The sequence below is a fragment of the Lagenorhynchus albirostris genome, chromosome 5 (genome assembly GCF_949774975.1).
Source record: "Lagenorhynchus albirostris chromosome 5, mLagAlb1.1, whole genome shotgun sequence".
NCBI lineage: Eukaryota > Metazoa > Chordata > Mammalia > Artiodactyla > Delphinidae > Lagenorhynchus > Lagenorhynchus albirostris.
The window spans coordinates 130041031-130113119 of NC_083099.1; the positions used below are offsets into that span (position 1 = coordinate 130041031).

General features: G+C 38.3%; 1 protein-coding gene and 1 pseudogene across 3 annotated transcripts; one reads left to right on the forward strand and one right to left on the reverse strand.

The window, feature by feature from the left end:
- Positions 1 to 2000: 2000 nt before the first annotated feature.
- LOC132520311 (large ribosomal subunit protein uL11-like) lies at positions 2001 to 5056 on the reverse strand (annotated as a pseudogene).
- Positions 5057 to 5283: 227 nt separating this feature from the next.
- Positions 5284 to 45097, forward strand: MAP3K7CL (MAP3K7 C-terminal like). 3 transcript variants are annotated; one of them, XM_060149412.1, is made up of 6 exons: positions 5284 to 5552; positions 6089 to 6142; positions 7556 to 7664; positions 21029 to 21090; positions 31732 to 31847; positions 43939 to 45097. In XM_060149412.1, the coding sequence occupies exons 2-6, from the start codon at positions 6107 to 6109 to the stop codon at positions 44117 to 44119; spliced, it is 504 nt and encodes a 167-aa protein (XP_060005395.1). In that variant the 5' UTR covers positions 5284 to 5552; positions 6089 to 6106; the 3' UTR covers positions 44120 to 45097. The 3 variants fall into 3 exon arrangements, with proteins under 3 accessions (XP_060005395.1, XP_060005397.1, XP_060005398.1); XM_060149414.1 differs by lacking the exon at positions 6089 to 6142; XM_060149415.1 differs by lacking the exons at positions 5284 to 5552; positions 6089 to 6142 and adding an exon at positions 5581 to 5672.
- The last annotated feature ends 26992 nt before the right edge of the window (positions 45098 to 72089 follow it).

Genomic DNA, 72089 nt, shown 5'->3' on the forward strand with positions numbered 1-72089 from the left:
CCACAATTCAAAAAGAGACATGTACCACAATGTTCATTGCAGCTCTATTTACAATAACCAGGACCTGGAAGCAGCCTAAGTGTCCATCGACAGATGAATGGATAAAGAAGATGTGACACATATATACAATGGAATATTACCCAGCCATAAAAACAATGAAATTGAGTTATTTCTAATGAGGTGGGTGGACCTAGGGTCTGTCATACAGAGTGAGGTAAGTCAGAAAGAGAAAAACAAGTACCAGATGCCAACGCACATATATGGAATCTAAAAAAATGGTTCTCATGAACCTAGGGGCAGGACAGGAATAAAGACACAGATGTAGAGAATGGACTTGAGGACACAGTGGGGGAAGGGTAAGCTGGGACGAAGTGAGAGAGAGGCATGGACATATATACACTACCAAATGTAAAATAGCTAGTGGGAAGCAGCTGCAAAGCACAGGAAGATCAGCTCGGTGCTTTGTGACCACCTAGAGGGGTGGGATAGGGAGGGTGGGAGGGAGGAAGATGCAAGAGGGAGGAGATATGGGGATATATGTATATGTATAGCTGATTCACTTTGTTATACAGCGGAAACTAACACACCATTGTAAAGCAATTATACTCCAATAAAGATGTTAAAAGAAAGAAAGGAAGAACTTTGGGGCTGTTGTGAAGGAAAGTCTGACATGTAAGAGTTTTTCTGTGGGGATGGAGTTGGGAGGGATGAATAGAAGAGAGGCAACTGAGAGCGGCAAAAAATGAAAAGTTAATTTTCTCCAAGGAGACTCTGCCCTGCCCCTCTGGGAGAGGTATGTCCACTGGAGCTTCAGACTGTGGTGAGGTGAGATAGGAGCTGGTAAACTATGGCTTTGGGCCAAATCCAGGATGCTGTCTGTTTCTGTAAATAAAGTTTTATTGGAACACAGACATGTCCATTTGTTTCCCATTTTTGTAAATAAAGTTGGAGCACCTCCATTCAAATACATCTTGTCTGTGGCTGCTTTTGTGCTACAATGGCAGAGATGAGTAATTCTGAGAGAGATTGTAAGAGCTCATTCAGTGTAAAACATTTAGTATCTGATCCTTTACAGAAAAAAAACTGCTGTTTTTTTTTATAAAAACTGTTTGTTTTTTTTAATAAAAACTGACGGTTATAAGGGAAAACTCATTACTTCACCATGGTGAAACATTTCTTTTGGAGATTATAGGCTACCTACGTCACGCAGCAGTGGAGAGCTAACTTTAAAGTATTGATGAAAATGTCTTCTAAACCATTCTTTAAATGCTGTACACAAATATTAGCACTTCTTGTTTAAATTTATAAAACCTGGACCTACCCCAGCCCTACTGAGTCACTCCCATGGCAGAGCCTGGGAATAGGTATTTTTAAAAGGCATGAACCCACAATGAGGCAAATTTGGGAAATGCTAGACTGGCACATACCAAGTCTTCCCAAGATGCTTATTGAATTGTACCAAGAAATTGAGATCACATTAATTGTGATAACAGTCTGTACCATGAGCTGCTGTGTGTATTATAGACCATAATTCAGAAGCAAGTCAAGGATTCATCATTTGAAAAGCTCCTTGAATTCCATTAAAAATAACTTTCCATGTAACAGTAAAAATCCATTTACTGCTGAAAAGGAGAAAATAAAAAGTTTACATATTGCTTCTATCCAGAGACATACTGTTAATCTGTTAATATTTTGATGTACACATACTGTCCTTTCTGGGTTGAATTAGTATAATTCTATTGAATTCTTAAAATACCATGTAGTTATTTTGGGTTACATTTGTGGGAAGGGATTTCACTTGAGTTTCAGATTTGTTATCCTCTTGGAAGTGTTTAGATAAAGAGCCAAGAAATACATCACTGCTCCCATGGGAACAGAAGAACTGGTGAATATTATTATTAAAGCCTTGAATTTATGTGATCAGGCTTGGACAGAGCACATTTAGACTATTTAGATGTATTCTTTTTGTTTCTTTCTTGTTGTTGTTGTCATATTATCCTTTAATGACATCTTTTCCTTTGTATCTCTTTACCAACTGGCATCACCATACCACTGTTGATGTCATGAGGATGCAGCCACTGACATTGCAGCCCACACAATGGATGGTCCCCAGGATTGCTGTAAAGGTGCTGGAGAATCCTCTGGATAAAGATCTATGCTGCATCTGTCAGGTGCTTTTGACAATATCATAAGAGGTGATATTTCCATTGTATTTAATATATAACTGTCGTGTTCTATCTCTGGTTGGTTCGCCAAGGGCTTTTATGATCAGGGCAGAGGAGGAAGGTGCTACCTCATTCTGGGCCTTTCCATTCTGAAGGGTCAGTTTCACTGGAATCCAGATGCTTCCAGTTATGGATTTCCTTGGCAATGTCCTTGTCACCACCAGCTTTTCTGAAGTCACACCCATGGGCTGATTTGGGAGCCAGTGCAGAATTGGTATCCACTTCCCCACCAGCACACACAAGATCCACAACTTCGGTTTCCTTGAGGTTGAATTTAGGTGTCACGGTAAAGATAGCTGGTGTCGGATGAACCTGGATGCTAACAGATCATGAAGAAAGTTATAACTTTGTCTCCTTCACTCCAAAAGTTGAGTGTCAGACATCGATAATGAAACAACTCAATTTGATATTTCATACACAGTGCATCCTGGTATAGTGGAAATAGCATGAACTAAAAATTGGAAAACCTGGATCTTATCTGGGTCATTATTCCATAATGGTCATTTATCCTTGAACCTTTTACTTAAATTGTTTGAGTCTCAGTTTCCTCATCTGTTAAATAGGGCTGACAGTATTGGCCATGTTTATTTCATAGGATTATTGGGAAGATGAAGATAAACTCTTTTGAATAAGACTCTTTCTGGGGCTTCCCTGGTGGTGCAGTGGTTAAGAATCCTTCTGCCAATGCAGCAGACACAGGTTTGAGCCCTGGTCCAGGAAGATTCCACATGCCATGGAGCAACTGAGCCCACAAGCCACAACTACTGAAGCCCGTGCACCTAGAGCCCATGCTCCACAACAAGAGAAGCCACCACAATGAGAAGCCTGGGCACCCCAACGAAGAGTAGCTCCCGCTCGCCGCAACTACAGAAAGCCTGTGCTCAGCAATGAAGACCCAGCACAGCCAAAAATAAATAAATAAAAATAAATAAATTTATTAAAACAAGAGTCTTTTTAATCAATTTTAATGCAATACGTAAGACGATATTATTATCCATAAAATAACATCAAACAGTAATAATAATTCCTGGAAAGATTTACAGTTAGAAGTGCAAATAGGTTTATATGTGAATGTTTTTAATCATCTGAATCTATGCCCCTTATTACTGTGGATAGCATAACAAATTAACCTTTTATTCATTAGACCAAGGAAACCTGCTAAATCGTTTTACTTATTTAACATTGTTTGAGCAGTTTAAGGTTTACAGAAAAAAAAAATGAGTGAAAAGCACAGAGTTCCCTTCTATTCCCTCCCCCCCACTTCTCCTCCCCTATTTCCCCAATTATTAACATCTTGCATTAGCGTGGTACATTTGTTACAATTGATGGGTCAATATAGACACAGTCTTATTAACTAAAGTCTGTAGTTTATAACTCTTGGTGTTGTACATTTTATGGGTTTTGACAAACATATGACATATATTCACCATTATAGTGTCACACAGAATAGTTTCACTGCCCTAAAAATCCTATGCTCCCTATTCATCTCTCTCTCCCTCTCTTTAAACCCCTGGCAACTACTGATCTTTTTCCTGTCTCCATAATGGTGCCTTTTCCAGAATGTTGTATAGTTGGAATCATGCAATATGTAGCCTTTTCACATTGGCTTCTTTCACTTAGTAATATACATGTAAGTTTCCTCCATGTGTTTTATGGCTTGATAGCTCATTTCTTTTTATTATTGAATAATATTTCATTGTCTGGATGTACTACAGTTTGTTTATCCATTCACCTATGAAAGGACCTCTTGTTTGCCTCCAAGTTTTGGCAATCATGAATAAAGCTGCTATAAACATCTGTGTGTAAGTCTTTGTGTGGACATAAGTTTTAGTTCCTTTGGGTAAATACCAAGGAGTGTGATGGCTGGATCATAATGGTAAGTACATGTTTAGTTTTGTAGGAAGCTGCCAAACTGTCTTCCAAAGTGGCCACACCATTTTTCACCCTCACCAGTATTTGGTGTTGTTAGTGTTTTGGATTTTGGCCATTCTAAGAGGGATGTAGTGGAATATCAATGTTGTTTTAATTTGCAATTTCCTCATGACGTATGGTGTTCAGCATTTTTTCATATGATTATTTGCCATCTCTATATCTTCTTTTGTGAGGTGTCTGTTCATATCTTTTACCCATTTTTTTTTTTTTTGCGGTACGTGGGCCTCTCACCGCTGTGGCCTCTCCCATTGCGGAGCACAGGCTCTGGACATGCAGGCTCAGCAGCCATGGCCCACGGGCCCAGGCGCTCCACGGCACGTGGGATCCTCCCAGACCGGGGCACGAACCCGTGTCCCCTGCATCGGCAGGCGGACTCCCAACCACTGCGCCACCAGGGGAGCCCTGCCTATTTTTAAATTGGGTTGTTTTCCTACTGTTGAGTTTTAAGAGTTCTGTTTATATCTTGGATAGCCATCCTTTACCTGGTATGTATTTTGCAAAGATTTTCTCCCAGTCTGTGCATTCTCTGGATACTTGCACATTCTCTGTGCATTCTCTCCCAGTCTGTGCATTTCTCCCAGTCTGTGCATTCTCTGGATACTTGTTTATCTTTAATTATTTAACCTCAACATCAACATCCAACTCTTTTAAAGTTCTACCCATCTTCAGGTTGATAGCTATTAAAAAGTTTGAACAGTTTGAACTTTCCCTTCCTGTTTACCATTGACTCAGTTTGCGGTCGGTTGCATCGTAGATGGGATCAAGTCATCAAGCCCAACAGCAGCTCAACCTCAGACCTCACGTTCTTAAGCCGAATCATCGCTGCCATCATCTGAGAGTCGGCTTGTGGCCTGTCCAAGTTGGCTGGGTCCCGGGGAGCTGACTGGAGCGGCCGACATTTTTGCTGACTGGAGTCATGCTATCTTTGCCAGTTTGCTGGAATAGACACAGACACCGATTGGGTCACGCTGAAGACATTCCTGTCTTGTGAAGCAAGTCTGTTTGTATTTTAGGTTTGCCAGGACTAATGAATTAAAACATTTGGACTCTCCACGACTTGCTGTTTATCAATGCCTCTGACAGGAGGAGGGATTTCTTTTGCTCTTGCTTTTTCTAGAAGCATGACAACATCCTGGCTGTTGGAGAGACAAGGAAAAGAGAGAGGGGTCGTGGAGGGAAGTGCAACAGGGAGGCCCCGTGGGACGCCGGAGTCTGGGGGACAGCAGGTAGCAGCGAGCCGCCCTCCCAGCTGTCACTGCTCCTCAGATTGTCAGCGGCTGCTATGCGGCAGGTGCAGCCTGCTCTGCCACTAGGTCTGTACTCCACAAAGGCAACGACCGGCCAAGGCAGTGGCTGGCCCTCGATTACACAAGTGCAGACACTCAACTAAGTGAGGTAAGGCGACAGGTGTGAAAACCCAACTAAATGCTCAGAGCACCAGCAACTTAACCAAAGCTCTGCTACCGCCGAGAGGAGGAATCAGTGGCCCATTTCCCCAGGCGGTGTGATGAAAAGGCAAGTTGGTTCAGGGGCTCTTGTGGCTGACACCGTGTGGAACTCAAAATCCACCCAACTTTGCCGCCGCCATCCTTTGGGAGGCGGACAGATGTTCTCTGTTGTGTGGAGGGGAGGGACTCTAATTAGCTGTGTTGATCAATTCCATTTCTCGTGGCTGGAAACACTGCCAGAGATCTATTTACAAAATCCCAGGAGGCAAACTTCCACCTCTTCTGGTTTATTTCTTGGTGCAGGAGAGCATTGGGAGATTTAGCCAAAAGAGGAGTGAAGCTTTTCATCCTTAGATGTTATGATAAAATGGTTTGGTGATGGTACAGGGCGTAACAATAAGATTTTTTTCTTTTGGCTACAACTTTAAGGGGTTTTTTATTGTCTGTTTTGTTAAATTTGAGACAGTCTGTTCTATTCCCTAGGAACAGGTGGCTAACAAGATGGTTGATTCTAAGCAGACGAGACTACACAGAAATGTATGTCAGAGCTAAGATAAAACAAATTTTGAGTCAAGTAACAGTGATTTTATATTACCCTTTTCTTGAGTCGAATGTTTCACATTAATACTTCTTTTCTAACTTAGAATGACATGACTTGGAGTGCTTTATGGTTCATTGCTACTTGTAGTGTTCAATGAATGGGCCAAATATGATTCTAACTGGGTGATGAACAGTTGCTGGTTTTTCTCCAAAGCTATACTAGGTGTTTAATATAAGCATGTTCTTTTTTCATATACTGGTGGTAAGATGATTCCATATGTATGTATGTCTAAATATATATATTATATGTATATATGCATTCGCTTTGGCTCTATAAATAATTGTAAAAACAAAATTCAGTGTTCTAGACACTATTTTTAGATAGAGAAAAGTTATGGGAAAGAATCAGAAACCTTGCTGTGAGAAAATGTCCTGCTAAAGCAGTTCCCAGAATCTCGCTAAGGATGGTTAAAGAGATGATTTATATTTTGCCATTTTTAGAGACATTTTCTTTAAAACATCATTCAGAGTTTTTGGTTTACTGTCTCCATGAGAAGGAAAGTAGAAGGCTTAGGGGAAAGCATGACTAAAAATAGAAAAGTTAAATATATGGATTTAAATGACAAAGATATCTTGTGTTTATAATTATATCTTTTCCCAGACCCATTGAACAAAAATTATCAAATATCTTGGTTAAATTATTATACAAAGAAATTTTCATGTATTTTCACCCACCCCAACCCATATTATCTGTAGCATGCTTTTCCATTCATTCTATCTTAGTTTATTAAATGATAAATTAGTAGGTGATGTAGATCATGAATAGGATGTTTTTAGGATGTGTCTTTTGCTCATATCACACAACCTTAGAAATGTTTGGTAGATTAATAGGTAGTTAATCAGATATTTAAAGCGCATACTATTCATAATATAACTGGGGGATATTTTAAAATAGTCTTTGGTATTCTTGAAATAATTCCATGATAGATATTTGTTACCACTCCCAGATCAATAATTCAGATCCAATTTAGGCTTTTGAGTGTGAAAAGATGTCTGTTGCCTTATTAAGACTTCTTTATCCCCCTCAATTAAAAATAAAATACTATATAAGACCTCAAAGGGCCAGGGTTGGACTGGTCAGTGTAAGGGATACTAAAAAAGTGAGGTGGGTGGAGATTTTGCCCCATCTTTTATATTTTGTTCTAGATGTATTTCCAAAGCAAATGTTTTTATAAGCCAGAAAAAGAATTATAAATGGGACAGGTGTAGGGAAAGCAAGCTAGGAGCTAGGAATATCTTTAAAATAAGAAAGCAGTGCTTACTAACTTTCCCCTCTAAGTTCCAAAGGCCTCTGAGTATTCGAGGGGTAATGTTGGGTAAAGTGACAATGGCTCTTTCTTGTCATTACAGCTGGAAGACCAGGAGGAAGGCCAAGGCTCAGGTGCCCACATGATCAGCACAGCCAGGGTACCTGCAGATAAGCCAGTACGCATTGCCTTCAGCCTCGATAATGCCTCAGGTATGCTCTGCTTTGAGGGAAAGTGTTGCCTCCCCAGCCTGCCGCCTTCTTACCATCATGTTTTCTAGTTCCACAAAGGACATTTAAAAATGCATGCCTGGGGACTTGCCTGGTGGTCCAGTGGTTAGGAGTCCGAGCTTCCACTGCAGGGGGCACGGGTTCGATCCCTGGTCGGGGAACTAAGATCCTGCAGGCTGTGTGGCCAAAAAAATAAAAATGCATGCCTGGCATGAGCCAATGATGGGGAGAGTGATTCTTCATCATGCATCGTTGGAGAGTGGCTTCCAGAAATGCCTCTGGTGACGCTTCCATCTCCAAACCTTTGGTCGTTTGAGCACATTTCTTCTTCTTCTTTTTTAAAAAAGTATTTATTTATATTTATTTAGGCTGTGCTGGGTCTTAGTTGCAGCACTCGGGACCTTCCTTGTGGCATGAGGATTTTTAGTTGCAGCATGTGGACTTCTTAGTTGCAGCATGCATGCGGGATCTAGGTCCCCCACCAGGGATCAAACCTGGGGCCCCTGCGTTGGGAGCACGGAGTCTTACCCACTGGACCACCAGGGAAGTCCCTCTTCTTATTTTTTTACTTTTTCCATTTTAGTTTTCTTTTATTATAAAATTCATGGAGCTATAACAATTTCTAATGAGAACAAATTATGTCATTGTTAAAACTGCACGAGGAAATGTTTATTAAGAGCTGGCAGTTGGCTAGGTAATATAAAAATATCACTGTCCCGGTTCCAGCAGCATTTCTTGAAGCCTAAGTTCCAAATGCTGGTTTCTCACTGGTGCTCCCACACTTCCAGCTAATAAACAGACTTCAGCGGGAGTGATGAATGAGACAGGTGAGGCAGACCTTCTTGAAATAGTATGGTCTGAGGTGAGGCTGCCATACATAGAGCCCTTTGTCATGGCTTCCTTCAATGACCTCTTAACACACATACTCAGTTCCACCGTCTTTGACAGGGGACCTCAGGTGGTGTGAGGTCACAGCAGTGAGGAAGGGAAGGCTTGGATCTCTTCCACTGGTGTCATCTTTTGCTTTCAGTCTAATGTCATCTGTTAAAATCACATAGTCATACGCTTAAACAACATTATCATTTAAACCTTGCATCTTCTGAGCATTGATTCCCTCCTTCCTTCCTTCCCTCCTTCCCTCTCTCCCTCCCTCCCTCCCTTGCTTCCTTCCTTCCTTCCTTCCTTCCCTCCTACAATGCTCCTGTAGGAAGGAATGCTTTAAAAAGTAATGATTGAAAAGGGACAGGTTCCTCCCCCAAATAATGCAAAGTAAGGATCTGGGCTCTGTGAAGTCTGACACTACACAACCCATTTAGACTTTACTATACCAAGTGATTATGGTGGTGACACCTCTGCCCTGGGGTTCCTGGACTATGCAGCCCCCAGTGGAGAGTTCGTTCTAGAGTAGGAAGAGGTGAAGCCTTGACTCTTCATCATCTGTTCTTCTAACACTCTTCCCATGGCCGCTGTTATATTATATTCCCAATCAAGGTTGCCTTGCAAGACAATGATGAAGGGGAAACCTCCCAAAAGGCAAACCAATCCGTCTCAACTAAGAAATGACAACTACCACTAATTGCATTTGTCTTTGCATTAGAGCTTCACTTATATTATTTCTGATCTTTAAAATAACCATGCAATGTAGGCATTACTATTTCCAATTTGCAGAGACAGAGATCAAGGTCCAGAGACCCCACTGTTAGTGAGTAACTGAGTTATGATTTAAACTCAGGTCCCTAGACTGGACTGTCTGAACTCTTCATTATCCCATCATGCATCTCTAGGAAGAAAAGGAAGCTATGTTTGTAGGGAAAGAGAGTATGTAAGAACTCTCTGTACTTTCTGCTCAATTTATCTGTAAACCTAAAACTGCACTAAAAAATAAAGTCAATAATTAAAAACAAAACAAAAAAGAAAAGCTCCTTCTTTTTTTTTTTTCTGCGGTACGTGGGCCTCTCACTGCTGTGGCCTCTCCCGTTGCGGAGCACAGGCTCTAGATGCGCAGGCTCAGCGGCCATGGCCCACGGGCCCAGCCACTCCGCGGCATGTGGGATCTTCCCGAACCGGAGCACAAACCCGTGCTCCCTGCATCGGCAGGCGGTCTCCCAACCACTGCGCCACCAGGGAAGCCCGCTCCTTCTGTTTTTACGCATTTCATAAATACAAGATTTTGAGGAATAATCAGTGCTTGAGTGGCTAGCTCTCAAGACAGACACATGTAAACACAAAATCCCAAGGGAGAAAGAAGATGTACAGTTTTCTTCCCTGTGCTCGTGTCCCACATGAGCAGGACAAGTCCTGTCGCAATCAACAGTGTTACAGAAAAAATCTAGTATATAAAACTTGTTTATTTCAAACAATATTATTATATCATAATTTTGGGCAACACAAATAAACACATTGGTCCCTCATATTCATTTTAACAAAATTTAATTTATGTACAGAAAAGAACCATGGAGAGGTGGATCTTCTCTTTGGGCTACATGAAAGACTCTTCCTTGAAGTACAAGATGTACAACTTGTAATTAATTTGCCACCATCCTTTGAACCCTCTTGGCCCCTGACTGGGAATTCCTGCATGTTTTTCATCAGTCATTTTCGATTGGTTTGTTCCAGTCTCTTTCAAATGTCCCAAGAATGCCCACTTCTGAAATTCACAGTTTTTGATACAGTAGCTTCAAATAAGGGTTGTCATTTATTTCAAGTTAATTCCTGACTTCCAGTTCTACAGAAAGATGCTCATGAAGCCTTATGAAGAACCTTCTAAAACTAAATTTTGTAAAATGATCAGTGTGTCCCCATATCTCTCGAAAGGGCACCTAACTAGAGAATTCAAGACAGGAGCTGGGGTTCTGTGTTTCTCCATCTTTCTTAAAATAATCACCAGAGAGCACTTATCAAAAACATATGTTCCATGGCCCCACTCCTCCTGCAGTAGGCTCGGACTGAAGCCCAGCAATCTGTATTTTCCCATGCACCTGAGCTTACAAGTGCACAGAAAGATGCCTTGCAGATATCTGGGGACACTCCCTCTGAATTCTTGAATAAGGAGTGTGTGGAGTGTCACACCAAGCAACACTTGCCATCATACACACTATGCATGCCTTTTGAATTCCAGTGCATGTGGTCCATAGACCACACACTTAGGGGGAAAAGAAAGGAAAAATCCTAGACTTTTACAATAAATGGGAAAACTAAGGTAAACTTTTAGGGAGTAATTCCTTATTATTGAATTTATTCTTGAGGAGTAAGCAGAGTCCATGATAAAAGGAGATGTCTTTGCCTGTGAACGTTGACTTGTTCATTTCTTATGAGCCTAATACAGTGCTTATTCCTCTGGTCATGTTAGGACCGTTTCTTTTCTTTTCTTTTTTTTTATTTTTTTGCATATTTATCTGAGACAATTTAGTGTAGAGGTTAAGGGAATACGGCTTTGAAATCAGTGAGCTGTGGTTTCTAGATCCATTTCCATCACTGTTTGTATGATCTTGGGTAAGTCACTCAACTTTGCTGAACTTCAGTTTCTCATAAGATGTGTATAGTAATAACTCACAGAGTTCTTGTGAGAATTAAATGACACTATATAGATAAAACATGTAGCATAGCACTTGACATAAATTAAGGACTCACTTAGGCCCTGTGTTTATGATGACTGATTCTGGAAAATAAAGGAAAGTATAAAGCATGAAGCAGCTTTGTGTTTCACCTACATCTCACACTTCTACTTCTTGTCAAGGTAGGGTTTATAGTATAACTGAGCTGTAATTATTTAGGGAGTAATTATCCAGTTGCTGGATTGTGGGTACCTCTGCTTCTGCTCTTAGCAGTTAGCTGAGCTTTACTTAGTTTCTATATTTCTAGCATTCTGCCAAAGGCTGGTGATATGTGCAAAGAGAAGTACAATATGATCTCTCCTGTGGGGAAAAATCTGTCCCCCAGAGCAGATGGGAACAGCTTCTTGGAAGATGTAATAGTCATCCTGGGCTTGAAGGCGGGTAGTGTAGGAAAGGTGCCATTTCTGGATACCACATATAAGAAAAGGAAGCTACACATCTTCTAACAATTCTTCTTCCTTTTCCCTTCAAACAGAAAGTGTGAGCAAATCCTAAGTCAGGAAGAGCACGATTTGTTCAGGAAATACTAAAACTCTCTTCAGCTGGAACAGAGGTCTGAACTGTGGAAGAGTTCCTGCCATTTACTTGGCCCCTCTCTGAGGTGGGCATTGTGCTGGAGTCTTAGGTAGAATGTGTATTTTAGATAGCAGTAGACTAGAGTTACCAAGTCAATCTTAAAAGTTCAGTGAAAGAGTTTGGATTTGATCAGAAGCAATAGAGTTTCAAGAGTCCTTGAGCAAGGGAGTAATATGATGAAAATGATGAGTGTTCAATTGAGATAGTCTAGAATGTGGGGAGATGAGAGAATGCAAGGGGCTTTTTATCATGGTACACAGGCAAAGTGATGAAAGCCTGGATTAGAGAATGGAATGGGATGATTGAATTCAGAGTACATTTGGAAGGAAGGGTTGAAAGGACTTGGTGACAGACTGACCTGGGAGATGGGGAATTGATCATTGATCATTGATAGCAGAATGAGCCACAAGTTTTCAAAAAGACTAGGGACCTCTAGGGGCTTAAATAAAGGAAGCAAGTTGTTAGAGGGAAAAAAAGCCTTCTAAAATACAATCACCATTTCTAGCCTACCATTAGAACCCATCCTTAAGTAACACTTAGCTAGCCATACCTCCCAGAGGCAGCAACGCCTGTCTTTTTTTTTTAAGAATATATTTTATTTAATTAATTTATGTTTTTTGCTGCACCGAGAGGCTTGCAATATCTTGGGATCTTAGTTCCCCAACGAGGGATCAAACCCGGGTTCTCGGCAGTGAAAGCGTGGAGTCCCTAACCACTGGACCGCCAGGAAATTCCCAGCAATGCTTGTCTTTAATAAACTATGATATGACTGGTATTACCTCCAAACTGGGAATTCCAAAGAGTTGACTTTCTAAATTGGGACCTTCATGAAGTTACTTTTCTCAATAGAAAATGTGCAGAAGAGAAATAGGAATCCCACTTCTTGGGTTATTAGAGACTCACTGGCCCTTCTCCAATTAGAGAGAATTTAGAGTTAGACGGACGTGAGGATTTGATGTTAATTACTTGAGAATTTTCTTTATCTTCAGCAGAGCCAAAATATGGCACATTCTTGTGTAAATGTAGACCTTGGATTTTTTTAAAAAAAATTTTGGTTGTTATTTAGAATCAAGGATAGTGGTATCAGCCTTAGCTGGTAGCTTTAAACAATTTGTTAAAAAATTTTTTTTTCAAGCTATTAGAATTTTTCATATCTGGGCATGAATTAATCATAAGACCTTTAGTTTAAAAAAACTAAAGACCCACTCTGCTTAAGTAATACTATTTTGTCCTCACACGTCTGGTGTTTTGTGTGGCAGTGGGAGCTATGTGGAATAGCTGAAATAGCTATCCTTGAATCTAGTTTAACTGGGTAGCGTGTGAATGTCTTTTTGCATGCATGTGCAAAACTGGCTCTCAGCAAAATTGTGATGCAGGTGAAATGTCTCTTGTCATTGTCCCCTTCCTTCAACTTTTTCCTCCCTGTGGTACCTTTTGGTGTTATTTCTCTCTCCCTCTTCAGGGCCCAAAAGTTTCTGTACTCTCTTCTCTTCGCAGTCTCAATCCTTGCTTTTGGGAAAGACTCTGGAAAACCTCATTCACACTAAGCAATAAGTGCCGAGGTTTACCTTTTTATCTCTCTCAGGGTGTATTTTTGTGTATCAGTAGGAGGTCTAGGGATAAAGTTCCCCCTGGAATTCTACCAGCCAACTTGGTAAGGATGGCATTTGGGGACATGGGCTGGGTGAGCCTCTTTGAACTCTCCCAGGTGGCATTCTGTCCCAACTCTGACCCTACCTTGAGGGCTGCCTCAGCATGTATTGATAACAATAAGTTGAAAACCACTCAAGAGTGGGGTGGGAGTGGGGAGGCGTCTTCTATATTTACATCCTTTACAGAGTTGAGAACCACAGTAGAACTTAATTATCAAATACTATAAAATCAATAATACAGTATCTATAACCCCTTTGAGTTTGTTATTCTGATATCGGGTGAAGATTCTTTGAGATACAACTGGATTTATTGGTTGGAATCTGTTGCTTAAGGCTGTAAAGAAAGGTCAAAAGGAAATGAATGCTTATGGAGTCCCTAGGTGCTTTTACTTGTACTATCTCATCAATTTAGTATAGGTGATAACTCTGCGGGAAGATGTTATTATACCCATTTTACAGATGTGGAAACATTGGCTAAGGGAGGTTAAATAACTTGCCTCTAATCAAGCAGTTAATAAATAATGGGAAGGGATTCAAAGCCAGGCTCTTGGGGCTGTTTTTACTTTATTGCCCATTTGGAGGCAGGATCCAAGTAATAAGAGAAAAGAATGATTGTTCCTGTCAGCAAATAGCTTCCCCAATGATCCTGGGAAATGATGGAGGAAAGTTAGTTCTGATATGTTTTCATAGAGTAGGAAAGAAGAAAGGGAGAGGTAAATTTTATTTAGTGGTGTCTGACAAATAAATATACTTCCAACGAGTTCATCTTGAAGCAGATGTTTCTGGGTGAGGGAGTATGTTTTTAAGCTGAATAAGTCAAAATATGCTTACAAAAGGATAAATCAATAAGATTCACAAAATTATAGCTACAATAATAGTGACTAGATGAGTGTTTCAAAGAAACAAAAAATCTGTCTTTAAACTGAATCAGGTCTCTCCATGCAGAGAAATATCACTCAGTCTATTTGATGTATGACCTTGTTTGCCTGATCGTTTTAGGTACTGGTTAAGGTAACATGGTGATTTTTATTAATTATAAACAATTGACAATCTGCTAGGTATCATAAGAAAGCTCTCCCTTTATCCATATCCATATCTATAGTTTTAAGTTTATGGGCCCTGAAAATTCAATGTGTATTAGATTCGCATCTCTAATGTTTAACAAGCAGAAAGCAAAGGTTAAAAAAGCTTTTGATGTGTTTCAAAATGATATGATGCTCTAACAAGAACCAAGGTATCCAGAAAGTTTAAAATAGTTTTTTTGATGTATTGGTAATGTGATTTGCAAACTTATGTCACTTATTTTATTTCTAATAATAACATGTGAATCTTGATTTAGATTTAAAGGGAAAGTACTCAAAGACCTTTCATGTGTAAGTTAAAAAAATTTTTTTTACAATATTTTATATAGAAAGTGCTTTGATAAGGAAGTAAAAGAGAAACACTTTTAAAATTCAGACTTAAATGAAGAGAGCTGAGGTTATGGCCACACCAAGGAAATCTCCCTTAACTTGGCCTGGGGAAAACTCAGTAATTAGAGTCAGTGATCTTGACCCTAGCTGTTCTCTTTGGATTATTCGGATGATGAAGATACCCTTAACCCCCATCATTAAACACATACATATGCGCATGTGGGCACACCCAAACACACACACACACACACACACACACACACACACACATCTTGCCTCCCCATTACCACTTGATTGAGTTTATGGTGAAAAGGAATTTAAACTCGATTATATTAAGGATTCATTGTTACTACTGATTATTTTCTAGGTGCCAGGCTTTAGGCGAAATGGTTGACATATGCATTCCTTTACTAATAAGTTTCTGAGACAGAGAAGGTGACGTCCATTTTGCAGAGGAGAAAACTGAGTCTCAAAGAGATTATGTTGATTGTCCACATTCACCAATTAAAAAGTGGTCAACCCAGGGCTTCCCTGGTGGCGCAGTGGTTGAGAATCCGCCTGCCGATGCAGGGGACACGGGTTCGTGCCCCGGTCCGGGAGGATCCCACATGCCGCGGAGCGGCTGGGCCCGTGAGCCATGGCTGCTGAGCCTGCGCGTCCGGAGCCTGTGCTCCACAACGGGAGGGGCCACAACAGTGAGAGGCCCGCGTACCGCAAAAAGAAAAAAAAAAAAATAGTGGTCAACCCAGAGATTCAAAGGCAGGTTTATCCATCCTACCAAATGGCACCAACCTGCTGTGTCCTTAGTGGTTAGGAGCCTTCACAGGCAAACAGTTACCAGGAAAGGCTTTTCATGAGCCTCTGCAGTGTAGCCACTGCCCAACTCACTTGCCTCTTAAGTGTCAGTTTGCCCCTGGTGCCCTGGACAGTCTCCAGGAGACCAGCACTCAGGGGTTGTCCTGGAGGCAGGACCATAATGTGTAGAGGCACAGTGCAAACATTCTGGGGCTCTTCAAAAATTATTAAAAATTTCAAGACAGTGTACCCGGATCATTAAACCAAGCGCAGGCCCGCCTGCGAAGAGCTCCTGCGACTGCGCAGGTGCATTCCCACGAAGCCGGCTTTGACTGCCGGAAGCGTAGACGGGTTGAACGGATTCTGGGCCAGCTGCCTCTCGAAGTTCCTGGTTGGGGAGTGGAGTGAGGTTTGGGGATGTTATCTGAGCGTGACTTCTCCCTCTCCCGAGGTCTTCTTCTCTGTGTGGAAACCGACACTCATTCTATCAAGGATTTAGAGTTTCCCAGCATAGACCCAGTTGTACAATATTTAGGATGGAGGGCACAGTGGGGTGGGGAGAGAGTTGACTCCAAAGTCCAGTCAAGATGTTGTCTAGGGCAGTTGTTCTCAAATACTGGTTCACAGACCTGGTCTGGTTCTGATGAAGTTTTCCTCTCTGATGTAAAACAAAAGAAATAAGGACAGCACAGTGAGGTTGTGTGTGTGTGTTTGTCTATAAAGCTAAATTTATCCATTATGATGGATACACTTGCATTCTCAGATTATATTTGTCTTATAATTTTGGTGTTAAAATGTTCTCTGTCATAAAGAGATGTTAAAGATACGTGGTCGTTGTTTTGGAATCTTCACTAGCTGAATAAAAATTTGGACAGTCTAAGGGCATGATTCCCAATGTTTGGGGGAAAATTTTACTGGCTCATGAAATACAAGTGCACGGGAACCCATGAAGCAGAAGGTGAAGAAGCCCAGGGCAGCATGAGAAGAGCCCTGGGCGGGGAGACACCCCTTAGTCTTACGAGACTCTTCCTTTCGTGGGGCCCTTGTCCTCTGCTCTGAGAGACTGGGACCAGATGACCAGCAGTTCCTTCCAGCTGTAGCATTATCTGAGAGCTCTGGCTGCATAATTACTAAATAACAGTGAGGATTTGGATTACAGACCCAATGGGCCTCCCTTATCTGATTCATGGAGAAGCACAAAGCAGACAATTTAAGGAAACCTGAAGCAGGATAACCACCAAAGCAACCCAACAGCTGCTAAATAGACACTGAGACAAGCCCATCATAAAATGTACTATGGTATGTCATAATGGTTGGGATACCAATCAGAAAGTTCTATATTAAGTACCATTGACTTAGTCACATTGTGTTTGCAAAACAAGCAGTGAACATCTGCTTATTAAAAAAAAAAAAAATTCCTCTTTCATTCTTTCCTTTATCTTTCGTCCTTTAACAAATTCCTGAGGATACATTTTTCTTGGTCCATCAAGCCCACAGTGTCATTTTGGAAAGGAAGCCTACGAATTATTTTCTTAATGCATTAAAAAGTGTGGTAAAGTGATTTGCCGGTTTGGCATAGAACCTCAGTCCCTGCCTTGAATGTAATAGGCATTTAATAAATATTTGATTGATAAATAAATTTTAACAAAAAAATACTTGCATTCTGATTTTTTATCACATTATAAACATATCTAGCAACTACTCTCCTTTTTTAAAAAAAGCCAAATTTTCCAAGGGGGTGTCTTGCATAGCTACTGTACAATTTACTTTGTGCTTCTGGAATTGTCAAAACAAACTTAACTGCTCTTAGGAACTCCGATCTGATATCACTGTCAAAATGTTTTACAACGATTTGGCCAAATGTTTGTGGAACAGCTGTGCTACTAGTCTGCCTAAGTCATTTTCCTTCTTTCTTTTTGGCCCAATCCTGTGATTCATCATTCTGCTTTTAGAATATTTGCCTATTTTTAAAACCAGTCAAAGAAGGCAGCCACTGTTTAAAAGTAAACACACCACACATCAACTTGGAGCAGCTTTGTAAGCAGCTTTGCAAGCCCTGAAATTTCTGGCTGGCAGGGATGCCAGCTAAACCAGATGGCATCAAGCAGTGAAATACCGGACTGGCTTTCAAACTCAGTCATCTCCTTACATCTGTCTTTGGTTTTCTTGTTTCCAATGCCATTTCCTGCTTGGATTAAATCAACTTTAACAAAACTCTTGCTTTTATTTTGCCTTTCTAAAATATTTATTCTATGTTTATTTCTATGTCAATCAATTAGACTTTTATTTTTTCCAACTCGAGGAATCTAATCTTAAGCCTTTACTTATCTGCAAAATTATCAGCTTGGTCCCATATATATGCCTTTACATGGTGTGACTATCAATAATGACAGATTTTTATAATGGGTTTTATTAATTCTGGGTCATACCAGATATTTGCTATTGACTATAGTAATGCAAATGAATAACTCTTTTCCTTTTTATTTTAAATTTTTTATAATTAAGCAGGAAGGAGCATGACTTCATGCGGAACAAGGTGGATTAAGTCCCAGGAAGACTTGAGTTCCATTCCTGGCTGTCTTTTAGAATTCTAGAATGTACTATCTGCTCTGTACTTTGTAGAAGTGGTTTCTCCTTCTAAAAAGTGGCTGCTCATCTGTGACTATTAAGATTGGGGTGCCAAAGTATAATATGTTCCCATTTACCCGTACCAAGTTGTTCCAGCCTTGAACTCAATGAGTGGAAATAATCATGATGTTTGGGTTGTTGATATTTTGTTCAAGTAAATTGAAATGCACCTTAGACCAAAGTCCATTTTATATACAAACTATAGGTTTTATAATAAAGGCTATCTCCAAAGGGTCAGCAGAAACAAATGGTTATTTCTGTCTTTTTAAAAAAATTTTTCTGTTTTTTTGGTGCAATTCTTTGCAAATGATGGGGTGGATTGAAAAAGCCACAGTATTTGGCAGAAGTTGTCACCTCCGAGTAGAAGAAGGCATTCCAAGGGCCAAGGGATTGACTCTCCTTGTTTCCTTGTGAGATGGCACTCCAACCTGCAGCGAGAGTCTTGGGAAGATTTCCCTGTTTCTACTTGCTCTCTGCAGCTACATAGCGTCGGTGAACCTGGGGGCATCCATTGTCCGGCAGGTACAGGAACAAATGGATTCACAGTTGGTGCCCCATTGCCATTGTCTGAAGCCACTCAAGTGGGAGTATTATTACACTACTCTTGACTAAATTATAGCAAAGACCCTTAAGGTGTTTGGAAGAGGTGAATACTGTCCTTGTTTGAATGATATTTCTGGTGATTATCCTGGGTGCCTTCGAAGAAACGTAGTCTCTTAGAAGCCAGGAGCTCCTCGTGTGCTGTGTTTTATTGTGGATAGTACTGTCAGTGAGTAGGGAGAGGATGCTTGCTTCTGCGTTGTGCATGACCCGTATTACTTCTTCTCGTTCAAAGAGGACTTCAACAGTTTTTATAAATAAATTTGTTTATGGTAGTGAGAACATAAAAAGCATGATCTTTCTTTCTTATAATTTAAAATAGATTTGGTATTGAAATTATTCATGTAGCCTGTATTTCATCATAGTCTCATAGTCATACCTGTGGTACCTGTGGTTGTCAACAAGGAGAGGATTGGAAATCTATGGCCAGTGGACCCACAGAGCCAGATAGAGAGGTTCTGCTGACAAGAGGGCTGTCCTCTAGTACCAGAGCTAGGTCAGCAGTATGTTCTTTTTTTTTTTTTAAATTTCCAAGGACAGTCTTTATTAGTGCTAAAATTACTTAGTTAAACTCCAACCTGAACTGCTACACTTCTATCTTTATCTGTAGAAAATAATGGAATAAACACCAATAGCTACTCACTGCTCTAGATCCCATAACTCTTTAAACTTCCTAGTGAGGGTCAAAATGCTCTACTTCAAGATCATATTATTCTTGAGAAGCACTTTATTCTGACTGTATGCACAGCTTTTCTTCCTTTTCTTTTTTTTTCATTATTTATTATTACAAAAAATTGGAACTCAATATTCACCAATAGGAAAATGGACAAATACATTCAAATAATAAATGAATGAGTGAATACTGTATATCAGTTAAATGAACAAACTAAAACTAAGTTTATTTAGTTCAATCTCAAACACATAATGTTAATCAAAAAAAAAGAACAAATTTTAGAAGAATATCTACAATGTGATTCAATTTATAGTTTAAAATCATCCATGCATAGTAATACTATATTACCTATATAGTTTGTGGGTGTATACATACATAATAAAAATATAAATACATACATATACATGATAACCTCTAAAATCAGGATAGTGGTTACTTCTGAATATGAAGAGGTAGAAGGGGAATAGAGTTGTCTCCACTCACCTTATTTCTTAAGTTAGGTGCTTACCTTTTCTTACCATATGAATTCAATTGGCATGAATTCCATTAGAAATTCTGCAGTAGAAAAACTCTCCTCCTTGCCAAATAATTGAATGGTACAATTCTCAACATCTTTTTAGTCTAAGGAGGTCAGCCTTATGGCTATGGCAAGGATAGCAGAAGTATGTTCTTGAAGAGATTCGGATAAACTTCTCTCAGGTTTCCTCTGATGCTTCTGTGAACCACCTCTTTTGATCCAGCAACACCTGCCTGTTGCCAGTCAGCCAGATGAAGGCAGCTGAGGACAGAGTTGCGGGCTCTCCCGCATCAGGACAGTGTATGGGCCTCGGGTTGGGATTGCTGCCTGGTGCGTTGGGAAGAAACGCCCTGATCAGGTTACTGCCTGTCACCCACTGTAACCCAGAGGAAGCTCTGGTCAACTGCCTGTCAGTGGTGGTTTGTGGTAAGAGCAGAGGGCAAACCCATCAAAGCTTGCCACCCTTGGAGTCTTTCAGAGCAGAACTAACACTTTTTTTCACTAACATGTTCTTCTGTCCCAGTGAGGTTGTTCTGGTCACCTCATTATTACCTGGTTAAATAAAGCACTTTCCTGAATATCGTATTTTTTGATTTTGGCTAACGTAGGAGTATTGAAAGATAAGCAGTACTTCTTAATTGGAGAACTACTAGACTGAACATTTGAGGATTCTGATACTTGTTTGCAAAATTTTGGTCAAACCAACTACACCTTCTGTGCTTCTGTTTGTACCAAAAAATGAGCCAAATTGCCTCTGCATTCTTTCTGTCCCTAACTGATGTATACTGATGGTGCAAGTCCAAAGATGGTAACAGCAAGAAAACTCTCCTGAGAGAAAGGGCTCTAATAGTGAAGAATCACTTTATTTTCATGTTTTAGATGATACACCTCCTGAAGACGCCATTCCTCTGGTCTTTCCAGAATTAGACCAGCAGCTACAGGTAAGGATTTTTCTGCAGTCTTTACTCTTTCCTCCTTAGTTTCACAAAATACAGTGAGTGGAAAAGTGGTCTAATTGAGAAAGATTGACCTGGAGACAGAGTGGGGGACATTTCACGTCATCAAGGCTTGCATTTCTAGGGTTTCAAGGTCATGAAGCCCTCAGGTAATGCCCCTGTCTGTTTATGTGGCTATAGCATGAGAATAGCAAGAACTTAGGGGACTTCCCTGGTGGCACAGTGGTTAAGAATCCGCCTGCCAATGCAGGGGACACAGGTTCAAGCCCTGGTCTAGGAAGATCCCACATGCTGCGGAGCAGCCAAGCCTGTGTGTCACAACTACTGAGCCTGCACTCTAGAGCCCACGAGCCACAACTACTGAGCCCATGTGCCACAACTACTGAAGCCTGCACGCCTAGAGCCCATGCTCCGCAACAAGAGAAGCCACCGCAATGAGAAGCCTGCACACTGCAACGAAGAGTAGCCCCCGCTCACCACAACTAGAGAGAAAAGCCCTCATGCAGCAACGAAGACCCAATGCAGCCAATATTTAATTAATTAATTTTGAAAAAAAGAACTTAGGGTGTAATCTCCTACTTTTAAGGAGTTTTGGAGCCTGGGGACAGGGCTGGTCCCTGCTTTCCTTGCTTATGGACGTTTCTGGGCTATTGTAGTTTTGGCCCATTTTGGATTAGTGATTTAGTGATAAACTACAAGGGACACTTGTCATGTGTGGCGAGACTTCAGAATAATCTTCCTTTCTCTACTCCACGCTCACCCTCTCCCCAGTTCTCTGACAATTTGTAGTAGAATGTAATTATTTTAAGTTAAGCCTTCTGAATCCTGTCTGGTTTGACCTATGAGAAAAATATTTTGTATGTGTAGTCTATGGATGACCTATCAAAGATATCTAATTTTAATACACCAGAATTATTTGAAAGAAGATAATTTATGACCCTTTCATTTTCTTTAGGTGATATATGGTGATTCCAGAAAGATGTCTTTAGGAAGAGGCTCTGCTTAAAATACCTGGATACTGACCTTGGGTCAAATGTTCACCTGAGTACTTCACTTTGCTGTCACATTTAGTCCAGTCTAATAGGGGTTTTGAATCCTGTGCACAGATGTTTGCTTAGTCACCACTTTTTTCTCTAAATACTGATTCTGAAAGCCTTTAGGAGGGGTCTGCCACCTCCAGTTCCCAACTGATGTTTCTTCTTGTCTTACACTTGGTAGCATTTCCCATGTGTGGGTGTGCTTGGCGTCCTGAAGTCATTTGAGTTTGGGGCCCCTGGACCAGAACAGCCCTTGACAGAGGTGGGAAGAACCAAGAATGAGCCCTTATGCAACCTAAGATAGAATCCTTTTTTTTTGGCTCCAGTTCTTGTCTCTGTGCCCAGTGCACTGAATTAAAACCTGGAAGCAACTAGGTTGGGTCTGAAGAGCTGGTGTTTCACTGCTGGGGTGGTCCCCTGAAGATCTATCCAACATAACTCAGGTGTGACCAGACCTCTTGGAGGAGCTCTTGTCTCATCTCTGAGCAGGCCTGGGCATCGTCACAGCCCTCCGACAGAAAGCCTGCCAACAGAGCAATATCAGTAATGTAGAGATTTCTGAAGACTGTTCAGGAGGTTATACTAATGACCTTGCAGCTGTCAAAAGACAGCTCTGTTCTCCTCTAAAATTTCCTCTGCAGCTATCAGCCATCGTATCTCCTTCCTCTCCCGTCCCCCATGCAGGGTCTTCAGCCCAGCTCTCTGGTTCCTGCTGTCTAACCATATCCCACAACCTCTCTTCTCACCATGGAGGACAACTCAGCTGTTCCTCTGCTTTTCCGTCTGGTGTGCTTACATGACGTACAACCTTCCTTGCTTGGGTTCTGTCCTCACTGATGGGCTGTATGTGTGCTGCTCATGGTGTAGTTGGGATTGCAAAATAATAACTATATTTTTTTCCCAGTCACAGTTTTTCCCCTTTATTTTACTGTCACCACAAAGCTATTTTATTATCTTAGGAGTCAGCTGAAAATAAGGAGTTAATGCGTTTTGCAAATAAAAGAGGGAAAGCATGTTTAGATTCATATTCCCCCACCACTATTATGGATCATTAATTCTACTTTCTTGTGCTGACAGTTTTTTTCCTTTGGGAACATTAATGGTCTTCCCTAGCTCATGGATCATTCTTCCCAGGATTCATGGCACCTCTGGCAATTATCCAGATAATTTTTCTGTTAAAGCATTGCAAGATCCCTTTGAATTTTATAGCTTTAATTCCATTTGACATATATTAGAAATTAAGTCTACTTAATTATTTTAATCTAATGAGACTATTTCATCTTCATTGATCCTTAATGAATTAGTCAGTTGAGAAGCTGATTTCAGACTCAGGGGTTATGATACCCCCAACTTCCCCACCCTAAGATATGGTATTGCTTTGCCTCTTCATGAACAGAGAGGACCTTCCCAGCACTATAACTAAAATCATTTCAGTAAGGGCTTGTTTTTTTGGTTGAACGATATGATTGAGTTTGTTATAAACATTTATCAGTGGCCAAGCCATTTGGTTAGGGTTGCCTCTGTCTAGGGCTGTTGTCAGTTACCTTTATTCTACACTCCAGGGTGTGAGTAACTAAAATATAAGATGGAGGGGATTGAGAGGGGAAAGATAACACAGAAAGCTACATCTAGAAGCAGACTCTTGTTTCCATGCTTAGCATAAGCATATAAATTTAAGACATTCTGCAGCAGGAAGTCTCTATTGAAAGCAATGAAGATGCTTTATGTATGAAAGGAACAATCCATTCCATGGAGCAGGCTGTCTTTACAGTCAATCCAGTGTGCTTTTATCACATAATAATGACTCTTGGGATTTAACCAACCATCATAATCCTCTACAGAAAAATAAAAGTTAGGTTACAAAGGCATATGAAGTGCCTTGTGGTTGTTACTATTTGCTTGAGGATGAACTGACTCTTACTTATCTCTGCTAGAGCCTTAGAAACGTGCCCAGTGAAAACTAATTGATGCCAGCTGATTATTGCTGGCCTTCCTCTCTGAATACCCTCAGATTTAAATCCTACCCATGCATATTGAGTACTGCTAGGCAAGGGGGGTTTCCCCACAAATGACCTCATTTGATCCCCGCAACAATTGTGTAAGCTAACTATTATGTCTCCACTTTAGGGATGAGAAATATGAGGTCAAAGTTTGGTCTACATAAATTTGCTAATTCAGACTAGATCCCTGATTCTGAATCTAGGTAGCCTTCATTTCTTTACAGCTTTGGTGGAACCTATGGCCTGCTTACATTATGTTGATAGGTGGAGGGTTTTTGGTTTCTGGCTTGCGAAGTTGCCATAATGTGGTTATAGAACAACCTAGTAAAATCTATTCTGGCTTCCTGATATCCGTTACACGTTCTTTCATAGTTTATAAAATGCAGCTATAAAGTATCTGTTTGGTAGATACGCTATCACCACTTTGACCCCCCAAGAGTTTTCGGTTGCTTTGCCAAGAATGTGGACATGTTTAAGCATGTAATTCGTGGGGCTTCTATTTTCACAGAAGCCAAAAAAAGCCTTGGGCAAGAATAGCAGTGACAAACATTTTTCTCGATGTCTCTATTAATGCAAAATGTTGGGCAAGAGACCTTGGGCTAAGGTAGGTGTTAAAATGAACATCTCTTTGTAGGCCTCAGCCCAGGGGCAGGTGGTAGGTTGGTTCTATTTTGTGCGGATTCCTTTCCTGGAATTTGGCTTCTAAATTCTTCATGTCCATTAGGGGCCATGTTTGGGTAGAGCTAGTTTAGACCATACAGTCAAAAGAAAGGAGGTTCAATTCTATGTCCATTTGTAAGAATGAATGAAAAATCACTACTTTTCTTTAGGCCTCAGTTTCCTTCTATTTGAAGAAGAGGTAATGATTGACCTCCCTCCCTTTTCTGAAGGATGGCACAATCCTTTAATAGTCTCAAGGTCTGGGTCAGAACCGAATTTGTCTTAAAATTTAACCACATTGTAATGTTTTGGAGGTTGTGGTTTGACCTATAGATGATCCACAGCTAAGCTTTGTGGTCTTTGTTGCCTCGGAAAGAATATGTTTTATTTGTAATCAGGTGGAGGACATGCTGATAACTAGATTGTAATAAATCTAATGGGAGTGACAGTGACTGGGGCATAGGCACTGGCATTAGGCTGGCATGAATTTGGACCTCAGCTCCACACCTACTAGTTTTGTGATTTGGGCATGTTATTTACTTTCTGTAAACCTCACTTTTCTGACCTGCAGAGTGGACATAATATCTCACATCGTTGTGTGAATTAAATGTGATAATGAACAGATCGAGCATGGTGCTTGGCAAAATAATTGCTCAATTAATGTCAATTTCCTTCCCTGGTGAAATTGTTTATTGAATGAAATATTTAAGCACTAATATCTTTATATGTGTAAAATGAAATGAGAGAAACATCTCTTTGGATTCTTGGGTTAGGAACAGAGATGCTGATGCCCTCTTCTTTAAGCTAAGGTACTTGGAAAACAATACGACTATTTTTTCAAACCAAATTGAGCAATAGCTTCAATCCCTCCTAAAGTACTCCCATCTAATCTGAGAAGACAGTAACAGGTGTCTCCGTGGTACACATTGAACTTGCTTTTTTCTCAGACAGAGTTTGGTAAGTCCAGAAACTGATGTCACCTCCACAAATAAACAATTTCGTAGCTTTGGTTGTGTACTATAGTATCTTGTTGTCCGAGCAGTCACTCCAGAAACTTCCTTTAGGTCTTGCATCAGTGTATCACTTGCTATCTGGGAAACAAAAATGGTAGAAAATGGAGGAGTCTTAGCATTCTAAGATTCTACTGCACTAGTCTTGAACATCCAGAGAAAACACTGAAAAAATGTCTGCCATTTTCTCTCTGAGGCACACGTTGAAAAGTATCTTACAGTTGTTTTTCTGGCTGCTGGGACCACACAGAAAACATATATAGATATCTTGGAGCTTAATTTGATCCCTTTAATTTTTTTTTTTTTTTTGAGAAGCCCAGTTCATTAGGATATGCATTGTTAGAAGCGTTTGGGGCGCTCGAGTTCTTGCTCCCTTTAATATTGCCTACATCGATAGAGATGACTTAAATATCCTTCATTCCAATATTATATAATGTATAAGATGTGTAGTATAATTAGTACTAGTGCTGACTTTGACCATAGTGTAGATAGTATAGAAATGTCAATTCTTAAAATATTTTTTAAATATTTACAGTTCTTGATAACAGAGTTTTCAAATATTGCAATTAGTCCTGTCTGTGTTTTTCCATTTAGTTTTAGCAAATTATGCTTGTTAATTTGGGGACATTAAAATGCAACATGAATTTAAGCCAGTCACCCCCATTCTGCCTCCAAAATAAAGGTAACACTGAGAATCAAGGAATAAATACAAATACAGTCTGCTCAGCAACTGTAGAATATTTAGCTTCCTAAATATATCTTCTGTGTGGGAAGCTGGGAGAGGAAAATTAAATTCTTACATTTTTGAAGTGGATGGGGCCAGTAGTATTTGAAGAAGCCAAGTAGAAAACGGAAACGCTTAAGCTGGCTTTGCCTATTGCGGAGAGATGCTTGGCTGGGTCTTTTCCCACGGGGCTCCTTCCAGAGGACAGAGTCCATTTCGGGAGGAGCTTGCTATAAACCGGTGGATGGGATGGTGTGGCTCAAGCCTGCATTCTTGGAACAGGAGCCTGTGGTTTCTCTCTTACTTCATCTTGTTAAATTGGTCCAGATGACTGGGGTGGATACCAGAGATAGTAGCGGCTCTCTCACACTGCCATGTAATTTAAAGCCCTTGCAAGCTCCATCCTCAGGCAGTAGCAGGATAAGGGGGGATAGAGGAAAGGGGGTGTGGAGGAAGTGCCTCCTCCTGGGCTCTGACCTCATCCAAACCCCAATCTGTATCTTGGGAAAATGTGTTTCAAAGTTGGCTTGAGACACTGTTAAGGGAAGGTCTTAATTTAACCTTCTTAGAACTGGCTGGGTTGTGAGTAGACCAGATACCATGGCATCGAGTGGACCGGAAAATTTGTTTCTGTGACCCTACAGAGTTTGTCCCCTAGTGCCTGAAGAATACTGTTACCTTTTCATTTTCACATTTTGAAATATCTTTGGCTTCCTTTTCTTTGAAATTCAATATTTCATCCTTTAAGCAAGAGCGTGTAATAAATGCATACAAACCATGGGAGGATGTAGGGTAATTGTGGAGAAAATAACAAGGAAACTTTCTCTTCCTGAAGAGAAAAGAAATTCACTATCAACATGGAGTTTATTTATTGCTTGCCCATTCCCAGCACAGGATTATAAGTATGAAAATCTCTTGGATGAAATAGTCAAAATCAAGCAATGAGAACTGAAATAAAAAGTTTTATAGATAAACAAGGATTTACTGTATAGCACAGGGAAATATATTCAATATCTTTAATAAGCTATAATGGAAAAGAATCTAAAAAAGAATATATGTGTATATATATATATATATATATATATATATATATATATATATATATATACAACCAACCAAACCACTTTGCTTTACATATCTGAAACTAATAAAATATTGTAAATCAACTATACTTAAAAAATTTTTTTTAAAACTGTGTTAATTTTTATTCCAAGATGTTAATAGCTGTTTTCATCTGGGTTATCACAGGCATTCTTTTACGTTATTATTATTATTTTTAATGTGAACACATGTTAAATAGTATCTTAAATCCATGTACGTTGATTAATTCATGGGTGCCAGTGTTTTAAATGTCACCTGATGTAAGCCTACTAGTAGTTCCATTTTTAAATCGGAAACCTGATTCTTGTGCTTGAATTTTAGGAATCTATTTCCTCGGGTAAACAGTTTATTCAGTGAACCCTGTTGGTCATATATTTTCTCCTGTTTTCAGGGCTTATAAGAAGGTAAGAGAGAGTCACTCTCAGTGAGGACCTTATGATGCTACACACAAACCCACATTATATCATGAAACAATGAGAGTGTGCTATGTCATGCAGGACAATACATTTCATTACTCTGTAGTTCTACTTTTTATATCAGGTAAATTCCTGTTGGGATGAGAACAATATGTGTTTAAAAAATTCTTTGATGAGTTTCCTGAACTGGAGTAAACATCCAATGATGTCAAATGGCTTTCTAAGAACAATGAGTCGTGCTGAACAGAGGGCACTTTGATTTGTCCAGCAACGTTTGGGTTTAGTGGTACATGGCTCCGAATTATAAAGGGGTGAGAAATTTTAAGTTTCCTGGGGAGAAATTTGGGAAGGAGAGAAAGGTAGGGTGTGAATGAAGTGAGTCTCAGATAGGGAATCCTGGTAGCAATGCTTAGAAGATGGGCTGGGGGCAGCAGAAGGATCTAATGATACTTATTTTTGCATTAAACTTTTTTTTTATTGTGGTAAGAACACATAACACAAATGTTCTCTTCTTAATTTTAAGTGTACAGTTCAGTAGTGGTAAGTATATTCATATTGTTTTTTTTCTTATTCGTATTGTTGTGCAACCAATCTCCAGAACATTTTCATCTTGCAAAACTGAAACTCTATACCCATTAAATAATAATTCCTCATTTACTCACCTCCCCTCCACCCCCAGCCCCTGGCAACTAATTAGATAATTTTACAGTGTTGTGGTGTGTTGTGCAATATAACTTCCCTTCTTGCTTAAAAAATAATTAATTTTGTTCTTTAATGCTTTCATACAAATTGGAAGAACATGTATGTACTGCTGCTGAGTTACATGTCAGTCTGGGTATAGACAGAGCTTTTAGGAGCCGGAAACTGAAGTGACACCGGTCATCCTTTTACTCCCTGAAACACTGAACACTAAGTATTTTTGGCTTTTTTAAAAATTGGCACTACTTCTTAATTGTGGGCAATTCTTGAAAATATTGTGACGTATAGCATGATCTTCCTGCTGAGAACATATGAGGATACTGAATACATCCTGAAATACTCTATATCCTAATGTCCCCTTAGCATGATCATGTTACCTGTACATAAAAACATCTTCAAATTTCCCACAATTAAATAGTGCCAATGAAAAAAGAAGTCATGAAAACATTTCCCCCTTAGTAAAAAGCATTGCAGGTTGGCAAGCCAAGGGGGAAAAGAGGACTCTCTCTTCTTAAGAAAATTATTATCTGTAATTTTCAGTTTTTCTTTTAAATTATAGCAGCAAAGGGTATTTCTCCCTTTCCATGGCTGCTCTCATCTGTATCCTCTTAGGCATGCAAACACAGACTCCTAAAATCTTCTGGCTGTCACATAGGTAACTATGCTGAATTCGTGGTTCAGGTACCTCCATGTGGCAAGTTATGGGCTGAACTGGGTGTAGTTTATGAGTGTTCATGAGGACAGGAAATAGGATACGTTGAGTCTTGGGGCTTACCAGTATGCAAGTCCTTTAACAGGGCACAGATGGTTTAATAGCAGCTTGGTGAGGGTGCCCAGAGTAAATTGCTTTCATTCCCCTTACTATTATACCTGGTCATTTGCCAGTGTAACAGGTGAAAATTGATGAGGGGGTGGTGATTTCTAGGATTGGAGGACCTAGGAGTTCTGAATGCCTTTGGCAATGCCTTTATCTCCTGCGGTGAGTTGTACTGTAATACTCCCGGGCACTACTTTTTAATTTATTTCACTATAGAAAGAGATAATGGCTCCAACAGGCTGAGTTTATGCTGTGAATATGTTCATGGGGCAGTAGGGAAAGATGCTACATAATATAATTATTAGATGAATTTCCATGGATTAGAACACAACAGATGTTCCACATAAAGGTTAATTTCATCCAAGTCTATTTCAAATTTTATTTCCTTTAGAAGATCTCTACTCAGAGGCTTCATGATAAATAGGAAGGGTCATCTTACTTATCAATCAGATTTTATAGAATTTTGTAGAACTTTCTAGAATTTCTTTTGCATCCTGGGTGAGGTCACTAAATATGACACCCAAAGAAATCCGTGTCCTGGAAGAATATATAGTGAGAGGAGCAAGTAGTAAGAAATTCATTAGTATAAATTAATTAATATAAAATTAGTGAGACTATGACCTAGTCAGACACATAGTTTACATATAAAGACTATTGTGAAGAGAGGATTAGACAGAAGAGCCTATTTAACAATTAAGTCATATTTCTCAGATATTATATAACATTTTTCTATAAATAATTGAAAAAGGTGATTAAAACACTCCTTAAAAGACTATTAGCTAATATTTCTCCAAGTAATGCTTTTAATAATGTGCCACTATAAAGCAGAAACTAACACACCATTGTAAAGCAATTATACTCCAATAAAGATGTTTTAAAAAAAGAAATAATGTGCCACTAATTAGAACTAAGGATTACAAACTCAGGGAAAGCTAGTTCTTTAAAAATAATTTCTGGAAAGAAGATTTTCAACATGTTTCGGTTAGAAAGGCTTGAATGCTGGCCTCTGTTTCCCTCATGGATGGGAGAGAAGCAAAGACAGGAAGCCTTGTTCTCTTTGGCCACACGCTTTATAAGCATCGTTTTATTTGGGGTTTGGTCTTTCATATGCTTTGTTAATTCTTGCAAGCATTATTTCCAGGCCAGCATCATTTTTTCAGTTTGGATTCCTTTCATTTTTTAAAAATAATTTTTATTGGAGTATAGTTGATTTACAATGTTTTGTTAGTTTCAGGTGTCCAGCAAAATGAATCAGTTATACATATACAAATATATCCACTCTTTTTAGATTCTTTTCCCATATAGGTCATTACAGAGTATTGAGTAGAGCTCCCTGTGCTATACAGTAGGTCCTTATTAGTTATCTTTTTTTTTTTTGCGGTACGCGGGCCTCTCCCTGCTGTGGCCTCTCCTGTTGCGGAGCACAGGCTCCGGACGCGCAGGCTCAGCGGCCATGGCTCACGGGCCCAGCCGCTCCGCGCCATGTGGGATCTTCCTGGACCGGGGCACGAACCCGTGTCCCCTGCATCGGCCGGTGGACTCTCAGCCACTGCGCCACCAGGGAAGCCCAGTTATCTATTTTATATATAGTAGTGTGTATATCTCAATCCCAATCTCCCAATTTACCCATCCCCCCCCATTCTCCCTTCGTAACTATAAGTTTGTTTTCTATATCTGTGACTATTTTTGTTTTATGAATAAGTTCATTGGATTCCTTTCTTGTAGGGCTCCTCCACCCTACAAGATTTGATAGAGCTACAGGAACAGAAAACAAGGGGGGGATTGAAACAGACGACTGAACTATTTCCCCATCACTAATTCTCTAAAGCAGAGTCTAAGATTTCTGGGGAAAAGTACAGAATTATTAGGGGACTTATTTTTCCTCCAGCGCATGGCAGGTAACTGATCTGTAATGGGTCTTATGGCTCTGGCTTGGGCCTGAGAATGCCCTGGAATAACACAGAAAGATACATGTGGGGAGGATCAGACCACTTCTCTATTTGTAGTCAAGTAGAATCAGCTGAACTCTGTCCAATGAGGGTTGACAGTGCTATTCTCATGCAAAAACTCTCCTTCTAAAGAACATCAGTAGAGCACGATGGTTGGTAATTTATTCTGCTACAAGGAAATGGACTGATTTCTTCTTCTTGTTGTTTGTGAAGCCTCTGCCGCCTTGTCATGACTCCATGGAATCCATGCAGGTGTTCAAACAGCACTGCCAGATAGCAGAAGAATACCGTGAAGTTAAAAAGGAAATTGCCCTGCTTGAGGAAAGAAAGTAAGTACTATCCCCCTGAGCACCCTCAGCCCTGAATCCTGACTGCTGGTCATGGACCAGGGGTCATGGATTGGGAGTGGCAGGGGAGGAAAAGGCTGAGCATGGGAGCAAGAGGGAGGGAGACATACAGGGAGGAGAACTGACATTCTGTAGTTCAGAGGTTACACGCATGTCATGTTTGATTCTAGAAATGATCCAAATGGAACGGCACTAGATGAAAGGCTTTACAGAGTAGTGAGGGGAACCACAGGAGTGCTTCCTACTCAAATTTAATTTTTTAATAAGCATTCTTTAGTTCAGGAAATTAAAGATGCCAAAATACCACCTAGAGCCACATTTTGTTCCATGTGAATGTGCCCAAAGGCCCCAGAGCACTTTGTCTTGGGGTGAATTTTAATTAATGCTTGAATGGTGGAGTACCCACATGAAGCAAAGAAGTCACTGTGATGGCTCTTTGGAATAATGTAAAAGGATTAGTTGCCTAACTACATTTTATAGCCCAATAGTCCAGTAAGTTTTTATCTTGATAGCTTCTATTACCATTACAGTTCTGCTATAGGGAATTAGGCAGTTCTATTAATTAAAGCACTATCACTTTACTTACTCATAACTTTATGCTTCAGAATTCTCCTTTTGATTGCACTAAATTCTGCTGATGTCTACCCAGTGATCCCCATTCTTTCATACTTTCAAAGCATCATAGCGCTGGTCGGTTTGTACTTACACATTTATTAGGGAGATCTTTTGATGAATATTTGCATCTCCTGCCAAGTGGTAAGTGTCGTAAAAGGGAGGATAGTCAGGTGTCTCTCACCATCATATTCCTGAAGCCTAGCACAGTGCATGGCATGTAGATACTGAATAAATTTTTGTTGAATGAGTGTCACATAATCCAAACATACTGTGAGTTTGTAAGTTTCTGCTTCTTCCCTTCTTCTTACTGGAGTAATACATGGTATCACTCCATATTTATATCAGTATTTATACTTTGTATTTATATTTATATAAAACTTATTTTTTAAATGAATATAAATGAAACATATTTTGTTTTGAGAGATTTATGAAATTCGTGGGACTCTTTGGAGACTCCCCAGAATAGTGGTTGCACAGTATAATATGCTAGGGAGCAGCATGGGTTTTAGGGTCAGACTTCTACATTCACTGTAAGACCACAGTTAGCATGTTATTTTCTTACTTCCTTGCTTCAAACATAAAGTCTTACCTGGACTTTTGGTTATAGGGCATTGAAGGATGCTTATGAGGAAATCAGAAATACAACTTTTCCTTTGTATGTCTGAGACTTTCTTTTTGGTCTAAGAGTTTTCATAAATTGGTCGGAATGCTTAGATTGTCCATTTACACACAATATGAGCCCTAAAAACAGTTTCATAAAGGAAGAGAGGAAGCTTACTAATAATGTGACCAGTGATTAAGTTAAAGGAGGACTTGTATAATCAGTAGCCTATAAAGGTATCTTCCAGTGGGTGTACGTGTGTGTGTGTGTGTGTGTGTGTGTGTGTATGTGTGTGTGTGAGAACTGTGGTGTTGTGACAGGAAAAAAAGTCCCAGGTAATTATGTATTTATTTGTAAACACTTTAGACTGGAAGTACAGTGTTATTTAAATTAACCCCATGTGTAGCTCTTTTGGGTAGGGGCAATGCAAGACTTACCCACTAAATTATATATTTTGTAAGTTTATATTTTTGTATATTGCATTAAAAAATACAATAGGATAACAATATGAGAGTGATTCATCTGCTCTTTTATTAAAACATATTCCTGCTGTTTCTGCAAAACTAATCTTACTTCCTCCTTAAACCTCTTTGAACTTTGGAGTTTTCTTGAAACCATGATGTTGTCTTTTTTTTTTCTTTTCTTCCTAATAATTGACTAGATAAGAGACAAAGACCAAATTCTTTGATTTTTTTTTTCCTTTCTTTTTTATAAAGTCTCTCAAGTTCCTTTTCTTCATTCCCACTTCTGCCATTTGGGATCAGGACTTGTTACTTCAAATCTTGATCAATGTAATATTATAATTGCTTTCCCTACCTATGGTTTCCTATTGCTAGAGAAGGGCACCCAGTGCTTGGCCTGGATTGAAAGATCTACCTTGGGCCTTAGTACCTCTGCAGAATGTTCTAGCTCATCCTTCGTCTTCAGCTACGTTGACCTATTCACTTTGTCCACCTCGGTGCCCTTGCTCACACCAGGCTCTCAGTATAGAGTCTCCCTCCTTCCTCTTCACCTGTCCAAATGCTATCCTTGAAAAGAGCTTAGCCTGTATCCCTAGCCCAACCATCCCACAGTGATCAGTGCTTTTCCTGGATGAAGGAAAATTCACTGGAATGATTCTTTGGGCACTTTTTGTGGGCTAGTGTTATCGATAGCTATCCACTGAAGTTTCTGTCCTTTCTGACTATGTATAGTTCTCTGCAGACCTGGATAACCTTGAACATCTCTTTGGATCGTAATCACTGAATAGGGAGCTGCACGTAGGGTAAAATACGAATAGGGGTGATTTAGAGTAGCTGATGATAGGAAACTGTTATATCCTCCATGTATGCATTTTTTAAATTTGTAATTTGTATTGTCTGTATTTAAAATATGGAGTCAATATCAGCAATAAAGAATTGCTAAGATAAATTGTTAAAATTCAAAGTAGGGTGATATTTTATATCTATAAATAAATGAACTTGGTCCTCCAAGGGTTATGGGTGATCCGTGTTTTCATTAACACTTTACTGAAGCAGAAATTCATCTTACAACAGGTATTTTCCTGAACAGTCTTTGTGTTCAAGCAAGATAAATTGGGCCAAATGGATTTGACCCAAGTAAATTCCCTCTCCATTTTTTTGATGATTTGGATGAGAATTTCTTCCCCATCATTTAATAAAGTGTGGCTGATTATGTTGCTTCCAGTGATTGGCTAGCATATGCTGGACACACAGAGAGTCACTAAATCAGGTATTTTAAAAGAGAGTTTTTGAATATTGGAGCCATGTGGGCACAGGTTAAGCTGAACTTCTCTCTCATCTCCAGAGGGGGTCTCCCTGGACCTAGTTTAGGAGACTTCGCAGAGGGGAGGGGAGAAGAGTTGATTATAACTATTGTTTTAAATCATGTCTGTTGGGTGGATAAAGACAGTCAAACATTTTCTGGGATTACAAATTCATCATGGGATGAATTTAATTTAAAGAATAGCTTCTGGCTTATTGACCAGTGATATGCAAAAAGCTTGTTCTTACTTTCATTGGAAATTTTTCTCTTCTTAACTGGAAAAAAATGACAATTTTATTGAAAGCTTTAAAAATTTACCAAGAATTCTGACATCTTTACAGAACTCCTACTATCATTTTTGTCTATTTTTTCTAGGCCTTTTGGATGTGAATAGGTATTTTTTATATAATTGCTTATATAGTAACATAAAATGTATACATACTTTTTTCAATAAATATTCTAAGCATTTTTATAGAACACATACAGGTTTTGTGTATGTAATGGAAACTCATGGAAGTGAGGTACAGATATTTTATGGCAGTTGATATTTATCACTGAATTGTTTGGCAGTTTAAAAAATATATGGTTAAACTATAATTAGTTCTACAAATAGATTTACCATTAGTAAAACTTGCTTTGTGTTTTATCTTGTTCAGAGGAGAGACCACTCTTCTGCTTTATATATGAAAAATTGTGCGAGGTGTTCCGGTGTTTAAAAGATTGACTTAGACTGTCAGAAAAAGATAAAATCTTAGAAAAGTCAGGTTGAAAAATGTTATATAACTTAAAAGAAATAATTCAGGGGCTTAAAAAATAATTCAGTGGTTTTCAGTAGACTCACAGAGCTGTGAAACCACCATCACGATTTTAGAACATTTTCATCGCCCCAGAAACAAACCTTGTACCCCTGAGTGGTCACTCCCCATTCCCTCCCGCTGGCCACTGGCAACCACTAGTCTACTTTCTGTCTCTATGTATTTGCCTATTCTGGATATTTGAGATAAATGGAATCATGCAGTATGTGGTCTTTTGTGACTGGCTTCTTTCACTTAGCATGATATTTTCCGGGTTCATCCTTGCTGTGGCATGCATCAGTGTAGGCAGACCTCAGAGGTACTGCAGGTTTGGTTCCAGACCACTACAATAAAGCGAGTATTACAACAGAGAGTCACACACATTTTTTGGTTTCCCAGTGAATACAAAAGTTATGTTTACACTATACTGTAATCTATTAAGTGTGCAATAGCATTATGTCTAAAAAAAACCATACAAACTTTAATTAAAAAACACTTTATTGCTAAAAAATACTAATCATCATTTGAGCCTTCAACGAATCGTGGTTTTTTTCCAATAATAAAATCAAAGATCACTGATCACAGATCACCATTACAAATATAATAATAATGAAGAAGTTTGAAATATTGCAAGAATTACTAAAATGTGACACAGACACATGAAATGAGCAAATGCTGTTGGAAAAATGGTGCCAATAGACTTGCTCATTGCAGGGTTGCCAAAAACCTTCAATTTGTAAAAAAACACAATATCTGTGCAGCACAATAAAACAAAGTGCAATAAAATGAGGTATGACTGTACTTCATTCCTTTTTATTGTCAAATAATGTTCCGTTATATGGTTATATCACATTTTAGTTAGCCATTTGTCAGTTGATGGACATTTGGGTTGTCTGTACTTTTGGCTATTATGAATAATGCTGCTACAAACATTTATGTATAAGTGTTTGTGTGGATGTATCTTTTCAATTCACTTAGGTGTGTACCTAAGAGTAGAATTACTGAGTCATATGATAACCCAATGTGTAACCTTCTGAGGAGCTGCCAGACTGTTCCTAAAGTGGCTGCACCATTTTATATTCCCATCAGAAATGTATGAAGTTTCCACTTTCTCCACATTTTGCCAACACCTATTATGTCTTTTTTTTTTTTTTATGTCTTTTTGATTATAGTGACACTAGTGGGTGTAAAATGATGTTTCTTTCTGGTTTTCATTTACACTTCCCTGATAGCTAAAAATGTTGAACACCTTTTCATGTGCTTTTTGGCATTTCTATGACTTCTTAGAGAAATGTCCATTCAGGTCCTTTGCCCATTTTTAAGTTGAGTTATTTGTCTTTTTATTATTGAGTTAAAAATGTTGTATATAATTTTAGTTGCAAAACATTAGAAAACTCTTTTCATATGAGAGTACCACAATAAGTATAAGACCTGTATTTTCATGCCTTTTTTAAGATACACAAAATGATGATTGAGGGAGCAACATCTCATCGAGGGGAACATATCAGGATGGGAGAAAAGGGAGCATAAGTAATTTGTAAAGGCATAGTCTAGAAATAGCCCCATTCTGATTTGTTTTTAGTCATGGTATTTACTTTATCCTGAAATTTCCAACAAGAGGTTTTTATTATTAATCAGAAACATTTATTTCTTTATGGGCATTCCTGAAGGCAGAGGCTTTTAAACTGGGTTCTAGGAAACCTCTCAGAGATTGGGGATGGTGAGGGTGATGGGGGGGCGGGGTAACGTACAAGGGCCAAACAGGGGAAGTTCAATTTTGTGTGTTTTATTTGCTTCACTTCAGGGTACAATTTTCTTTGCAAAACGATACCGCAGTTAGAAAACATTGAAAACCAAACCTCACTTTTTTATTCCAGGCACATTTTTCTTAAATCTTTACACAGCCCTCAGAAAGCAGGTTTCCACTGTCATAAAGAAACAATAAATTGAGGTATTTCTCCACAAGTGTTTGCAGGGTATGTAGTAATGTGTGGAAAGTTCTATCCTCATTCCTAAGATGTCTAATATGGATAAGATGCCTTTTGTATAATTTATAGGTTTTGAGTTCATTTTCCAACAGTGGAGATACACTCCCCGAGACTAACAGTCTATCGAGAATTGAGGACAGGGCTTGGTTTGCAATAGGATTTCAACAAATACTTGTCAAGTGAATGAGTAGAAGGACCAAAGAACTGTCTTGGCTCTTCACTCAGAAGCAGAGGTGTGGACAAGGGGATTCTTTTTATTTTTTAACATCTTTATTGGAGGATAATTGCTTTACAATGGTGTGTTAGTTTCTGCTTTATAACAAAGTGAATCAGCTATACATATACATATATCCCCATATCTCCTCCCTCTTGCATCTCCCTCCCACCCTCCCTATCCCACCCCTCTAGGTGGTCACAAAGCACCGAGCTGATCTCCCTGTGCTATGCGGCTGCTTCCCACTAGCTATCTATTTTATTTGGTAGTGTATATATGTCCATGCCACTCTCTCACTTCATCCCAGCTTACCCTTCCCCCTCCCCGTGTGGACAAGGGGATTCTTTTGTTTGAGGATTTAGTTTTATGTGAAATCCCAATATACCAGATTTCATTAGACTGTGAGATTACACTTTCCATTTATGCCCCAGTCATAATGATTTGGGCATTTTATACCTAATTATAGGCAGTCCAGTCTTTTAACTGGAATCTCATTCCGAGGTATCTCTCCACCTAATCCTCTCTGCCTGGAACCACATTAAAAGGGATAGAATATTTACCTCTCTTCAGTGAGAGTGCCTTTAATTTTGTCTCTCTTGCTAAGGAAAGAAACTCCAATCTTTAGGGGAGCAGAATGAGGAAACATTTTTCCCTCAGCCAGTTTCCTCAGTCGTTAGCATGTTACATTACCATGGTACATTTGTCGAAACTAAGAAACTGACATTGATATATTACTATTAACAAACTCTAGATTTTACTTGGAATTCATCCAATTTTTCAATTAATGTATTCTGTTGATATTTTTGGTAGACTCCAGTCTTCTATTGAAATATATCATCTGTTCTTCTATTTCTTGAATATATTAATCATAGTTATTTTAAGTCTATGTCTAAGAGAAAGACAAATACTGATGATATCACTTATATGTGAAATTTAAAAAAATACAACAAACTAGAGAATATAACAAAAAAGAAGCAGACTAGCATATATAGAGAATAAACTAGTGGTTACTAGTGAGGAGTGGGAAAGGGGAGGGGCAGTATAGAGGTAGGCACGTAAGAGCTACAAACTATTAGGTATAAAATAAGCTACAAAGATATATTGTACAACACAGGGAATATAGCCAATATTTTATAATAACTATAAATGGAGTATAACCTTTAAAATTTGTGAATCACTGTATTGTACACCTGTAACTTATATAATATTGTACAGCAGCTATACTTTAATAAAATTACTTAATTAATTAAAATAAGGAAACAAACAAAAAACAGAACGAGGAAAACATTTTGCCTTTCCCCTTATTCCTAACCCAGAATTTAACTCTTTTTCCGGTGATTGATAGTGGAAATCTCCATTTCCTATAGAGTAGGGGTTTTTAACTAGACTGATTCCTCAGCCTCCTACCCCTAGGACATTGGCGATGTCTAGAGACATTTTTGGTTGTGATGATGTGGGGTGAGGGGAGGTGCTACTGACCTCTGGGGAGTAGAGGCCAAGGATACTGCTAAACCTTCTATAATGCCAATGTCTGGGACAGCCACCAACAACAAAGAGTTGGTCCAAAAGATCAATTGTGCCAAGGCTGAGAAACTCTAGAGCAAATCTTACTTCTTCCTGCAAAGGTAAGGTGTTGCCCTTTGGCTCCCAGAAGATAGGGTAAATTTATTCTTCCTGCATCATTCATTTGTAGGGCTTCAATACCAAAGTCTAGACTGCGTTTTGGAAATTCCATTTCAATACCATTTATTGTTCCTTCACCTGCATAAGATGAAGGTGAACTTTCACATCCTTTATGTCATCTTGAAGCATCTACTCCTCTCTTGTGTGTAAATGTTGGTGCTAGAACACACATCTTTCAAGAACCACTAACAGTACAGTCTAAATCACAATTTAAGCTAAAATTCTCCTACGATGAAGATAGTATTTTATTACACTATAATTTTTTTAAATTAATTAATTTAATTTTATTTATTTTTGGCTGCATTGGGTCTTCATTGCTGCACGCAGGTGTTCTCTAGTTGTGGCGAGCGGGAGCTACTCTTCATTGTGGTGCGTGGGCTTCTCATTGCGGTGGCTTCTCTTGTTGAGGAGCACGGGCTGTAGGTGCATGGGCTTCAGTAGTAGTGGCTCGCAGCTCTAGAGCACGGGCTCAGTAGTTGTGGCGCACAGGCTTGGTTGCTCTGCGGCATGTGGGATCTTCCTGGACCAGGGCTCGAACTCATGTCCCCTGCATTGGCAGGTGCATTTTTAACCACTGTGCCACCAGGGAAGACCCTTTGTTACATTATTATTCAAAACGCTTTAGCTCCTGGGGACTAAACTGCCTAGGATTTTGTCTTTTCCAAATAAAAGTCTTTAGTTAACTTAGAAAGTTCCAAGAGTTCTGGTCTTTCCAGAAACAGAGAAATACTTGTACTAATGATGAATCCATTTCCCAACCTCCTACAACATAAAGAATCTCCTTAATTTTGAAATTAGTTTGCAGAAAGTTTTAGTTCTCTTTACCGACTCACTTGGATTTCCCCTTCCCCCATTTGTTTTAGCAAATAAAAACTTATCCAGGCATGTGGCTTAGGATGGGGCCAGCAGATGATCTATGGTGGACCCAAGGTTATGACCTTTTCACTGTTGAGGTACATCATCTGGAAAACTATGGTATAAATAAGATTCCTGTAATGATGATCTTCTACACCTTTATCACATTACGCTGAAGGGAAATGATAAACAAGAAATCAAAGGCAGGACCACATTCTAGCCAATTGTACATATTGACTTGCTCCCCAGATCATCTATTTATAAGATTATCTTTGTAGGTTGATGTGCTGGGGTTTAATTATGAATTGCTAATGAATGAGCATCAATTTTTCTATATAAATAGGTCTTGGACAGGAGGCAACAGACGTTTTGACAGTATTCATTAAATAGATGTGTAACTGCTTATCAAATACATGAAATTAATTTAGAAACCTATCAGTTGAGTCTTCTTGATTCCAGTAAGGAAGAAATTATTATTGACTTTCTCCAATGCAAGAAGATTGGATTAGACAATCATGACCATTCCTTTCAGTTGTAAAATCTGTGATTTATTTTCCCTGTTAGTCAAAACTAATAACAGATATCCTCAGGAATTTTAAATGAGGTCAGATATGGAGCCTGGACAGTAGCCATTATTTGTGTGACACAGTTAATTTGAAAGGAAGAAAAGAACAGGAGTAGATGATCTGATGGGTGAGGGATTTAGAGGCATGTCTCTTTTTACTTACATAGATTTTACTAATCAATTTCTTTAAGATAGTTATGTAAGAAACGTTACTAATATTTAATTATTGACATTTATTGCTTAAACTATGTTTAGAGGCAAAGAACCTTAAGCACTTAATCAGGAGGATAGGTTCGATTCATGGCTGCTTCTTATTAGGTGTGTGACTTTTTCCAATTATATTAAGCACTTTGAGTTTCTGTTTCCTCATCTTTAAAATATACATTGTCTCTGAGGTACCTTACTCTTCAATTATATTTATTCAATAAGTATTTATTGGGAGACTTTATATTCTTTTTTTTTTCCCCCTTTTGGCCACACTGAACCTGACCAGGGATCAGACCCATGCCCCCTGCAGTGGAAGAGCAGAGGCCTAACCACTGGACCACCAGGGAATTCCCTATATTCTTTCTTTAAACCATTTTAAAAAATTGAAGTATAATTAATTTACAAGGTTGTGTTAGTTTCAGGTGTATGGCAAAGTGATCCAGTTTTATACAAATATATATATATATATAAATTCTTTTTCAGATTCTTTTCCATTATAGGTTATTACAAGATATTGAGTATAGTTCCCTGTGCCATACAGTAGGTCCTTGTTGTTTAACTATTTTATATATGGTAGTGTGTATATGTTAATCTCAAACTTCTAATTTATCTCTGGGAGCCTTTATATTCCAAATACTATGGAAGATTCAAAGATCAATAAGAGCCCAAAGGAACCTTGTGTATATGCATATGAATGTTCCAGATTATCTTCCCTTTGTCCCTGTTGGGCACTTTCTTTCCGGTGCCTGGTTTTGCTCAGTGGTCACCAAATTGGGTACACAAAGCAGTCTGTTGAATGCAGGAAGAAAATACTAGAACTTCTGTTCTGATTTGCTTTTATCCTTTTCCTGGGGCAACTGTGTGATGGTTTCAAATTTACAGAAAAGTTACAAAAATGGTAAAAAGAACCCTCATACTTCCTTTACTGCATTCATTAATTATGAAGAATTTCCCCAGTTGTGCTTTATTCTCCCTCTCCCAAAGCTACATACTACTGGGGCTCTCTCTCTCTTTCTCTCTTAGAGAGATGGGGTGTCTATCTATCTATCTATATCACATGCACATATACAATTATATATATGTGTGTGTGTATATATATATATATATATATATATATATATATATATATATATATATTTCATGCTCCATTGCCCTAAATACTTCAGGGAGTATTTTCTAAGAACAAGGACATTCTCTCACTTGACATCAATACAATAATTAAAATTAAGAAATTTAGCATTGATTCAGTAGTATTATCTAATTCACAGGCCATATTTAAATTGTATCACTTTCCCAGTAATGTCCTTCACAGCTTTTCTCTTTCCAATCCAGAACTGCACATTGCATTTCATTGCCATTTCTCTTTAGTTTTTCTAAATATGAAGCAGTTTTAACATTTTGAAGCATACAGGCTTCAAATGCTTTTGTAACATTTCCCTCAATTTGAGGTTGTCTGATGTGTGCATTTTTTGGCAGGAATACCACAGAAAAGATGTTGTGTCTTTTGTGATGCATGGGGCATCTATTGGTCTCATTACTAATGATGTCAAGTTTAATCACTTGGTTCAAGTGGTCTTCCAGGTCTCTGCACTTTTGCATACAGAGGAGAAAGAAATATGACATACCCTTACGTTGAGGCAAAGGAAAATTCAGTTAAGTCTAGTTTAGGATTAACTGACACATATAAGGGGAATGGACCCGTTTTGTGTTGTCATGTTTATTAAATCTAAATATAGACTGCAAATCTTTAGTTCCTTATTATGTGTATTTACATCAATGAATTATTTACAAATATTTATTGTTTTAGGCATTATCACTACAAGTTCCCTCCAATAACCTTAGCTTGCTTCCTAAATTCAGGAGTCAGGACAGCACCAAACATAGAGATATTGCTTTGTTAGTTAGGGCGACAAGATATATATAAGGGCTAGGGAAAGACATGGAAAATAATATCTGCAGGAGGCAACTGGAATTTCTTCATAAAGATTTGTTACTTTGCCTAGTAAAGATTTGTTAAACTCAGAAATAGAAAACAAAAGAAGATAATAACTGAATTTGAAGGACAAAACTTAGGTAAGGGACAAACTATGATTCACCTACCTGTAAGACAATAGCATCTTAAATTATAAACAAATTTTTCTGTTTTTTTCCTACAAAATAGTCATAATTTTTAATAATCTGTTGTACTCTTTAAAAGATCACCCCTTTTGACTGTCAAAGGACTTATTGAGCTTTTGCTGGTATATGTTTATTTTATTTCTATTTATTTATTTATTTTTAATTGGCGTATATTTGCTTTACAATGCTTTGTTAATTTCCACTGTACAGCAAAGTGAATCAGCTTTATGTGTATTTATATCCCCTCTTTTTTAGATTTCCTCCCCATTTAGGTCACCACAGAGCATTGAGGAGAGTTCCCTGTGCTGTACAGTAGGTTCTCATTAGTTATCTATTTTCTCCATAGTATCAATAGTGGATATATGTCAATCCCCATCTCCCTATTCATCTGATGCCCCCCTTCCCCCTTGGTATCCATACATTTGTTCTCTGTATCTGCGCTGGTATATGTTTAATATTTTGGATATATCTAGACGAGGTGCTGGAATAAAATAAAGGCATCTAACATTTGTGAAGTTGGAAAAATAACAGTAAGGAGGCAAGCAGAGATGGGTAAAATTTGGAAGAGTAGAATGACATATTCGACTTCCGTTATGCTGTTGCTGTATAATTCAATTTGTTTGCATTATGTTTTATGCTTCTTCCTCACCTGCCCCCCTGAATCTTCAGAAAGGAGCTCATTGCCAAGCTGGATCAGGCAGAAAAGGAGAAGCTGGATGCCGCTCAGCTGGCTCGGGAATTTGAGGCACTGACGGAGGAGAATCGGACATTGAAGCTGGCCCAGTCCCAATGTATAGAACAACTGGAGAAACTTAGAATACAGTATCAGAAGAGACAGGGCTCGTCCTAACTTGAAATTATTCATTGTGAGCATAAGAGGTTGGTGGCTGCTATGCACTGGCCAAAAGATTTTTATTTTAAAGGGATAGTGAGTAAAATCTATTGCTTCTCCTTATTACCCACATGGCCAACGTCTATACTAACGAGTTTAATGCTTGCCTGATATAGTTTGAGAGAAGGGTTATTTTATTTTAAATAAGGTAATTGAAACAAACCTATTACCAGATGTCTTCAGAGGTCATAATTCGTTTCCAAAGATATTTTTTTTTTTCTTATTTAGCAAGATACGATCCTACTGTAGATCTGGGTAGAAAATGATAGAAATAGAACATTGACTGATTCTACTAAGAATCATGAACAGAATTCAGCCATGAAACAAACTAGTAAGATGCTCACTGCAGTTTTTTATCTGTGTATTTTAAAATTTCACATCTTCAATATTTCTACGGTGCTCTAATCTGAACTGTCAGAAACTTCTCCAAATATATTTACGTTCACCAGAGTGAGGTTTAATCCCTCAATGATTGATTGTACTAAGAATACATGGTTGCATATCATAAAAGCTTTCTCATGAAAATATTAGCGGAAAGCATGTTTGTGCCAGAAGCACATTTGCCAGTGCTAACTTGCCGTTGTAATAAAAGCTGATAAGGCTGCATTTTCTCCATGCTACGTTACCTCGTGGTAAACATCTCTGCCTTTGCTTGTGTGTGTTCTGGGAGAAATGGAAAAGTATTGTTTGGACATTACCTTGGTGAGTTCCCATGAAAACAGCCCAGTAATTTGAACAGTAAAATTCTAACTATTACTCTGTTTTGGATTTAAGGAGATGTTTTGGATCAATGATTAATAAGAATATATGAGTATATTTAAGATTAAAATGATTTTTCCCTCGTTCTATCTATCACCGTAGTTTTCCAAATTGATCTCTTTGTTTTATGTCCATTTCTATTCCTGTAACTTCTTTTTCATTAAACGTAGATCAAAACCCTCAGTCTGTATTTTGTCTCTTAACCTCAATTTATGCTAAAAGTTGGGATGGGTTAACCCTAGTCAGAATTTGTTCTTAGTTGTATTTGGAAGTGCCAAAAAAGCGGTGAAGTCCCCTTTCTTGTAAGACTGTGGTTTCTCATATAAATAACTCAGAGCTCTATACTGAATATGGTCATTAGTGTCTTAAAGTATTTGCCCAGAAAACATAAAAGAGAATAGCTGATTAAAGCAATAAGATGGCCTGGGATAGACTGGTTGTTATCAACTGGGGGTGATTTTACCCTCAAGGGACATTTGGCAAAGTCTAGAGGTATTTTTGTTGTCACGACAAGGATGAGGGTGTGGGTGCTACTGGCATCTGGAGAGTAGAGGCTGGGGATGCTGCTAGATATCCTGCAATACACAGGACAGCATCAACAAAGAAGAATTGTTTGGCCCAATATGCCAATGGCACAGAGGTTGATGCACCTTGGGTTAGACTAATCACTGGGCAGCTGGGCAAATACCAAGCGGAAACATGAAGCAGGGCCATGGGTTTCTTGTCATGTGGTGTGTGTCCATAAGGTCCTTAGCATCCTTAACCTCAGTCTCCTCATTTGTAAAATGAAGCTTTTCAATAGCTCTCAACGTTTGAATGTTATGTGAGCCTATTCACCTTTCAGCTGCTTTAACATTTAACTAAAGGTGAAAGTCCCTATTATCCTGGTAGAGCCTTCTTTTTAAAAGAACCCCAAGGCTTATATATACTAATATAAAGAAGGACTTGTTGACTAAATTTATATAAATCTAAGGTCAATGGAATGGAAGGATGAAGGGTAAGTTACCTAGCTTTAAATACAACGATTAGTTGTTGATCACTGCCCATCTGAAGAGGGTTACACGTATTTACAGAATTCAAGCAGTCATGGCACCTTATAGAAAATGGGAGGGGAGGGCATGGAAATATAGTTGCAAAATCTCTCTGCTCTACTAGAATGAAAATAATTTTACAAGGTCAAAATATTTGAACACTCTGTTATTATGATAAGGAGACACTGAGTAAATAGTTTTCATATCTGTTCTAGTCTCAGCCTGGAATTTTACTGTTTCCAAAAGATATCTATTCATAACTCAAAAGTAAGCATTTCTATAGGTGTGTGTGTGTTTTAATATTTTTTAATTGAAGTATAGCTGATTTACAGTATTATATTAGTTTCAGGTATACAGCATAGTGATTCAACATAGGAGGGTGAGTTTTAAGCAGACTTTTATTCATTAAAAATACAAAAACATCTACTTTTGTAGCATTGTCAGAGAAACCTAAAGGCAAAATTTCTTATATTGTCAGTTTCATCTTTTCATTCATTTGACAAATTTCCTCCAATCTTATTTACCGCTGCCTATCGTCTGTATAACACAGAATCATTTAAGAATTTTATATCTTCAAATATATTTACAATGTTCTTGCTATTAGCAATAATGAAAAATTTATAGAGCATTAAAAATGAGCACAGAGGTTCTATTAGTATTAAGATGAAGTGCTTGCTTTAGAGCTAGAATTTAAGAAAAATGTAACCCACATTACACTGTGTAACTGCTCTGCTAAAGAATTTGCTATTTGTGGGCCATTTAGTTTATATAGACATAAAAGAATGTGGTTACAGGTAACTAAAAGCCCAGTCTCTTCTCATTGATGTTGGTATCTTGATGTCATTCTGGTACCTGGGCTTGGATGTATCATTAACTCAGTACAAACAAGGAACTAAAAGGGATCTGGAATTCAAATTCAATTCAACAGAAGTTTACTATTTACTTACCAAGTGCAAGGCAGAATAACAGCAAAAATGAATGACACAATCCCAGTGTTCCACACTTTGGGAGGCAGTAGATAGTCTTCTCAGAGGGTATATGTAGGGGGATAGTGACACATTAAGTTGAGAAGCTCCACTGGGCCCTGGTTGTGGGAGAGTTTGGACAAAATAAACATTTTGAAAAGAGGAGTGAATGGTCAGGGCTGGTCTTGAAGACAATGAATAGGGTTGTGGTGTACAGGATGGATGGATACCAGAAATTGTCAGGCTAATAGGAAGGACTGTGCAACAAGGGAGAGTGGCAGCAGCTGGATTGGAGGAACACACTAGTAGGGTTCGGAGAGACAAAATGAGAAGGAGAATCCACGTGCCTTGGGATGGATGGCAGGTGTCATTGAAGCAAAAGATGAATAAAAGTAATGTTTAATGAGCCCTTTCTGTACCAGAAAAATCCAGGTTCATCATATAGGCTGTATTATTTAATTCTCAGAACAGCCTGAGAGGTAGCTATAATTATCCCCATTCCCCAAAGCCAGAAAGTAAGGTTACATAATTTGTACAGTGTTTCGCAGGGCTGGGATTCAAATGCAAATTGACTTTTTACCTTCCCTCCCTGCCTCCCTTCCTTCCCTCACTCTGCCTTTCCTTCCTTCTTTCCTTCCTTCCTCCCTCCCTCCCTTCTTTCTCTTTCTTTCTTTTCTTTCCTTCCTTCCTTCCTTCCTTCCTTTCTTTCTTTTTCTTTTCTTTTCTTTCTTTCTTTCTTTCTTTCTTTCTTTCTTTCTTTCTTTCTTTCTTTCTTTCTTTCTTTCCTTCCTTCCTTCCTTCCTTCCTTCTTTCTTTCTTTCTTTCTTTCTTTCTTTCTTTCTTCCTTCCTTCCTTCCTTCCTTCCTTCCTTCCTTCCTTCCTTCTTCCTTCCTTCATTTCTTTTTCTTTCTTTCTTTCTTTCTTTCTTTCTTTCTTTCTTTCTTTCTTTCTTTCTTTCTTTCTTTCTTTCTTTCTTTCTTTCTTTCTTTCTTTCTTTCTTTCTTTCTTTCTTTCTTTCTTTCCTTCCTTCCTTCCTTCCTTCTTTCCTTCTTTCCTTCTTTCTTTCTCTGAATGCTTGTACTTTGCCAGGCATTCTGGAAGGTGTCAGGGACACAACAGTGCACAACAGGAATGTGGGTCTAGTAGTTAAGGGATCCTTAGTCTGGTAGGGAAGGTAAACATTTACTTAACTACCTACCTGGGGTAGTTTTAAATATATCCAAAAATCCCCTCAAAATGTAGAGCTTATTTCTCTTCCCCTTTAGTGTGGGGTGGACTTAACTTGTTTGTGACAAACAGAATAAAGCAGAAGTGGCAGTATGTGGCTTCTACACCCAGGTCACAAAGACACAGAGCTTCCTTCTCCTCCGTTCTCTCTTGGATCACTTGCTCTGGATGAGCTGGCTGCCGTGTTCTGAAGAGGCTCCAGCAGGCCTACGGAGAGGCCCATGTGGTAAGGACCTGAGACCACATGAGTGAACTGTGAAGCAAGTCCTCCAATCCCAGGTGAGGCTGCAAATGGCTGCAGCCTCGTGAGAGACTCTGAACCAAAGCCACCCACCAAGCTGCTCCTGTTTCTGAGTCTCAGGAACTCTGAGATAATAAATGCTGTTTTAAGCCACTAAATTTTGGGGTGATTTGTTATGTGGCAATAGATTAAAAAATACAACAAATAAATGAGGTAAGTGCCAAACAGAAAAGAAATATAGTCTATGAGTTCATATACAAAAGAGAATCTAACTGAGATTTAGAGTCTGGGATGACTTCCTCAAGGTGGTGACTACTGAGCTGAGATCTGATGGATGAGTAAGAGCTAAAGAGGCAAAGAAGGCAGGAGGAGGAAGGTGTCTAGACAGAGTGAAACATGTGCAAAGGCCCTGGGGCATGTTCAAAGACTTGGAGGGAGGCCCATGTGGCTGAGCATGAAGAGGTATGGAGAGTGTGGTACAAGATGAGGTTGCAGGATAAGGCAGGACCTTGAAGATCACATTAAGAATTTTGGCCTTAATCCTAGAAACAATAGGAAGCCACTGAAGACTTTCAAGGACAGGGACAACATGTTAACACATTATCTTCTAGGGTAACATGTTTCAAGGGTTTTCTTTGTTAAGTTACTTCATTTTAAGTTGCTTAGAGTGCTATACTGTATGGCGTTATTTATACTATACAGATTTAGCTAGCTATACAGTTGATAGGGTTATTTGTATAGGGTATTATATACATTTTACTTGAGAAGTCATTTTAGTGACTATTTTTCTCCTTAGAGAGAAGGTAAACCCTTAATCGTATCATGTGGCCTGGCTTAGAATAGAAGACAGAATTTACCTCCGCTGTCATCATTAACATATTTAATTGAGTGACACTAATAATCCTGCCTTTTAATGAAGATTTCTATGATCTGTTTTTTAATGTTTATTTCATGTTTCAAAGTTGCCAAACTCACAGCTCGTAAGAGAATATTCTTAAGCAGTTAGAACTTTTGAGACAATATTTTCCACCTGTCCATGTTATTTTTAAAGAATGGTAATAATCAAAGATGGACGTGCAGATCACGTCACACATGTGAAATGTTCACAAGGCAGAGATGAAATCACCCACAAAGCTGATAGCCTTAACCTTTAGCTTCTTTGAACACCCTTCCAGTTCTAACCTTCTATGTTTTAATTAACGGGGAATATATTATTTCCCATGGTTAGAAACAAATGCTCCCCAAAAGAAAAGTGTCTTATATACTCAGGGGGGTTTTAAGTTCTAGTGTTAAAATCATATCGATTTCAATTTGCTCCCTGAAACTTTGAAAATGTTCCTAATCAGTCCTCCTATTTTCACATTTCTCAGACAGCTCTGGGGAAGGGAGATAAAAGAAGAGGCTTTTATGAGAGTAGATTATCGAGGCTACAGTAATGGCCATGAGGTGACGGTCTGAGTCACACAAGCTGGAAAACAAAGTTTTCCCCAAGGCGTTTCTCTTTTAAAAACTTTTCGTTCTTTTGGACTAAGAAGTTTAAGACAAGAAATTCTGAGCAGAAGGACTGAGCTAGTGTGAAAAAAAGGAGGAATCAAGTTTTTTAACAGCCAAACAAGGAAGAATATGTGTCTGCCATCTGCTACACTAACATATTGTATCTGTCACTGGACGTGTCTGGGCAGTGGCAGTTCTCTCAGGTCTGAGTCTTGAAAAGGGAAAGATAAAGAAATAGTAGGACAAGGTAAAATTATGTATTAAACAGCTTTCCTCCCACCACCCTGAGCTTTTAAATTGCCTGTTCACTTCTCAAAAATGGAGTAAATGCTGAAGTGCTGACTTTCCCCCATCATTCCTGTAAATAAGGATATGACTCACAAGCCCTGTAATCTCCAGAATGCTATAGAGACTATGGTGATTTGATTATTTAAAAATAGCTGGGAAAAAAAGTAAGAAATCGATTATGGGTAAGTTGGGGTGTTTTCTTTTTTTAAGATTAAAAAAAAAAAATTAACTTGTTACTGTGTCCAGCCCTAAGTATTCTTAGAACATCTGGTCAGTCAATCAAGTTTTGGGGTTTTATGATTTCTAGAAATTAACACGGTGAACACAGTGGTCAATTCCCAGATCCCAGGCAAGAAAGAAGACCCAAGACTTAACACGGGGTCATGGTGGTCTGTGTGCAAATCTCTATTTGGTGGTCTGTTCTCCTTTTCTCTAAAGTAGAGGGAGATGAGTGTTGATGGCATTTGAGTACACTGACCCCCACCCCCAAACCGTTACACAACCATTGCAATATTGTCAATACAGATATTTAGGGTGCTAATAAGAATAATAGTTGTAGGGATTGCAATAGCTTATATTAAGCCTACTGAGTGGCATGCATTGATCTATAGCTAGCTGGTCCAGAAATAAGAAAAAGGGCACCTCATTATTGTTGGTGCGAAAACCCCCAAAGCAAGACTTTCTGCAAACCTAGGTTTGAGTTTGAGATTTAGGATTAAGGCTCAGGCAAGGCATCTCCATTTGTCCTAAATCTTAGTCTTACAGGATATTACTCAGGGTCCTTGTAAGGAAGCGTAGCACAAAAAGAGGCCGAAATAAGAGAACTTCATGGAGAGACTGTTTACAAACTTGGGGGCAGAGGCTTGTGATTTGACTCCAGCACTCCTTCTTAGTCATAAAGCCCCATTAAATGCCTCGAAATATGAACCAGGACGACCAGAAGCTCCTCCTCCCTGGCGATGGATTAGGGGTAGGGTTGCCAGACAAGGTACAAGGTGCCCAGTTAAACTGAATTTCAGAAATCAGGTAAACAATGAATAGATTTTTGGTATACGTAGGTCCCAAACATCACATGGGACATACTTATACAAAAAAAAATTCATTTTTGCTGTTCATCTGAAGTTCAGTTTTAACTGAGAATCCTGTATTCTTATTGGCTAATACTGGTAATCCTAATTAAGGAGGGTGGTATGGAGAAAAATCTGCAAGTGCAGCCACGTAATCCTCCGTCCCCTGCCCCCTCCAACCCTGTCCTACCCTGCAGTATGTTTAGTGAGAAGAAAATGCCCTCAAAGTAGAAAGTGGTATAGTGCTTCCGAAAACACGCTCTTGCAACACCAGTGTTTGAAATGTAAAGTATTTATAAAAAACAAAACCAGAAAAGAAAAAAGCAATAAAAAACAAAAAACTGATTCATGGTCACACAAGTTTGAGAAACTCTGGGCTCAATTAAAGAGTTCTTGCAGCTGTAGGATTTCTCCCAGCATTTAAGGCTAACATGCACTGTGACACAAATAATAGTGTTCCCTTGCTTTATCTGCAAACGATCACAGCAAACAAACAACAGGCTCAATACCCTTTGGTTCCACAGTGACCATGGGTTTCCATTGAAATGCAGTTTAAATTTAGCAAAGTCATTTTGGTGTCCATCAGGTTAAAACAGAATTTCACTGTTATAATCTTGCTTTAAGACTTAATTTGCATTTATAAAGAAGTTTTAAAGCTCCCCATAAATGTTTATAAAGGGATAGAATTCTATTGAATAAGATATTGTTGCCCACTTGATACTGCATGGTTTTGCTTAGCTTAATATGAAGAATTCAAAACCAAATTATCATCTAAGCAAGGACAATCCTAGGTTTTTCAGAGAGAAAAATGAGGATTAAAACATAAGGCTTCTCTGCCTCACAAGGTTATTTTTGGAAAGATATAATGTCATGAAAGGCTGCACAAAAGCTTTACTGTGCTGTATAAAGTTTGATTGTTACCTTCACTGTAGAGCTGAGGGCTACACAGGTCTTAGGGTTTTCTCTCTTTCTAGTCATAGGTATTTTAGCTAATTTGTTGCCCAATCCATCATTCTCTCCTGCAGTGTGAAATGGGAGAAAAAGGGAGATATATCAGTTAGGATTAGCATCAGCTTTCACAGATCCCCTCCTTCTCCACAAAACATCATCACCAAATAACAGCAGATTAAACGAGGTGCAAGTTTCTTTCTTCTCTGATGTAGAAGACTGGGGATATAGAGTCCTGGGCTGACATGGTGTTTCTGCTCCATTAAATCTTCAGGGCCCCCAATTTTTCTGCCGTTATTTAGGTATGTCCCTTGTTGTCATGGTCCAAGATGGTGGCAGCTGGAGGAGGAAGAGACAAAGAAGGGGAGCAGCCTAGGAGTGGACTGATTATCCTGGGAGCTGCCACAATATGCTTCCAATGACCTTCCTGAGATGGTCAATTTTATGTGTCAACTTGACTGGGCCACAGGGTGCCCAGATATTTGGGCAAATATGTGTGTGTCTGTGAGGGTGCTTTTGCATGAGATTTATAGTTAAATTGGAAGACTGAATAAAGGAGATTGCCCTCCCTAATGTTTGTGGGCCTCACTCAAGCAGTTGAAGGCCTGAATGGGGCAAAAAGGCTGACTTTTCTATGAGGACTCTTCCTGCCTGCCTGCATTGAGCTGGGACAACAGTTCTTTCTTGCCTTTAGAGTAGAACAGAAACATTGGCTCCTTCTGAGTCTCAAGCCTGCTGGTCTTCAGATGGGAGCTACACCTTTGGCTTTCCTAGGTCTTCAGCTTGCAGATGACAGATTTGTGATTTATCAGTCTTCATAATCAATTGAATCATTTTCTTTTAATAAATCTCTCTATATATGTATGTTAATTCATTTTGTTTCTCTGCAAAATCTGACTAATACAATCTTATTGCCTGGAACTTAGCATTGAAGAAGGAGAGAAGTATAGGGGGTGAAACATGTAGGGTACAAGTAGGATATTCTGCCAAAGGAGGGAAACTCAAACCTTCAGGACAGTTGTGAGTCAGCAGTGATGCTGGTGCAGTCTTTTATTTTGGTAGCTGGTCAGAAGTATTGCCAAATCAGCAGGCCAAGTTCTCCATTTATCAAATTGGGTGGCAGTGCCTTCCTCTGTCCCACCAGATGAGAGTTCTTGGAAGATATTAATCATATACAAATTCCTTCACTTTTAATGCCTATGCAGAGTATGTTAAATACAAATGCTTCGACAAATGGAAAGCTCTGATGCACATTTGTGTTTATATGAATGTGTAGTCTAAAACCTGGAAATACGATATTTGGTCTCTTTTAATGCCTGAAATGGAAGTCAGGGTGATTATTTTTGTATAGCAGGTAATACACTTGCAGATTGTAGGCAGTTCTTTTTTCTTACACCGAGGGAAGTTTGTCAAGAGTGAAGGATGGCAAAAGAAGGTTTTGACAATGGTGCCAAATTATTTTACTCAGTTCCTCGACTGGGCATTTTGAAGCTATTTCACTGGCGGGGGGCCAATATCATCCCATTATTAGAGGTTCAGTCCTTGATTTTAGAAGCAGTTATCCAAGCTCTTGTAAATACTGCTAATTAACTTGCATCTCTTCTCAAGCTCTGCACGAGGACTGGTTGTTACGTAATTCCTCATGGCTGTTGCTCAAGGCCTTTTCTTGCCTGCTGTTCTTTCCATCTGTGGGAAGAGCATGGGATGATGGGATTTCAGTTTGATTTGCTATTATTCTTGGATCCTAACATAAGACCATTAGAATAATCAGTAGGTGGAAAGTTGAATAAACATTTACTTTGAACTTATAACTGGTTACCAAACTTAAAGGAAGATTTACTTAGCATCAGGACCAATTTTGTAATTTGCAAGACCAAGTGCAAAATGAAAATTTGGGGCCCCTTGTTTCAAAACTTATTAAGAGTCTCAAGATGGTGACAGTAGAGCACTAAAGTCAGTGCAGGGCCCTTCTGAGCATCTGTGCAGACAGCACATCTGTGATGTTGGCCCTGCTTAGCATTGTACGTTTAGCACTTTGATGTCCTTGAAGTCCTCACTAAACTCTCACCTCATTCCCTCATCCCATGTCCTTGCATCTTCTATTATTTCTGCAATCTTTACTTTTGTATAACAGTATGGGACAGAAGAGTGTCTGATGAGAAAGCATTACTTGGTTTTAACCTAGTTTTTTACCTTTTATTCCTGAATATCAGAACTCACAGACATTTCCCTGTCTTCTGACCACCGCTTATACGATGTGGTACCTGAGGCGGCTTTATTGTCATGGATACACAAGTGGCAAACATTGTGGAGCTGTTTGTAAGGGATCGATTCCTACCAAATAAACTAGCAATATTCTTCAAAGGACCTTGACATTTAGTATGGAAAAATAGCCTATAAGAATCAAATCACCCACATGTAGTAAAGAGTGATCTAATTACCCAGGGAGAAGGGATGTACCTGGATCATGAAAAATTTATAAGACAAATTAGAGGCAGGTATTATAATCAAAGTAGCTTCTGATTACCTTATTTCCTGTGATACTGTATTAGGGCCCTCCAGAGAAACAGGGCCAATAGCATATATATGTATATACATATATATGTGTATATATATATGTATGTGTGTGTGTATATATATATATATATATATATATACACTCATGCAATTATGAAGACAGGTAAGTTCCAAGATCTTCAGGGTGAGTCTGTAAGCTGGAGACTCAGGAGAGTTGGTAGTGTACATCCCAGTCTGAGTCTGAAGGCCTGAGAACCAGGAGAGCCAGTGGTGTAGTTCTTGTCCAAGGCCAGCACATTTGAGACCTAGGAGGGGCTGATGTCCCAATTTTATAATTTTCAGGCAGGAAGAATCTCTTACTTCGGGGAGGGTCAGGCTTTTTGCTCTATTCAGGCCTTCAAGTGATTGAGCGAGGCCAACCCAGTTAGGGAGGGCAATCTCCTTTACTCAGTCTACCAATTTAAGTGTTACTCTCATCCCCAAACACCCCCATAGAAGCACCCACAATAATGTTTCACCAAATATCAGGGCATCCTGCGACCCAGTCAACTGGACACATAAAATTAACCATCACAAATACCGTGTCATCACAAATTCTATATTCAAATTCCTAGCTTCACACTTATACAGACAGCTAGCTACTGTTCATCATATTTGTTCAATTCTACCACTTGCCATAACTGAAGATTTAATTAGAACAAGGTAAATTAGAGAATTAGAAATAGGTAAATTCTCACATCAACAGTTTACTGAGTGCTTGCTTTGTGCTACAAGCTAGGGTTGTGGAAATGCCTAAGAACAGCTGATTAATCCAAAAGGCATTGTCAAGAAGCAGATTTACTTCAATGGGTTTCACCTGAAAACGTCCTTTCTTCATTTTTTTTTTATCCCTCTCACCTGGGATGTGATTTTCTTTTCTCTTGTGATTGCACTTTTAGTGTTGGAACCCTACAAATGTCTCACCACTACTATATGGAGTACGGTCGGGATATGTAGGAAAGAGAGAATGACGGGCGAGTGGAATCACCTAAAGAGGATTAGGAAGTAGCTATGGTTAGAGGCGTCAGTCTCCATGGGAGAACAAGAGCTGGAAGGAGTAAACAGAGGGAAAAAGAAGAAAGAACCTTGGATGGAGCAGGGAGAGTGAGACTGATGAAAGGAAGGTGAGGAAGCCAAGACAGTTGGTCACTTTTAGCTCTACGTTACTGAACAAAATGCTTGGATTACAAGGAGAAAAGAAACCAGCCTAGAGGTGATGAGGTAAGAGAGAAAGAAGAGCTGTCATCATTGAATTCCTTGAGAAAACCTGTTAAGAGGCTTGAGTCCTCAAAAGACAGTGGCATCCATGGGTCAGAAAAAACTTGAACTAAAAGGAAGATTTAATTAAGTGATTAAACATTGATGCCATGTTCTTTCTTACTTTCAGCTTTTGTTCATGCCACTCTCTCTGTCTGGAAAGCCTTCTTTGCCATCCCCTGGTTAACTCTTATTAATGATTAGGTCTCCGCCTCCCTGCTGTTTCCTCTCAGACATCTCCTTGGACCCCTGAAGACTGGGTTTGGTGCCTTTCCCCTGTGTTCACATCTTACCCTATTTTAGAATTTATCGTACTGATTGAAATGGCTTCCTGACATGCCTGTCTGCCTGAATGAGCTGGGAGCTCCTTGAGGACAGTAGTTGTATCTTGTTTAAAGTTGTATCTGCAGAATATACTTCAGTGCTTGGCAGCTGGTAGGTATTTAATGGATATTTGTTAACTGAAGGAAGGAATGAAAGAATGAATGAGGACCCTAGTCCTGCTCTTTCAGTGGCATTTAAGACACTGGTGTGAAGCATCAGGAAGGGTGAGGTAAAAGTGGTGGTGACACAAAGGAATTGGACACTATTCCTGGCCTTCAAGAGCCTGCAGCCTGGATAACACTTATGACTCATGGTGTGATACAAGACAAGTGACATAGTACCATACTATAGTGCAAGACAGGAGAGTAGGGGCACACAATTTACTAAACAAATATACAGGGTGCCCGATTAAAATTGAATTCAAGATAAACAACAAATAGTATATATACATCTCATGGAATATTTGGGACATACTAATACTAAAAGTTTTAAATTGTTTATTAAAATTAAGATTTGACTGGACTTCCTGTATTCTGTCAACCCTACAAGAAAGGAATATGGCCTACAAGAGATTATTTTTGTTTCTTGTGGTGGGGTGGGGAGTGCAAGGGGGTTATTAGAGAAAGGGAGATAATTCAGGAAAGATTTTCTAGAAAAGATGGAAAGTAAGTTGAGCTGCAAAGGACGCAGGCCGAAATGTGAGGAAATGGAGTTCAGGTAGACGACATCTCAGGGGAAAAGACAGTGGCAGGTTCAGGACTGGCTGGAATCTGGTTTGGCCATTATGAGAATGCATGAGCTGGGTGGTGAGACACCACCCAGCTAGATGGCTGAGTCAGGCTGGGTGACTCCTCACATGTCAGAGTCCCACTCCTCTGACCACCCCTGCTCCCTTCACCTAGGCCAAAGTTTGTGAACAGGCAGGATGGAGCCTGGGTGAAAGTTTCATCATTACCCAGCTCAGCAAGGTTGGGCATTAGTCTCTCTCTGTAAATAATGAAGAAGAAACACCAGGAGCATTTTGCAATGATCATGAATTTCTCAACCATTTTCATTTGTTTCAAATACCGGTGTCAAAACACCATTTCTAGTGAAGGCGAGGAAAAAATGAATACTAATGATGACTTATCAAAACAAGAGGGATGGTGTGAGAAATACTAACAATACTAACAACGTTAAAGGAACTTGTAATGTTAGGTTTTTCCAATTTTTTATTATAATATCTATTTAGCATTTTATAATAAATATGGTAATACGCTCTATGGAAAATATATAATGAAACAGACAAAAATAGCTTATTTATGATGTAAGTAAGTATGGTGGAAATACTTGTATAATCTTATTGAGCACTCACTACGCTCCAGGTAACAACATATGTAATTTCCCTTAATCTTGACGATAATACTATAATACTATTGCATATATGTGTACATATATATATATATATAAGTATACACAATAATACTATAACAATTGTTATGCACATCTTGCTGAGGTTCATAATGTTTATTTGCTCATCTATGATCACTCAACTAGCAATTATTTTGGAATTCATTCTGACTTGACTCCAACTTCTATGTTGTTTCCATTATACCACGCTTATAGATATAGACCTACATATAAATAGCAATTACTGAGCACTTGTGGCATATACACTGTTTGAGCAGAAAGGAAAGAACATTTCTGTCTTGTAGACATTAAGAATTATTTTGCAGGGGAAGTGATGCCTGAGTAGTGACTGACAAAATTATTTTACCTTCTAATAAGTTTAATAACAGGCAATGGATGAAGAATACTCACAAGTAAAAGAAGTATTAATAATTTTAGAAACAGATATTGCAGCTCATTCTAAAAAGCTCTCTCTAGGTTTCTGTAATCTTTTATTAAGTGCTCCACATCGATGACACACAATTAAATTCTCATACTTTCTCCCTTTTTCTATTAAACACCCACTAATATCATTAGTCATAATCATTAAAAGGTCATTATTTATAATCTTCAGCTACTCATATGATTATAGTTTGATACCACTTTTGTTAGAAACACTACACCCTCCCATAGAAATATGTTTTAAATGTCTTTACAATTCTTTAACCTACAGGAATAGTTATATAGTTGGGTTGACCAACTTCCTCCCATATAATTATTTCAATTATATAAAATGTTACTTAACTGGAATTGTATTATAGTTGTAAAATATTCAATTCTGTAATTATGTAAGATTAAAATAAGTAAAAAGAAAGGTCTGAAGTTTTAGCAACCTATTTCCTAGAGAAAGGCTGAAGAGTTCTATTCTTATATTAAAAAAAATACAACTATAATAATAAAATATGAGAATAAAATGTTTTCAATGCTTTTCTATCTCAAAAGACACTAATTAAAATTTAAGTTAAAACATCAAAGAGTAGTAGCCTTGAATAAAGTCTTGTGAGATGGGCAAATATTGCTGTCCTCTTTTAACTTACATGTAGCTTCCACATCTTCTCTCCAGGAAGTCCTTTAGACAGATCTTAACTCATTTTGGTTAAACTATTTGTATGTTGCCTTAGAAACTTTGCAGGTGTGTGTGTGTGTGTGTGTGTGTGTGTGTGTGTGTGTTTGTGTGTGTAGAAGAAGCTATCCCAAAATGCCCAGAGCACTGCTCTTTACTTAGTAAGCTCAGACAACCATGTTTGACTTACTGATTTTCTAACAATGACTGTTCAGGAACCACAAGAAGATAATTCTGACCTTGGCTAGACAGTTTGCAAGGGAGGTAACTTGATTGAATTTCAGATGTATTCCTCAGAGAGTCATATAAATTTGAAGCTTATACATATTAAAGGATAAATTTTCAATGAGGATAAAATCATGACTTTCATACAATATAAAATGTACATGTATCAAATATTAATTCAAGAATTAATGAGAGACCAATAGCTTCTACAAGCAGTGCAAAAGAGAAGCACCCATTTATAGTCAGATAAAGAATGTGAATTTATAAATAGATGCAAAATTGGTAAAACTGGTCAATATCCACAGGAACACAATTTGCATTTCTATGGACAGGCATTACTTGCACTACAATTAATTTTCTCTAAGTTAACTTCTTTATCTAAAAGGTTGTGAAAGAGCCTAGTTAGAGGCAAACAAAGGCTTAAATAACCCAGATGTATGAGTTGGACAGGACACTTAGTAAAGTTCAAAATCTTTCACAATTTTTTTCTCATATTTTTTCTTTAAAAGGTGCTTTTGGTGCATCTTACATATTTGTATTTATAAATAATTCAAGATTCAGAAATTAGCTAGTGAATACAATTCATTATTGGGGGCGGTCAAAGATTCACATACAGGAATTTGGCACTGAAACTCATTTTGGATAATAACATGAAAATTAAGGATTCTTTTGAGGGTCTGGTATCAACTAATTATACTTTCAAATACAAACTGAAATACATGGTCCATGAGATACAACACAAGCATTCTGAATGATTTGGATCAGTCATCCATTTACTGCAGGCACTCTGTCACTCTCAGATCCACCTCTATAATAATAACAATGAGTAAGAACAATAAAAGTAAAAACTATGACAGACAAGTCTTACCGATACATGTGTCAGACACTGTTTTATCTGTAGTTTTTTACCTATAATTTTTAAAATTTAACTTTTATAACATCACATACAGTGGGTGTAATTATACCTGTTTTATGGAACAGCAATTCATGCCTTCCTTACTCTGTCTCTTTTTTTAATAAAGAAGAAAAAATGTTAAGCAAACATTTCTTTCACTGAATGATCTGAGTTATAGTATTTCAAAACCAGTATGGTTCAATGAACCAAAGGGCAATCATTTTTTGGCTCTGGTTTCTTCAACAGCTTGGCTTCTTTCCCCTCAGTTTTAAACTATGGATAGCATTATATAATTGCTGATGTTTAATCTCTGTGCAATACTTTGAGAAATCTCTCAAGGTATAAAAACCTCAATTATCCCTCTTTTTATGAGTGGAGTGACCTAGAAAGGACACGAGTGCTTTACTTTAACAGGCAGATTTAGTCTGGAACTGTGGACCTCTAGCCATCCAAAGAGAAAACATCTGAAAGACTAATGCAGTGAAATTACAAAACAAACATCATTTGGGGAACTGATACACTATCTAGACTACCCACATTGGAAAGCTAATTTATGTTCACACTTACCCTCTTCTTTGCACTCCTCTCTCTTCTTTTTTCCTCTTGGTCTCTTTTCTCTTTATTGGCTTTGTATGATTCAAGAGTCATTTAGTACCTGACTACACACACACACACACACACACAAAAATATGCTGAGTTTGCCTTTCTTTTTTGCATACATTAGGGAATTAATTTTAGTGTATGTTGCATTTATTTAACAGATGACTCTTCTTGTCATCTTAAACTCTATCTTGTTCTGCATTTTAGTTTCCCTGCTTTGCATTGTGGCAAAAGGAAAACAAAAAGCAGTCATGATACAAAGGGCACCCTCTAAATAAAGATGGCTTCCCCCAGGCCTGACTGGACTTTCTCCACCCCACTGATGGAAAATGTTAGAATAAGGAAGTAGCATGAGTCATTACTATTGCCACACCCTCAGGAAAACCCCTGCTCCATCTTCCTCTTGTGCTCTCTCTGGCCAAGTTTTCAGAACATATATTCAGGAGTTTCCTGTAGAACTGCAGCATCAGTTTGCTTACAAACAGAAAGAAGGTCAGACATAAAAAATCTTTGGCTGAAGAACAGAAGAATGAGTTTGATCTAAACGTTTATTTATAAACTGGTTGTTTGGAAGTGGGAATGCGTTTCTGTTTCTTACATATCCTCTAAGATTGTTAGGAGGACTCCTGGGTTAGCCCACCAAGCGAATCCTACTGGTAAGTGGCTGAAGTACGTGTAGTATTATTTCTGTGGGGAAGATACATTCAGTGTTCCAGTTTGGTTAACAGGGACATGTTCAGCAAAATAAAAAGGCAACATATAGAGTAGGAGAAAATATTTGCAAACCATATATCTGATAAGGGGTTCATATAAAAATATATAAGGAATTCATACAACTCAATAGCAAAAAAAAAAAAAAAGAAAAAAAAAAAAGAAAAAGGGCAGAGAAACAGAATAGACATTTTTCCAAAAAGTGTCATGAAAAGACACTCAACATCACTAATCATCAGGGAAATACAACTCAAAACCACGATGAGGTATCACTTCACACAAGTTAGAGTGGCTATTATCAAAAGACATAAGATATTAGCAAGGATGTAGAGAAAAGGGAATCCCTCTGCACTGTTAGGGGGAATGTAAATTGGTGCAGTTACTATGGGAAATAGTATGGAGGTTCCTCAAAAAATTAAAAATAGAACTATCATATGATCCATCTATCCCACTTCTGGGCATATAGCCAAGGGAAATGAATCTTGAAGAGATATATGCACTTCCACGTTCATTGCAGCATTATTCATAATAGCCAAGATATGGAAACAAGTGTTTGTCTACAGATAAATGAATAAAGAAGCTGTAATATATAGTATTATTTATCCAGAGAAGGGAGGAAATCTTGCCATTTGTGACCACATGGATGGACCTTGAAATATGTGTGATCTCACTTGTATGTGGAATCTAAAAAAAAAAATCAAACTCATAGAAACAGAGAGTAGAATTGTTGTCAGGGGCAGGGGGCGGGGGAATGGGGAGAGTTTGGTCAAAGGGCACAAACTTTCAGTTACAAAATGAATAAGTTTTGAGGAATCTAATGTACCATACGGTGATTATAGTTAACAGTATCATATTATATGCTTGTAAGTTGCTAAGAGAGTATATCTAAGTGTTCTCTTCACCAAAAAGAAATGATAATTATGAGGTGATGGAGGTGTTAACTAAGCCTACTGTGGTGATCATTTCACAGTACATAGTTGTATCAAATCATGACACTGTACACCCTGAATTTAAACAATCCTATATGTTAATTATATCTCAATAAACCTGGAAAAAATAAGGTGTACAATTCAGTGATTTTCAGTATATTCACGGAGTCATGCAGCTATCACCACTACTCAATTTCAAAATGTTTTTACTACCCCCAAAAGAAACCTGGTACTCATTAGCTGTTACTCCCCCTTTATCAACCCTTGGCAACCACTAATCTACTTCCTGTTTCCATGGATTTTCTCATTCTGGACATTTCATATAAAAGGAATCATATAATATGTGGCCTTTTGAATCTGTTTTTTCACTTAGAAAAATATTGTTTCATCCATGTTGTTGCATGTATCAGTACTTCATGCTGAATAATATTCCATTACATGGATATACCACATTTTATCTATTCAACAGTTGATGGACATTTGAGTTGTTTCTACTTTTTAGCTATTATGAAAATGCTGTTATGGATATTAATTTATAAATTTTGGGGGGAGCCTATGTTTTCAGTTCTCTTGGGTAGGAGTAGGAATTGGTATATAGCTAGGAATTGCTGGGTCAACTTTATGTTTAACTTTTTGAGGAACTACCAAACTGCTTTCCAATGTGGCTGCATCATTTTACATTCCCTCCAGCAATGTCTGACAGTTTCAACTTTTCCACATATTTCTCAATAGTTCTTACTGGTCTTTTTGATTACAGCCATCTAGTGGGTATGAAGTGGTATCGAATTGTGATTTTGATTTGCATTTTCCTAATGACTAATAGTGAGTATCTTTTCATGAGTATCATTTACAAGGAGGAAATTCTTCCTCCTTTTTTTGTTGTGTTCTTTTTATTGTTGAGTTGTAAGAGTTTTGTTTTGTTTTTATTCCAGATATAAGCTCTTTATCAGGTATATAATATGATTTACAGATATTTTCTATAATTCTGTGGGCTGTCTTTTCACTTTCTTTACTGTAAAATAAAACCACAAAAAGGTTTTACTTTTTATGAAATTGAATTAATCTATTTTTTCTTTTGTTGCTTGTGCTTTTAGTGTCATATCTAAAAAACCATTGCCTAACCCAATGTCATGGTCAAATTTATGTTAACTTTTATATATGGTGTTTAGGTAGGGGTTCAATTTTATTCTTTTGCATCCAGTTGTTTCAGCATCATTTGTTGAAAGGATTATTGTTTATCAATTGAATTGTCTTGCTGAAAACCAATTGACCATCAATGTAAGGGTTTATTTCTGAACTCAGTTTTGTTCCATTAATCTATATGTCTATCCTTACACCAGCACCACATTGTCTAAATTACTGTAATGTTGTAGTAAGTTTTGAAACTGGGAAGTCTAAATCTTACAACTTTCTTCATCTTTTTCAAGATTGCTTTGTGTAGTTCAGTTTCCATGAATTTCCATGTAAATTTTAAAATCAGCTTGTCAATTTCTGCAAAAAAGAGAAGATGGGATTTTGATAGGGATTGAGTTGAATTTATAGATCAATTAGTGGAATATTGCCATCCTAAGGATAGAGTCTTCTGATCCATGAATATGGGATATTTTTACATTTATTTAGATATTAATTTCTTTCAATGATGTTTTACAGATTTTCAGTACAAGTTTTATGCTTCAAAAAAACTTATTCCTAAATACTTTATTTTTTATACTCTTTTAAATGGAATTATCTTCTTAATTATATTTTTGAATTATTATACTTTCATTTAATTCTTTAGACATGCTTTCCTTTAGTTCACTAGATGAACTAAAAAAATCATCTTAAAGTCTTTGGTTAGTAAGTCCAAATCTGGACTTTGTCAGGGAGAATTGACTGATTATTTATTTACTTTTTTTTGGATGGGCTATGCATTTGTATTTCTTTGTGTATCTCATTTTTTGTTGTTGTTGAAAACTGAACATTTAAAATAATGTATTGCTGTGACTCTGACAATCGGACACTGTCTTGTCCCCAGGATTTGTTGTTGTTGCTAGTTTTGTTTTTGTTATTATTGTTGCTGTTTGTTTATTCATTTGTTTGTGACTTTCCTGGACTAATTCTATAAAGTCTGTATTCTTTGTCATGTGTGGCCATTGAAGTCTCAGCTAATGATTAGAAGAGATTCTCATAAATGCTTTGAACCAGTAACTCTCCCAGCTTTTGTTGATTGGCTATATGTGTGTGTTGGAGTATGTCTTCAATGATCCTACAGGCAGTTTACAACTCTACCTTAGCCTTTACTTTCTGCTTGTGCAGAGCCTCAAGGCAAGCTAACAATGAGAGTTTAGAACTTTCTTTGGTCTTTCCTGTGCAAACACACAGCCCTATGATGGTCTTCTAGATTCCTAAGAATATGCGTGAGCTTTTAAAAGTCCTGCATGGACCTCTCATTCCCCAGTTGTTCTTTTTAAGTGTTTTGGTTAACTCTACCCAGTAACATCATCCCAGGCAGCTGCACTATTAAACAATTGTCACTGATTGTTTTTTTCCAGCAAATTCCCTAGAGATGGGACTGTTGGCCCAGAGCATGTCCTGAGTCAGGTCAAATAAATATAAGCCCTGAGAATGGGGATTTTCAATGAGCTGCTGCACTGGTCAAATCTTAACAACTACAGGGCTTTTGGGAAGCTCTAAATCCATTCTACCCTGTCCAGTGGTTGCTAGACTGCTAGTTTGCACAACTACCATAGTTGTGATGCCTTTTGTTTTCAAGGCTACCATGGAGATGGGGAGAGGAAGATGGGATTAGGTCAAGTTAAAATGCCACAAAGCAGCTAGCTGTTCTTACCAAAATTCAACGATTTTTCTTGATAAACACTCCTTAGAATTTTGCAATCCTTTAGTTAATTTCCAGACTTCCGGAAAAAGTTGATTTGGACAATTTTTGCCACTGCTTTTATTGCTTCTATGAAGTAGCTTATTTTTGAAGATCCTTAATCTGTCATTCAAGAGGACTCCCCCTTTTTAAGATGTTAAAAGATTGTTTTTAAAAAATGTAAAATTGTGATACACAAATCATACAAATATGAAATGAGCACATGCCAGTGATTTTACTTAACTCATTACTTAATGTGGGACCCAGTAAGGTGTTACAGAATCAAGAGAGAATTAAAAGACACACACACACACAGGCAACTGAGAATGCTGAAATAATTTTACAAATAGAGGCATATCTGGTTAATAACGCAATGATCAATTTTATTTCACAAGGCCCAGTTCACTTGCATTTTTACAGACAAGAATCATTTGCATTATTATCAGTTTTCTACAACTTTTAGAGTCATAAAATAGCTGAAAGACATTAAAAGGCAAAGATAGACTAGAAAGGTAGATGAACAGGACACCCAGTAATTTTTTGCCCACATCAAATTTCATAATTTTTCCTGATACAGAAATGGAGAGAAGGAGAGTGTAGGCAGGAGCTGTGTGACATTCTGAGAAACTGGACGTGACTGAAGCAGCAGAGATCTGGGTATACTGCAGGGATGGCACACATGACTTGTGGTCAAGGGGATGGTTTCTGGCACCAGCTTGGGTGCTAAGTTCTTCTATGTTCCTCAGACTCTGCATCTGTAAGGTAAAGGGGATGGCCCAGGTGATCACTAAGGCTCCTTCCATTCCAGCAGTCTTCTTCAAAGTGTGGGTCTTGGACCAGCAGAGCAGCGTCACCTGAGATCTTGTTATAAATTCAAATTCTCAGGCCCTATCCCAGTCCTGCTGAATCAGAAACTCTAGGGTGGGCTGCAGTACTCTGTGTCTAAAAAAATTTTCCAGGTGATTCTGATGCAGTTAAATGTTGAGAATCATCACATTCTAGTTCCATATAGATGAGACTTTGACATCAGGGATCCTCATTAGCTATCATGAGAGTATATTTGCTACTTCCTCCTGAAGTTTGAAAGCATAAACTTCTACATACGCAGAAAAGATAAAGCCAGTTTGGTTGAAGCTCTTTTCATTTTTTATGTTAAAAGGAAGAAGTTCATTATTGGCTTACTCAGAATTCATTGAAGGAAGTGGCCCATCAGCACCCTGTGTCCATTTGTTGTAAGCAAACCCTCAATCTACCGTTTAGTTCAACATGACCAGTCCAAGTAAATGCCAGAGAAGTATTTCTTGAAGCTTTGGGTTTCACATATTTTATATAGTTAGAAGCTTTTTATCCAGTCATCATAGTGGGCAGGAATGAGATCAGACTTCCCAAATCTCGTGCTGCAAAGCATTTGCTCTTAGTCTTTGCTTGCAAAGGCAATGATTACAAGGCACTATGCAGCACAATTGGAAAACTTCTGTTTAAACCATATCCCTGGGTTGGGCACTTTGTGCCTTACTTTTCATGAGTCAGTCCATTTCTGTTTGGTACACAGAAGACTGGTCTGTTCTGTTTGCTACCATCATTTCTTAACAGGTTCTAGCTACGTTGTACCCTATGAAATGGTAACATCCTAATTCTGTAACATGTCTTCTGTACATTCTCAGCATCATGCTCTTTCCAGTATTTTCTACAGAAGTCGCTCTCTGCTCAACCTCATCTGATTGATTGCAAAGATTGCTCTGACTGGCCCGAAGGTGATCATTATTTCTAACCTGATGCTCTGGTCATCTTTGAAAACTCTCTTATCAGCGACTTTCACTTCAGTATAGGTCACCACTTGCACTGAGCAAAGTAGTATCTACGAACTTAAGAACCAATGAGACCTCAGAACTTGTATTCAAAACCTCATTATTCACAGCATAGGGAAGCTACTCCATGAAGTATTAATAGCCTTACGATGAAGAAAGCATTATGTGTGATCAATTTTCTTTCTTGAAGATTCATAATGTACATTTGTGTTTAAGGCTCTGAAAGGCTTGTAGTGAAGGAACTTATCTAACTGTGTTTAACTCAACGTTTTTCAAACTTCTTTGAGTGTGGAGCATTTTTATTGCCGGTATATCTAATCACATCCAGTTTGGGAAACGCAATGTAGAAGATTTGAGGTGACGTATAAGAGCAGATACTCACAGAATCCTGTTTCATTCATTTAGAATCAAATGAAGTAAAACATGTGAAAGCCGATTTTAGACAACAAAGCATCAATATAAATGTGAGTTATTTAGTGACTGTGGTAGTTGAATCTATCACAGTTTTGTTACTCAAAATGTGATCTATGGAAGCAAAGCATTGGATTACCTGGGAGTCTGTTAGAAATGTAGACTCTCAGGCTCTAAACCAGACTTATTTTATCAAAAGCTACATTTTGGAAAGATGTGATTCCTGTGCACTCTAAAGTCTGAAATCACTGATGACAGCATTTTGCATTATTACTCTTCCTGACAGAGGTTAGCTCATTCCTGTCACCTCCTTCTCTCCCTGCCTACTCCATCCAGAATTCATTGCAATGCTGCTCTTCCTGGAAATTCAAAACCTTGACCATTCATTTCAATCCAAACTTTTGATACTATTTCCTTCCTCTGGATTCTAATATCATTGGTGGTTTATTTTATATAGACCCATGCCGGGTCTGCGATAATACTAACAGGACTGCAGTAAACTTTAGAAGTTAATAAACATTTTGCAAATTGTTGAATATTGTCCATTAGTTTTCCAAAGTCAGTCTCTCTGTCTTTCTTTAACTGTAAGAAATGGGGGTGGGGGGGTGTATGAATCATCCCTTTCCATTTAAAAAAGTTTCGTAAGAGTTAAAAAAAATTCTGCATATATGAAAAATAACATTCTTCATAACAATTTATTTATTTATTTTTACATTTTTATTGGAGTATAACTGCTTTACAATGGTGTGTTATTTTCTGCTTTATAACAAAGTGAATCAGTTATACATATACATATGTTCCCATATCTCTTCCTTCTTGTGTCTCCCTCCCTCCCACCCTCCCTATCCCACCCCTCCAGGAGGTCACAAAGCACCGAGCTGATCTCCCTGTGCTATGCGGCTGCTTCCCACTAGCTAACTACCTTAGGTTTGGTAGTGTATATATGTCCATGCCTCTCTCTCGCTTTGTCACAACTTACCCTTCCCCCTCCCCATATCCTCAAGTCCATACTCGAGTAGGTCTGTGTCTTTTTTCCTGTCTTACCCCTAGGTTCCTCATGACATTTTTTCCCCTTAAATTCCATATATATATGTGTTAGCATATGGTATTTGTCTTTCTCTTTCTGACTTACTTCAGTCTGTATGACAGACTCTAGGTCTATCCACCTCATTACAAATAACTCAATTTCGTTTCTTGTTATGGCTGAGTAATATTCCATTGTATATATGTGCCACATCTTCTTTATCCATTCATCTGATGATGGACACTTAGATTGTTTCTATCTCCGGGCTATTGTAAATAGAGCTGCAATGAACATTTTGGTACATGACTCTTTTTGAATTATGGTTTTCTCAGGGTATATGCCCAGTAGTGGGATTGCTGGGTCATATGTTAGTTCTATTTGTAGTTTTTTAAGGAACCTCCATACTGTTCTCCATAGTGGCTGTACCAATTCACATTCCCACCAGCAGTGCAAGACTGTTCCTTTTTCTCCACACCCTCTCCAGAATTTATTGTTTCTGGATTTTTTGATGATGGCCATTCTGACTGGTGTGAGATGATATCACATTGTAGTTTTGATTTGCATTTCTCTAATGATTAATGGTGTTGAGCATTCTTTCATGTGTTTGTTGGCAGTCTGTATATCTTCTTTGGAGAAACGTCTATTTAGGTCTTCTGCCCATTTTTGGATTGGGTTGTTTGTTTTTTTGTTATTGAGCTGCATGAGCTGCTTATAAATTTTGGAGATTAATCCTTTGTCAGTTGCTTCATTAGCAAATATTTTCTCCCATTCTGAGGGTTGTCTATTGGTCTTGTTTATGGTTTCCTTTACTGTGCAAAAGCTTTGAAGTTTCATTAGGTGCCATTTGTTTATTTTTTCTTAATTTCCATTTCTCTAGGAGGTGGGTCAAAAAGGATCTTGCTGTGATTTATGTCATAGAGTGTTCTGCCTATGTTTTCCTCTAAGAGTTTGACAGTTTCTGGCCTTACATTTAGGTCTTTAATCCATTTTGAGTTTATTTTTGTGTATGGTGTTAGGGAGTGATCTAACATCATACTTTTATATGTACCTGTCCAGTTTCTCCAGCACCACTTACTGAAAAGGCTGTCATTTCTCCACTGTACATTCCTGCCTCCTTTATCAAAATTAAGGTGACCATATGTGCGTGGGTTTATCTCTGGGCTTTCTATCCTGTTCCATTGATCTATCTTTCTGTTGTTGTGCCAGTACCATACTGCCTTGATTACTGTAGCTTTGTAGTATAGTCTGAAGTCAGGAAGCCTGATTCCTCCAGCTCTGTTTTTCTTTCTCAAGATTGCTTTGGCTATTCGCGGTCTTTTGTGTTTCCATACTAATTGTGAATTTTTTGTTCTACTTCTGTGAAAAATGCCAGTGGTAGTTTGATAGGGATTGCATTGAATCTGTAGATTGCTTTGGGTAGTAGAGTCATTTTCACAATGTTGATTGTTCCAATCCAAGAACATGGTATATCTCTCTATCTGTTTGGATCATTTTTAATTTCTTTCATCAGTGTCTTATAGTTTTCTGCATACAGGTCTTTTGTCTCCTTAGGTAGGTTTATTCCTAGATATTTTATTCTTTTTGTTGCAATGGTAAATGGGAGTGTTTTCTTGATTTCACTTTCAGATTTTTCATCATTAGTGTATAGGAATGCCAGAGATTTCTGTGCATTAATTTTGTATCCTGCTACTTTACCAAATTCATTGATTAGCTCTAGTAGTTTTCTGGTAGCATCTTTAGGATTCTCTATGTATAGGATCTTGTCATCCGCAAACAGTGACAACTTTACTTCTTGTTTTCCAATTTGGATTCCTTTTATTTCCTTTTCTTCTCTGATTGCTGTGGCTAAAACTTCCAAAACTATGTTGAATAAGAGTGGTGAGAATGGGCAACCTTGTCTTCTTCCTGGTCTTGGTGGAAAAGCTTTCAGTTTTTCACCATTTAGGATGATGTTGGCTGTGGGTTTGTCATATATGGCCTTTATTATGTTGAGGAAAGTTCCCTCTATCCCTACTTTCTGCAGGGTTTTTATCATAAATGGGTGTTGAATTTTGTCGAAAGCTTTCTCTGCATCTATTGAGATGATCATATGTTTTTTCTCCTTCAGCTTGTTAATATGGTTTATCACATTGATTGATTTGCGTATATTGAAGAATCCTTGCATTCCTGGAATAAACCCCACTTGATCTTGGTTTATGATCCTTTTAATGTGCTGTTGGATTCTGTTTGCTAGCATTTTGTTGAGAATTTTTACATCTATGTTCATCAGTGATATTGGCCTGTAGTTTTCTTCCTTTGTGATATCCTTGTCTGGTTTTGGCATCAAGGTGATGGTGGCCTTGTAGAATGAGTTTGGGAGTGTTCCTCCCTCTGCTGTACTTTGGAAGAGTTTGAGAAGGATAGGTGTTAGCTCTTCTCTAAACGTTTGATAGAATTCGCCTGTGAAGCCATCTGGTCCTGGGTTTTTGTTTGTTGGAAGATTTTTAATCACAGTTTCAATTTCAGTGCTTGTGATTGCTCTGTTCATATTTTCTATTTCTTCCTGATTCAGTCTTGGCAGGTTGTGCATTTCTAAGAATTTGTCCATTTCTTCCTGGTTGTCCATTTTATTGGCATAGAGTTGCTTGTAGTAATCTCTCATGATCTTTTGTATTTCTGCAGTGTCAGTTGTTACTTCTCCTTTTTCATTTCTAATTCTAATGACTTGAGTCTTCTCCCTTTTTTTCTTAATGTGTCTGGCTAATGGTTTATCAATTTTGTTTATCTTCTCAAAGAACCAGCTTTTAGTTTTATTGATCTTTGCTATTGTTTCCTTCATTTCTTTTTCATTTATTTCTGATCTGATATTTATGATTTCTTTCCTTCTGCTAACTTTGGGTTTTTTTGGTTCTTCTTTCTCTAATTGCTTTAGGTGTAATGTTAGGTTTTTTATTCGAGATGTTTCCTGTTTCTTAAGGTAGGATTGTATTGCTATAAAATTCCCTCTTAGAACTGCTTTTGCTGCATTCCATAGGTTTTGGGTCGTTGTGTCTCCATTGTCATTTGTTTCTATGTATTTTTTAATTTCCTCTTTGATTTCTTCAGTGATCACTTCATTACTAAGTAGTGTATTGTTTAGGCCCCATGTGTTTGTATTTTTTACAGATCTTTTCCTGTAATTGATATCTAGTCTCATAGCTTTTTGGTCGGAAAAGATACTTGATAACAATTTCAATTTCCTTAAATTTACCAAGGCTTCATTTGTGACCCAAGATATGATCTATCCTGGAGAATGTTCCATGAGCACTAGAGAAAAATGTGTATTCTGTTGTTTTTGGATGGAAAGTCCTATAAATATCAATTAAGTCCATCTTGTTTAATGTATCGTTTAAAGCTTGTGTTTCCTTACTTATTTTCATTTTGGATGATCTGTTCATTGGTGAAAGTGGGGTGTTAAAAGTTCCCTACTATGAATGTGTTACTGTTGATTTCACCTTTTATGGCTGTTAGTATTTGCCTTACGTATTGAGGTGCTCCTATATTGGGTGCATAAATATTTACAATTGTTATATCTTCTTCTTGGATCAATCCCTTGATCATTATGTAGTGTCCTTCTTTGTCTCTTCTAATAGTCTTTATTTTAAAGTATATTTTGTCTGATATGAGAATTGCTACTCCAGCTTTGTTTTGGTTTTCATTTGCATGGAATATCTTTTTCCATCCCCTTACTTTCAGTCTGTATGTGTCTCTAGGTCTGAAGTGGGTCTCTTGTAGACAGCGTATATATGGGTCTTGTTTTTGTATCCACTCCGCCAATCTGTGTCTTTTGGTGGGAGCATTTACT

Coding starts and splice junctions, on each gene's coding strand:
- MAP3K7CL (XM_060149412.1), top strand. CDS start 6,107: ATGGTTGATTCTAAGCAGACGAGACTACACAGAAAT. Junction 6,143..7,555: donor AGACGAGACTACACAGAAAT/GTATGTCAGAGC, acceptor TTGTCATTACAG/CTGGAAGACCAGGAGGAAGG. Junction 7,665..21,028: donor CAGCCTCGATAATGCCTCAG/GTATGCTCTGCT, acceptor TTCATGTTTTAG/ATGATACACCTCCTGAAGAC.